The sequence below is a fragment of the Euphorbia lathyris genome, chromosome 5 (assembly GCF_963576675.1).
Source record: "Euphorbia lathyris chromosome 5, ddEupLath1.1, whole genome shotgun sequence".
Lineage (NCBI taxonomy): Eukaryota > Viridiplantae > Streptophyta > Magnoliopsida > Malpighiales > Euphorbiaceae > Euphorbia > Euphorbia lathyris.
Genome location: NC_088914.1, coordinates 32,543,433 through 32,615,521, shown reverse-complemented (window position 1 = coordinate 32,615,521; position 72,089 = coordinate 32,543,433). Strand labels below are relative to the sequence as shown.

At 38.5% G+C, this 72,089-nt stretch overlaps 1 protein-coding gene, 2 long non-coding RNA genes and 1 pseudogene across 4 annotated transcripts; all 4 read right to left on the bottom strand.

Annotated features, from left to right (window-relative positions):
* Positions 1–39,205: 39,205 nt before the first annotated feature.
* On the bottom strand, positions 39,206–40,943 carry LOC136229371 (uncharacterized). The gene is made up of 3 exons (XR_010689087.1): positions 40,809–40,943; positions 40,520–40,567; positions 39,206–39,295 (listed from the first exon to the last, which is right to left on the bottom strand). It is a non-coding gene; the product is annotated as an uncharacterized lncRNA (long non-coding RNA).
* Positions 40,944–41,153: 210 nt separating this feature from the next.
* On the bottom strand, positions 41,154–42,225 carry LOC136229468 (uncharacterized). The gene is made up of 3 exons (XR_010689118.1): positions 42,206–42,225; positions 42,016–42,098; positions 41,154–41,276 (listed from the first exon to the last, which is right to left on the bottom strand). It is a non-coding gene; the product is annotated as an uncharacterized lncRNA (long non-coding RNA).
* A 232-nt stretch (positions 42,226–42,457) lies between these two features.
* Positions 42,458–43,710, bottom strand: LOC136229748 (septin and tuftelin-interacting protein 1 homolog 2-like; annotated as a pseudogene).
* Positions 43,711–47,026: 3,316 nt separating this feature from the next.
* Positions 47,027–61,269, bottom strand: LOC136228713 (uncharacterized). 2 transcript variants are annotated; one of them, XM_066017169.1, is made up of 15 exons: positions 61,226–61,269; positions 51,259–52,458; positions 50,854–51,159; positions 50,170–50,712; positions 49,752–50,018; positions 49,490–49,669; positions 49,299–49,409; positions 49,139–49,196; positions 48,935–49,033; positions 48,709–48,848; positions 48,357–48,542; positions 48,086–48,263; positions 47,650–47,793; positions 47,311–47,511; positions 47,027–47,228 (listed from the first exon to the last, which is right to left on the bottom strand). In XM_066017169.1, exons 4-15 carry the CDS (start codon positions 50,466–50,468, stop codon positions 47,112–47,114), a joined length of 1,980 nt encoding a protein of 659 aa, XP_065873241.1. In that variant the 5' UTR covers positions 50,469–50,712; positions 50,854–51,159; positions 51,259–52,458; positions 61,226–61,269; the 3' UTR covers positions 47,027–47,111. The 2 variants fall into 2 exon arrangements, with proteins under 2 accessions (XP_065873241.1, XP_065873242.1); XM_066017170.1 differs by having other exon boundaries at positions 61,219–61,253.
* Between the last annotated feature and the right edge of the window lie 10,820 nt (positions 61,270–72,089).

The following is a 72,089-nucleotide window of genomic DNA, read 5'->3' as shown; positions in this document are numbered from 1 at the left end:
TTAAGTATAACGAGTCGTTACCAAGGTAATCCGGGAGACGAGCACTGGAATGCCGTCAAGAACATTCTTAAGTACTTGAGAAGGACTAAAGACATGTTCCTAGTGTACGGAGAAGGGGATCTGAAAATAGAAGGATTTTCAGATGCCAGTCATCTCACAGATGAGAACGATTTTAAATCCCAATCAAGATACCTGTTTATCTTAAATGGGGGCGTGGTCAGCTGGAAGAGTTCCAAGTAAGGAAGCGTAGCTTTCTCTACGACCGAGTTAGAGTATATCGCTGATGCGGAAGCAGCAAAGGAAGCGGTTTGGATTAGGAAGTTCATTACTGAACTTGGTGTGGTGCTTGACATTGTAAATCCCATTACACTGTACTGTGATAACAATGGAGCCATTACGCAAGCAAAGGAACCACGGTCTCATAATGCATCCAAGCATTACCTGAAGCGATACCACATTGTAAGAGAAATTGTGGCAAGAGGAGATGTGAGAATAGAAAGAGTACCTACTGAGGACAACGTTGCAGATCCGTTGACAAAGCCCTTAACCCAGAAAGTACATGATCGTCATCTAACTTCTACTGGGATAAGTTGTAGAAACAATTGGCTTTAGTCCAAGTGGGAGTATGTTAGGGTTTAGTGTCCTATAGACAATTGTTCTAGGATACAAACTTAATATAAATGAAGTGTTCTTTATATCATTTGTTTTAATGAGATATATGTTTTCATAACTATATAAAGGCGATCCCTTTTAAGAACTAAATAAAGTCTAATAAAAGGAAATCCATAAGTTTGTTTAAAGTGATTATAAAGTGTTCATACAAGCATGAAGTGAGACGAAACTTTATAATAAACTAATAAACTTAAAACCACCCAAAGTCAAGTAATATGTTTAGGATTGACATATCACTGCTGAGACTTGCATGTAACAATGTCTTCTGTCGAGACAGAAAGCTGATCTCACAAGTTTCATATATACAGATATCTGGACAGTTACATGGATCCAATGAAAAGAAGTTCATTAGGATTGGGGACCCGACTTGAGATAACAGGATGGGTAGATTCATCCTTATCACATGTTCATCTCGTTGGTATTAATAGGTATAAGTAATCATGAGACTCAAAGGAATGTTAATTAGTAATTCTGGATTACGGAATGTGACGCTTTGATCCTGTTGTAACACGATCCATAACAGAGATGACTCTGGGGTGTGAATGGTAGACGTTGGGTATCAGAGGAAGTAATTGCAGGATAGTTATACATTGGATTGAGCATTTATCACTCCCGATAAATGGGAGGTACATCCGTGGATCGCTTGTGGAAGACTTGACTCTAAATCCTTGCAAGGTGATAGCTTAAGACTTGAAATACAGATTTCACTTAACCTATCTAATTGGAGTTGACTCTGCCTGTACAAGTAAAACAAACGTCTCACTATATGTGACTTGACATTATCCATAGTCATAAGATTCAGTTCAAGGATGTAGTTGATAAAGGATCGAATTATACTGTAACTAATACGAAAAGGTCAACGACAGAATCAACCTGTCTTCTTATAGCTCTGGGGGAATGTTTCGGATTTGCCAATCACATTTTGCGTACTCATTCCGTTATGCAAAGATTAAATATAATTCTGTGAAAATTAATTTAATAGTTGCATACGGCTAGAAGCAATAAGAACCTAATGGGTCACACATAAGACTTGGAACCCAAAAGAGAAACAGATGTTAATTAATTGATGGAAGCCCAACTGAGTCCACTAAGGCCCAGTATATAGGATGGGGCGATTTTATGTATATAAAATACATAAACATTTAATTTGATTCTAAACAATTCTAATTAGATTATAATTGTGAATTAAATTAATTAAAGCATAAATAAGTTAGGAGTTTTAATTAGATTAAATTGCTCCTATTATTATCCTATAAGGTTACTATTATTATCTTTATATTTAAGATATAATTATAGATAATAAATAAGAATTATATTCCGAATTAAATTCTTATTCAGTAACCTAATTCTATCTAACTAGGGTTTAGATACAAGAGAATATAAATACCCCCTATATGTGAATTTTCGAAATACACATACTAACCTGGGAGAGAGAAATTTCGACCCACACCATAAGGACGAGATTATCCACCGTTTCCTTCCGTTCAATTATTACACCTCTTTTCTCTTTATCCTTGATCTTATGTTGATTAATTAGAGACAATCTATTTTGGTTGTTACATACGGTTGATTCTAACTTGATCTTCAATTGTTTTGTTTTGTGCTTGGGAACTCGAAGTAAGAGTTGTGGGCACTTCGTTTGCAACGGTAGATAGAACTCCTAAAAGGTATTTCTTTCTATCCCTCTTTATATGAAATAACGATTAACGGATCTTGGGTTAATGGAAATAGGTTAAAATTTTTATATTTCCGCTGCTATACGTTAGCCTATTTTCCTTCAGCTCTTTCTAGAGACCCTAGTCTAAATCGACCGCAGGTAAATGGCTCTTTCTAGCGACCCTAGTCTTCACATCGACCACAGGTATGTAGCTCTTTCTAGCGACCCTAGTCTCTACATCGACTGCATGTAAATGGCTATTTCTAGCGACCCTAACTATTTCACCAGCTAAAAAGTGCTTATAGCAAGTGGTTTGTAAGAAGCCCTTCCACAGAGTAATCTCCTGTTTTAGGCATTCCTACTCTTATCTCCTATCCCATGAGTGCTCGGAGTTTCCTATCACAGTGTGCTAGTTTAGCGTCTAAATCGACCGCAAGTATATACCTCTTTCTAGCGACCCTAGTCTAAAAATCGACCGCAGGTATGTAGCTCTTTCTAGCGACCCTAGTCTAAATCGACCGCAGATAAATGGCTCTTTCTAACGACCCTAGTCTTCACATCGACTGCAGGTATGTAGCTCTTTCTAGCGACCCTAGTCTTTACGTCGACCGCATGTATATAGCTCTTTCTAGCGACCCTAGTCTTTACGTCGACCGCATGTATATAGCTCTTTCTAGCGACCCTAGTCTTTACGTCGATCGTAGGTATGTAGCTCTTTCTAGCGAACCTAGTCTTTACATCGACCGCAGGTATGTAGCTCTTTCTAGCGACCCTAGTCTTTATCTCGACCGCAGGTATATAGCTCTTTCTAGCGACCCTAGTCTTTACGTCAACCGCATGTATGTAGCTCTTTCTAGCGAACCTAGTCTTTATCTCTACCGCAGGTATTCCTTCGTTTTGCATATCTCGAAATCAATCATTCAACCCAAATCTCCACATCGATCGCAGGCGTCCTTTCGTTTGCATATCTCCAAATCCATCATTCGACCCTAATCTCTAGATCGATCGCAGGCGTTTTCTTGTATTGCAGATCTCCAAATCGAACATCCGACCCTAATCTATACATCGATCGCAGGTGTCCTTTCGTTTTGGCATATCTCCAAATCAACCGTTCGACCCTAATCTCTACATCGATCGCAGGCGTTCCTTGTTGATGATAGCTGGGCTTTATCACTCGTCCGAGAGTTGGAATTGAGACCTCGTCCAAGAGGTTTTGACCGAAGTCGCTTTGATATTTGGGCTTTATCACTCGTCCGAGAGTTTTTGACCGCAGTCGCTTTGATATTTGGGCTTTATCACTCGCCCGAGAGTTTTTTACCGTAGTCGCTTCGATATTTGGGCTTTATCACTCGTCCAAGGGTTTTTGACCGCAGTCGCTTGATGCCGTAGACCAGAGTCTGTAGCGGGGCATGTGCCCATTGATAATATCGTAGACCGCAGTCCGTAGCGGGGCCTGTGCCCATTGATAATGCCGTAGACCGCAGTCCGTAGTGGGGCCTATGCCCATTGATAATGTCGTAGACCGTAGTCCGTAGCGGGGCCTGCGCCCATAGATAATGCCGTAGACCGCAGTCCGTAGCGGGGCCTGTGCCCATTGATAATGCCGTAGACCGCAGTCCGTAGCGGGGCCTGCGCCCATAGATAATACCGTAGACCGAAGTCTGTAGCGGGGCTAGTGCCAATTGATAATGTCGTAAACCGCAGTCCGTAGTGGGGCCTGTTGTAGGTGCCGCGGACTCGTCCGGGCGGACCGGGGGTGGACACCGTTGATGACAGATGCTGTGATTGGCGCCGAAAGCAACCAATCACGGAATCAAGCTGCTCGGCAGGACCGGAGCTCGGAGTATGGAAGAGTCGCCACCCACGAATGGGAAATGAACATCGATCCCTTGCGAGAGACCGGTGAGGGTTCGGGAAACTTAGGTACGAGCCAAGAAGGCTAGCTCCTTTCCGGAGAAAGGTTATTAGGCACCCCGACATCGTCCGGTTATGAACCACCGGCCTCCTACTTAGCGTGTTAGGCGATAACGGACTAATCGCATATTTCTTTAAGTTTAAAATTCATTTGAAACCTTTTCTTTCTCGCATTGAAAACCGTTTTGAGCATATTATTGAAAGCCATTTTAGTAAAGAATCACCCATTTTGCATGAATTTAAAGTATATAGGAGAGAGAGGGAGATAGAGGAAAGAATTGATTTATTCACAGTGTGATTTATGCTTCAATTTATATATTAACTATAAGCTAATCTCACTCTCCAAAAACGAGTTTATTTACGCGGTTCGTACCTTAATCGCCGTTGGAATGATTTAGGTACGTTTCAAAACCCCGTTAATTTACATGATATCCACTCGAATCGCTGTTGGAACGACTCGAGCGTTTGAAAACGTTTGAACAAGAAATTTTAACCAAAAAATGTGATTAAGCATACAAGTCCATTTATTTTTGTACAAAACCGTTTAGTTGGGAAAACGATTCAAAACTCTATTATTTACAGTTAAAAGAAACGATTTTAATTCCAAGGTTCGCTTAATCCGTCGTTGGAACGAATTAAGGTTTTAAAACGTGATGTTTAGGAAACGGTTTAAAATGATAAAAAGCCTTTTATTTACTCATTAGGAATATCTAGAAAAACTTTAATCTAAGTAAATAACTTGAACTCTCTTTTTGTGTTTTATTTTCCCTTTTTTCACTCAATTAACCTTCATTTGAACATAATAACAACAACTAAAAAATTAAACTCAAATTCACCCAACCCAAATACTTTTAAGACATATACATATAGGAAATTCAAAAGGAGAATAAATATACATATTTATATAAATATACATTATGGTAAAAACAATAATAATATTTATAGATTAAAGAAAATAGGATAAGAAAAATAATAATAAGGTATATACAAGTGAAAACAAAAAGAAATACTAAGTATAATACATTTTCATTCTAATTAAAAATAATGGACAAAATTCGTAAATAGGAAAATAACATTTATCCCAAAATAGTTTCACCTAATAATCATATAGAAAATAGCCCCCACCCTAAATAATAGCTAATATAACTTAAATGAACCAAAAACCATATATATATACAAATATGCTATTTTACAAAACTAAATCAAAATGAATTAAGTTTCAAATATGAGATAAATAGGTACATAATATATAACTAATAATTATACGACCCAAAAATAACTTTCATAAATATATTACATGATTATATACTTATATATACAAGGATCAAATGTCAAAAAGTTAAGAAAATGGGTTTAAAAGAGCAATTTTCGGATTCCAGCAGATTACCGACGGAAAATCCGTCGCTAAACAGCTATTAGTGACATAAAACGGTAAATTACAGGATCAGTCCAACAGTTTCCAGATTTATTAAAATACTTCAAATCTAATCTATTGTATCATTTTGGGTCTCCGAACTACCCAAATTGGATCATAACTATAACGGAGACTCCTAAAACGATGTTTTATTTCAAAACGTTATTCGGAAATATTTTTAAAACCTATATTTACAACGTTTTAATCCCGAACTACCCTTAAATCAGGTCACGGTTCGTGTTGGGATTTTAAAACGAGGTTTTTTTTATTTCAAAACCAAAAACCGAACGTTTATTTAATACGAGACGGAAATTAAGTAAATACGAAAAAATAAATAAATGTGCTAAATAAATAAATAAATAAAAACTACGACATAAACAAACAAACAAATAAATAAATAAATAAAACGAGTCAAGTTCCTCGGATAATACCTCAAGATCGGTATCTGCGGCCAATGTCGGTTGATTCCACGAGTTATGATTTTTTTTTGGTGTTTTTATGATTTTGGTAAAATATTTAACTTTTAAGAATTTTTGATTTTTTTTAGGAAAAAAAAATATTTTTCCCAAAAAACTTTCTCTCTCTAAAAAATGTTTTAGAGTGAGAAGCTCTCCAAAAAATCCTGTCCCCCAAATGCATGGGGATCTGTGCCTTTTATAGGCACGGATCCCGAAGGTTGGGCGTCGCCCGACGGGAGTTGGACGACGGCCAACTCAGGTTGGACGGACGCCCAACATCAGTTGGGCAAACGCCCAACTTAGGTTGGGCGAACGCCCAACTTCTGTTCGGCGCGCGCCCAACAGCCGTTGGACGTTCGCCCAACACCGTTCCGCGTCCGCCTAATGAACGTTGGGCGTTCGCCCGACGTCGTTGAGCGTCTGTCCGACGTTGTTGGGCATCCGCCCGACGAACGTTGGCCGCTCGCCCGACGTCGTTGGGCGACGTCCATCGTGCGTCGGGCCACGCCCAACGCTCGACGGGCGACGCCCACCGTCCGACGGGCAACGTCCAACGCTTGGCTCGTCGGGCGGGCGCTCGACGCGTCGCGCACCGTTATTTATGGAGTGACGATCGTTGCCGAGAGCGACGTTGGTCATTCATCGGCCGACGCTCGACCTCCGGGACCCTCTCATTTATCGATATGAGGATAAACGTGCCCGACCTTACTCAGGAGATGCTGAATTTGTTAGCGGGGCTATCACATGTCGGCTCTCCGAGTTTCCCTTTGATTTTTAAATTTCCTAACGAATGGAATCAACCGCTTTAGCCGCTTGTTGTGGGTTTTTGTCACAGGTCCTCCGACTCGGTGTCTACAATTACCCCTACTTTTCTATTTTGACAGTGATATGTGTGTTTTGAAAACGTTTTTTGTGAACGCAACACATGCAATGGAAATATATGAAAGTAAAAGACACATATAGAGTAGGAGGAGGAATACCTGATCTCCGCGCAGGTAAAATGGCTCTTTCTAGCAACCCTGGTCTCTAAATCGACCGTAGGTAAAATGGCTCTTTCTAGCAACCCTGGTCTCTAAATCGACCGTAGGTAAAATGGCTCTCTCTAGCAACCCTAGTCTCTAAATCGATCGCATGTAATATGGCTCTCTCTAGCAACCCTGGTCATCGACCGCAGGTAAAATGGCTCTCTCTAGCAACCCTGGTCTCTAAATCGACCGCAGGTAAAATGGCTCTCTCTAGTAACCCTGGTCATCGACCGCATGTAAAATGGCTCTCTCTAGCAACCCTGGTCATCGACCGCAGGTAAAATGGCTCTCTCTAGCAACCCTGGTCTCTAAATCGACCGTAGGTAAAATGGCTCTTTCTAGCAACCCTGGTCTCTAAATCGACCGCAGGTAAAATGTCTCTCTTTAGCAACCCTGGTCACCGACCGCAGATAAAATGGCTCTCTCTAGCAACCCTGGTCATCGACCGCAGGTAAAATGGCTCTTTCTAGCAACCCTGGTCTCTAAATCGACCGCAGGTAAAATGGGTCTTTCTAGCGACCCTGGTCTCTAAATCGACCGCAGGTAAAATGGCTCTCTTTAGCAACCCTGGTCATCGACCGCAGGTAAAATGGCTCTCTCTAGCAACCCTGGTCATCGACCGCATGTAAAATGGCTCTCTCTAGCAACCATGATCTCTAAATCGACCGCAGGTAAAATGGCTCTTTCTAGCAACCCTGGTCTCTAAATTGACCGCAGGTAAAATGGCTCTCTCTAGCAACCGTGGTCATCGACCGCAGGTAAAATGGCTCTCTCTAGCAACCCTGGTCATCGACCGCAGGTAAAATGACTCTTTCTAGCAACCCTGGTCTCTAAATCGACCGTAGGTAAAATGGCTCTCCCTAACAACCCTAGTCTCTAAATCGACCGCAGGTAAAATGGCTCTCTCTAGCAACCCTGGTCTCTAAATCGACCACAGGTAAAATGGCTCTCTCTAGCAACCCTGGTCTCTAAATCGACTGCAGGTAAAATGGCTCTCTCTAGCAACCCTGGTCTCTAAATCGACCGCAGGTAAAGTGGCTCTTTCTAGCAACCCTGGTCTCTAAATCGACCGCAGGTAAAATGGCTCTCTCTAGCAACCCTGGTCTCTAAATCGACCGAAGGTAAAATGGCTCTCTTTAGCAACCCTGGTCTCTAAATCGACCGCATGTATGTAGGCATGTAGATGGGTGGATGTAGCCTAATCTATGGATGCGTGTAACCACCTATGTGTGTGTATGCAGGTGACTGTGCGTGTGTTTGAATGTATGTAAGCGTGGCCTATGCATTTTGCTTTATGCGGATGTATGGACATGTGTATATGCAAACTGTGTATGTGCGGATGAGCTGGTCGGATGGATTCCCTTTTCATAGGCTTGAGGGTTTTGGTAGTTTCAGATCAAGAAACGATGTTTCAGGCCATCCCCAAGGTGTGCAAGGATGAGGACTTGCATAAGTTTGATACCAAGGGTTGTAAGAACGGGGATTTGGTCTTGATGAGCTTGTGTCAAGGGGCTATCGCCTTTAACTAGAGATTGATGTATTCATTTTTTCCCTAATTTTTGCTTGAGCCGCCCTTTTCGGGTTTTCAACTCAACGGGATCTCTCTGATATTCTCTATCTCTCCTTTTGCATGAACCGCCCCTAGGGGTTTTCAATTCATCTTTTCTATATCTCACAGATTTTCTCTATCTCTCCTTTTGCTTGGATTGCCTCTTTTGAGGTTTTCAATCCAACTCTTTTTTGTTCAGTTTTTTTCTTCTTTTTTTTTATTGTAAATGATACCGGATAGCACAGGGGGTTCATATCCACAGGCCACTTCTATGCTGAGCATTTGACGATGAGTTCATGCCTGATGCCTTCGTTAATGGAGAAGCTTCCGGAGCGAGATGGATGGTGATCCGATTGCATGGCCATGCCCCCGATTGACGTTACCGTCTTGGTGTGGACGAGAAGTTGATGCGAGCGCATGCCCCAGCAAACTCGAGGTGAGATTTCATGTGCATTCAAGCTAGGAATACTGCCGTTGGGAGTAGTCGCTTTGGTCGAAGTTTGACTTTTGAGAGGACAACAGAGAAGCAGGGGAACCAAACTTCATGGAGCATGAGAGAGAAGAATAGTCTCTTTTTGTTTAGTTTCTTTTTTTTTTAGATTTTGGATTGGTTTATGGGTGTTGAGGTGATTTCAGTTGAGATGGGGTGTCTATTGATGCGGGTGCTTTCATTGCAAATGCAACCGTCTAGCTTAAGTAAAACACTTGGCAAGCATACATTGAATTGTTTACTGCTCAGTTTATTAACCACTGTCACCAAAGTATGCCCTTTCGGGTTTTCACATTTCAGTTATTTTAACTCTCTCCTTTTACCCCCAGAATTTTCAAATAAGCGCCCCATGGGGTTTTCACTTATTGGGGTGTCCCTTATTGTTGCATAGGCCGTCCTTTCCGGACCTATCGGGATTTTTTTTTTTTTTAGTTTTCATGAGAAAGATTCCTTGGTTCCTTTGAGATTGATCGTAGTTCTAAACTTCATCGCCGCCTTTGTCTTCATTCGACTACGCATTTGATCTTTCTTTGCTAAAGTGAGCTTTTCTCGTACATTTGATCGCCCATTTGCTGGGAATGTCAACCGCTCTTGTCACCTTGACGCTCCTTGGCTAGTCACGTCTGCTTTTTATTTGAATAATTTTCTTTTACTTTTGATTGGCTTGACTTTTCCCCTAAGCCTTTTCAGCATTACCTTTTTTTCTCTCCTTTTTTTTTTTACTTTGAGTCATCATAGATCTGAACCTTTTCGTTGATCCTGGAACAGGATCCTTTATCGTCGACAGGTTAGTTGCCCCCGTCTTGTTCTGAATGGTGCACTCATGTACTGGTGTCCCCTTTGGGGGGAGAAAGCTTTATCGGTGCCTTAGTGATAGCATGGTTTTGAGGGCTTGTTGCTTGCTCCTTCTTTTCTTTTCTTTTTCTCTCTTTTTGGACTTTGTTGATTGTCGCTCATTGTTCTTTTTGGCACAAGGCTGGTGAGAACCTTTCGTTTGATGGGTCTACGCCCGACTTATCATCGTAGAGCCAGGGAATCACTTCTCATGATTTATTTTTTTTATATTTTTTTTTACTCTCTTAATTTTCTCTCTTCAGTGGTTAAGTACTGAGCAATAAGTATATTCTAGAGCTTAAGTCTGTGTCATGATAAAATCAGGAATATCTCAATTAAGTGGATATCAAATTGTAAGTACGTATGTTTGGGATAAAATTTGCGGAAATGAAATTTCATTGAATTCAAAAGGAGGTTAATTAATGACATCTTCTGGAATAAAAGACAAGGATAACGACTACAAGTGCAATCATCTCTCTCATGCTACTTCAGAAAGCTTCAGGTTCTTCCACTTCATAAGTGTCCTTAATCTCGAGAACTTCTTCTTTAGCTCATCCTGATCCGTTGTAGACTTCACCGTTCAAGGAAGAAGTCGAAGGCTTCGTCTGATGAGAAGGATCTGGGTCACTTATCTTTCCAGCTTCGATGAGATCTTGAATTTCATGCTTCAACCTCATACAAGTACTTGTTTCGTGACCATATTTCTGGTGGAAGTGGCAGTAGCCCCTGCGTTTGATTAACTCAGTGGTTTGACCTCCTGTGGCTGGCAGAGGATGAAGTATGTCATACATTCGTAGACCCTACAATACTTCAAATAAGGGTTGAGTGAAAGTGGAGAACTCCCTCCCCTCCCCTCTATACTGAGCGGGTGATGGAGGGCGAACAACCCTGGCAATATCATGTCCCCGATGGTGTGGAGCTTGTTGTGAAACATGGTGTGAGGCTACCCTTAGTGGAGTGAATGTTTGTGGGGTATATTGTGATGCGAACTGGAACATAGGTTTCTCTAGAGCAGCTTTCGGGATTTCCGCAACCAGTGACTCACTCAGGATCTCTCGGACCAACCTTTTCAGCTCTATCTTGAATTCATCTGAAGCAAGGACATCGGGAAGAACTCGCTCGATTTCTGCTCTAAGATTGAAATCTCCTATCATCCCCTGGGAACTTTCAACCCCATCATTCTTAGCAACCTCCGGATCATTAAGAGCATGCTTGAACTCATCAGAAAAGATGTATTTGGCTAAAGCCCCTTGCACACGGCTCTCAAGATTGTGGTTTGAATTGCTGGACTGGGCCATGAGTTGGGTTTCTAATAAGGAAAGAGAAAGGATGGGTGAGTGGAGCTTTTTAGGCATTATGAATTTTTGATGATGCGATGCACGTGTGATGCGAATGCCAGAGCTATCTACTTGTGCCTCCTATCGATGGATGTATGATTTATGCATGATTCGTGGTGTGCGCTTTATTTCTTACAACATGATTTTGAATAGAGCTAAACCCCATTTTTTACCAGAGCTATCGGCAGCGCTTCGGTCGTCTATGCTAACTTACCTGTTTGGAAGTGCGGATGCCCAAAACCATTTCAACCGTTATGCACACATTAGTATGAACTGCACGCGTTTACCTTGCAATGCTTTACAAGATGTACAATGTTGAATGATGCTCGACACGACTGACACTTGTGAGATTGAGACGACCCTCATGATAAGTAAAATTCCCTAGGACACTAGGTAGATGAGAGTGTACCCCGATGACATCCGTGACATGTAGATACATTCGAGGGGTAGCGACATGAGTGGGGGTAATGACATATTTGGTACATCGACATGACTCACGATCTAAAAAAAACAACATAAGCGACTATGCATGAGGTGTATGTGAGGGATTGTCATCACCGGTTGTAATGACATACTTCGAAGATACGGGGCGTTACACAGGCTGATGTGATGCTCATGGTACGTCCGAGACTTAAACAGACCATAATGGAGACGTGCGGGGCATGTATCCATAGTTTACTTGGTATCGATACTGATAGCAGAGAATCGCCTCTTAGGGAAACACAAGCTTCCTGAAACAGGCCGACATAGAGGGTGTGTCCTAAACAAGAAGCAAGCGGGATGTGACCACCACACATGGGGCGTGGGTCAACGGTTAGTAGACGTGCCAACCAAACCTTGGTGTGCTATGCAGAAGGTGGTAACGCACGGGATATGCCCTAAACAGGTTAAGGCATAAGGGAGACGCGAGTGACATACGTGAGGTGCGCCACTAATTGGCAACTTCTCTTGGAAAGCAACTATTACAATGAGGGGTATTATTTGACGGGACAATGAACGCGGTATACCCGATACTCGAGGTCCGAATAGGATCAACACACGAGGTATGTGCCAGTTATTAACTCCTACTTGGCTTCCTAATATCACGGCAGAGTGATTTGAAACCCGATGCCTTTAGGAAATATGGTGACGTACATAGTGTGCTTCAGAGGTAGCCAAAAGGCATGATGGGAGTCACACTCGATGTGCCCCCATGGTTGACTTATACACAACTTACGAACAATGTGATGGCCTGATTTTGGGATTTTGACCGTCGCGGGGGAAATCCGACATGCTGGGTACGAGACACGAATAGGGTACACATACGACACTTGTGTTATCTGACCAACTTTGGGCATAGATGAAGCACAGAGATGACTCAAGAGGTACCTCCTAACAACATTGGAGGTGTCAGCTAGACACGATACCGACATGCAGGGTGCAGTCTAAGGATTAACTCAAGCTAGAGACACAAATACCTCGATGAATTTGCGGACATCGGTGCATCTGGTAGAATGAGAGGTGTCCTAATCCGATCGAGGTACCAACGAGATGGAAACGACGACTTACCTGGTATGTGTCAAAGGTCAATTTGTTTCATAGCGCAAACCCGACGATGATATGTTTTATGAGAACCCCTAAAGATCTTACATGGATACTATGACGTATTTGGTCCATCACCGATATTTGAGATACCAGCAATGACACACAGGGTAGATGTCGATAGTTCGACTGGAACCTATCACTATGAACAATTCGAGGAGCAACGAAGGTGCAAACCAAGACCTTCGAGGTAAGTGCCAAATGTTGGACTTAGACGCGGTACGAACAACTCGATACTACTGATATGAGCGAGACCCAAATAGCGACACATAGGGCATATGTCTCAGACTCGTAAACAAGGAAATTCGGAGTTTGAGACGCATGGACGAAGGTAGCAATGATGTCGGGGGAGCGTGTCGAGGATTTGATAATATAAACAAACCGCTGTTTGAGGCGTACTCAAGACATGAGTGACGACTTATGGGGCGTACGTCAAAAGTTTGACAGGAGCCTCATGACATGAATGACTCAGTATGTCAAGGTGTGAGCGGGATGCCCGAGAGGCCCATAGGGTACGTGCCTAATGGTATGACTTGGACTTGACGACATGAATCACTCTATATAACAGGTACGTGACAAAAGTTCGACTCGAACTTGACGATACAAATGACTCGACATTGGAGATGTAAGCGAGATGCACGTGATGACATATATGATACTTGCCCCAGATTCGACTTGAACTCGATGACATGAATGACTCGACATTTGACATGCGGATGGGATGTACCAAACCGCGTATGGGGGTATGTGCCCCAAGCTTAACCCTGACTGGATGGCATAAACGACTCAGCCTTTGATATGTGAGTAAGGTGCGAGGGATGACATACAGAACGCGCGTCAAAGGTCGGTATAGAATTGGATAACCTAATGACATATTCGCGGACTACAAATATTGCCGATGACAAGGCGACATGTGGGGCAAGTCTTGACAAGTCCCAATGTGTGACTAAAGCGCAAGCGGTGACCTACGGGATATGCACCGAAAACCGATACGTGCTCGAAGCACCAGTGTCACGTGTTTGGAATACTGATGTGTTACGATATATGATGACACACCTGGTGTGTCTCATATCGATTTGCCCATTTTGAAGATACGATGGGGTGTCTCGAGAAGGCCAAGGATGCACGGGTTACCATAGTACAATGACGTGTCGATATACAAGGTACGACCGAGAGTACCAATGGGGCATGAGGATGACCTACTAGCTAAGAGGTTAGTACCCTGACGCATGGATTTATTAGATGTGATGAGGTGACATATAAGGCGCCGGTTAAAGTGTGGATGTGATACGATGGCTTCGTATAACGTGCGTTAGAGGGTCAATGTGAACCTGGGGTCCGGATAGGGGGACGATGTAAATACGAGGGGGCACCATGACGACTCACGTGGCACACCTAAAGATGCAAATGGGAGGTGTGGAAAACACACGAGTTAAGGGTTCGTTTCGGAGCTGAGGGTATTGCCCACAACTCTGAAATACGAAGGTGCAATGTATGGTCCACATCCCCAGATGCGAATGACGACAGGTAAACGAGATTCGTGTGAAACAGTTCACTCGACCCTAAGGTTCCGATCTTACAACCACGTAACTTTGGAGTATAGGTGCATGGCACGCCGACACACGTGGCATGTCTTAGCGTACGAAGGTCATGATGGCAACCTATGAGGTGAGGGGCACGGATAATACAACATCCGTGGGTATGTCTTGAGATATGAAAGGGAGGTGACGATGACCCGTGAGATTATGGTTCTATTTGAGTTCAAGGTACCGATCACAATCTTGAGGTATGTTGGTTAAGGTGTAGTGACATACGTGGTATGTCTTGAGGCGTAAGTAAGACATGGTGACCACCTATAAGACATGTAATGAATGGTTAATTCGAGTCTCGAGGGAACCAATGCTATGACCATGCCTTTTTGAACCACTGATATGTTGTCAGTGATGTGGCGACACATTTAGTATGTCTTGAGTTGACCGTGCGGAAAGTATACGGGACCTGCCCCCACGACACGAATGTGAGGATAAACGAGGTATGACCACCAAGCATTTTGGACCCGGCAAGGATGCATATCTAACGAACAATACACCTAACCATGATAGAGGGATGCGAAGTATGTCGCGACACATGGGATATGTCTCCAGATGACTTAAACATGATGGCGAAGATGCATGTGACACGTCACAATGCATGTGGTACACCCTCTAATGGTATGAACAGGACGATAAAGATATGTGCGACATATCCCGCACAAAGTATAACATGGTAAAGACGTAGGGAACACCTCAGGGTCTAAAGGTAGGCCACTTGACTGGTATGCAAGACATGGTAAAGACGTGCGATCTGCATTGTGATATATGGGGTATGTCTTCTGTTAGGCACCTAGCAAGGCGAGAACTCAAGTTATGACATACGGGGTATGGCTCTAGACTAGTGTACCTGATATGGAAGGCGCATATACGACCTATCACGATGTACGACCTCGATAATTCTCGGATGTACACAATGCGTGGCGGTGCATCGGGTACACGTCTTGACTAATATACAGCTGACGTGATAGAGACGCATGGGACACTTCACGATATGGAAGGCGGGACGACGCAAGGACGTATGGGATACGTCACGACCCAAATGGTATGCCTCTCGTCAAACGTATATAACATGGTGAAAAAACACATGATATGCCATGACATACGGGGCATGAAGCTCATGCCCCTCGTTTGGCGTAAGGGATGAGGCGAAGATGTACAAGATGCGTTACGACACATATAGTATCTGACCGATGTGTAATGACATGGTAGAGACGCAAGGAATGGGTCACAATATATACGAGGCATGATGAGGAAAAGACACATGGGATACGTCACGACATAAGAGGTATGCCTCCTGATCGGTGTCTAAGTAAATAATGGAAGACGCGTCCGGTGCGTTACATCCTACGGGGTACGACAAAATAAAGATGCAAGGAATATATCACAGCATGACAGGTGACATGTGATGACATGACAAGGAAAGGACATCGAGGATACATCATGGGAGAACAATACACCTCTTGACAGGGTAAAGACATATTGGATATGCCGCGACCTACGGGGTATGACAAAGAAAAGGCGTAGGGGATACACCATGATATAAGGGTTGTACCTTCTGACTAGTGCCTAGGATATTAGAGAAATGTACGAGGTACGCTACCATACGCAAAGCATGCTAAGGCGAGGACGCATAGGATGCGTCACGACATTATGGACATGCCTCCTAGCTAGCATACAAACGACACGGTAAAGACGCACGAGACGTGCCAAGGATGCATAGGATGCGTCCCAACACATAGGTATGACAAGGCAAAGACGTATGGGATACGTCACAACATAACTGGTATGTCTCTTGATAGACACGCGACGCTGGGGTCGACTCTTTCTCACATTCCTAATAAACACGTCCTAAGTCTACGAAACCTAGAATGGTTGCACGCAATTTGGTTAGCATGCAATGCTCTATATGGTATGACTGCAATGATTCGTTAAGCATAGAATGCATTATAACTTAAATCTGACTCGACTGATGTACAACAAGAAATAAATCCATACGAACAAACTAGTTAGCGAAAATCGTACATAACGCGTAATTAGATCGCAATAAGAGAAACAAAACGTTAGATAACAATCACAATTCTCACATCATCTCTCTTCCATCCTTATTCCTCCACACACTCGTTGGTCCAAGTCTCTTTCCTAGGATTTTGGTATGGGCTCACCTTGCGGTCCAGAGGACGTGTGATGCCGTCAATTATTGCGGAAAAAATAAATCATTCACCAAACAATACAATTCGTTCTGACGTATCAGCGTTCAGTGACTAAGATGTCGACCAAATTAGATTGTCCTTTTGAATAACTCGTCTTTTGTTATTTCGCGAGATGCATTAGTTCGGGTTTTGACACCCTTTGAGTGTGTCTCGAATTTAGACGTGGTACGAGATATTCTTTTGGTCCAATCATTCGTTATTGACAATGATTCGTCCCCTTTTATTCGTGTGGGTTCGTGTCTCGATTTTTGGATTACGACGGGATCTTTTTGAATCTATCGAGAGACGCAACCACGTGTTCGTTTAGTGATGATATCACTTTTGGATTTTTATTTTAGGGAACGGACTCATCGCGTAACGTGTTTGTTTTTAGCGTCAAGAATACGTTTGCTCGTTTTGGCTACGTGAAAAGACGGCGAGTCTTATTCGAGCGTACGATTGTCTTTTGGCTAGCAACAACTTTTTATTTCTTCCAATTTACGGGATATATCATCCTAGCGTGGTTATAGAAAATCAACGTTTCGTTTAATCGCACGCTTATTCGAAGCAGGGATATTACCATTCCTTTCATTTAGGCACGAATTAAGCAAACATGCAGATCGGGCCATATTTCTTGTAGTTTTGGTAACGGTCGAAATGATCGAGCCATTAGTCAAACCCACAGTCTCGTCCATATGGCGCAATTATGCGGTTTAGCTTAATTTGGCTTCGTGATTTTAAATGGCGTATATACCCGTTCGAGGCACGTATTCAACGGCATTGGTTCATTTTCTTTAACTACTCTCGGGATTGACATATATCGTAGATACGGAATGATTTTGGTCGTTTTTATTTTTACTTTTATTATTTTTTTTATTTTAGTCACTTTTACTGATACGTCCATTTCTCCTTAGAACAACGCAAGGTATAACGTAAGAGCTTGTCTTTTATTTGGAAGGGACAGACCACGTTTGAAAAACTCTTTACGTTACAACGGGGTCGTTCAAAACAGAAATGTTCTTCGTTTTCGTTTTGTCATAATCTCGTTTTATCCCAATGTATTTAAAGAATGTGAATAACGTCTATCATTAATATAGTCTTTTGAATCGAGATATAACTATCCTTAATACCAAACCGATTCGTACTAATACGTGCTTACGTCACGACGTATTTCCTGAACATATGCCTTCTTCGGGACACGGTTACATATTTTAGGATTAGACACGTATCATGGCAATTTGAAAACACGAATTGATTCATTTATCACATAAAAAATAGTAACGGGTAATCCTATGGCAACTTCTAAGGCTACTATATGCTGACACGGCTGATCGCGGGACCTCACATGAACGCACAAATTCGTCCCTAACGAATGGATGGGGACCCTTTGGCGCCTTACTATAAGGGGGAACTTACACTAGCCTCTTTCGAGCGACGAATGGACTCTCGCTAGAGGTTTCGCGGAAATTACCCAAAAGGTTTGCAATAATGCGCATGAATGCATACGAAAAGAAATAATACGATCCGTCCCCATTAATGGCTTAATACACGCCTTCCGGAATCAAATTTCTCGCTTCCCTAATAGAGTCGCCACTTGTAGGTGCCGCGGCCTCGCCCGGGCGGACCGGGGGGTGGACACCGTTGACGACAGATGCTATGATTGGCGCTGAAAGCAACCAATCGCGGAATCAAGCTGCTCGGCAGGACCGGAGCTCGGAGTATGGAAGAGTCGCCACCCACGAATGGGAAATGAACACCGATCCCTTGCGGGAGACCGGTGAGGGTTCGGGAAACTTAGGTACGAGCCGAGAAGGCTAGCTCCTTTCCGGAGAAAGGCTATAGGCACCCCTGACATCGCCCGGTTGTGAACCACCGGCCTCCTACTTAGCGTGTTAGGCGATAACGGACTAATCGCATATTTCTTTAAGTTTAAAATTCATTTGAAACCTTTTCTTTCTCGCTTTTGAAAACCGTTTTGAGCATGTCATTGAAAGCCATTTTAGTAAAGAATCACCCATTTTGCATAAATTTAAAATATATAGGAGAGAGAGAGGGAGATAGAGGTAAGAATTGATTTATTTACAGTGTGGTTTTATGCTTCAATTTATATGTTAATTCTAAGCTAACCTCATTCCCAAAAACAAGTTTTTATTTATTTATGGCTCGTACCTTAATCGCCGTTGGAACGATTTAGGTACGTTTCGAAACCCCGTTGACATGATTTCTACTCGGATCGCCGTTGGAACGGTTCGAGCGTTTGAAAACGTGAGATAAGAAGCTTTAACAAAAAAACATGATTAAGCATACAAGTCCGTTTGTTTTTGTACAAAACCCTTTGGATAGGAAAACAATTCAAAACTTCATTATTTACAAGTAAAAAAATGATTTTAATTACAAGGTTTGCTTAATCCGTCGTTGGAACGGAATAAGGCTTCAACACTTGATATTTTGGAAATCGTTTGAAAATGGTAAAAAAACCCAAAGAAACCTTTTATTTACATTTGGAATCTGTAAAAAATCTTTAGTTTAAATAATCAAGTTGAAATCTCTTTTTTATGGTTTGTTTCCCCTTTTTCACTCAATTGATCTTTACTTGAACATATTCACAAGAATGAACCATTTAAATCCCAAAATTCATCAAATAAAACCAATTTGAAATATGTATATGTAAATGCCAAAAAGGAAGGGTGAATATGCATATATATATATATACATTTTTATCTAAAAATAAGGATATATTTATAGATTAAAAAGGTAAAAGATATTATATTATATAACTAAGTATATGTATAATAATGACAATGAAAAAGAAATACTAAGTATAATACATTTTCATTCTAATTAAAAATATGTAAAAATAAATAAATAAAAACTATAACATAAATAAATAAATAACTGAAATAAATAAAACGAGTCTAGTTCATCGGATAATACCTCAAGATCGGTATCTGCGGCCAATGTCGGTTGATTCCACGAGTTATGATTTTTTTTGGTGTTTTTATGATTTTGGTAAAATATTTAACTTTTAGGAATTTTTGATTTTTCTTAGAAAAAAAAATATTTTTCCCAAAAAATTCACTTTCTCTCTCTAAAAAATGTTTTAGAGTGAGAAGCTCTCCAAAAAATCCTGTCCCCCAAATGCATGGGGATCCGTGCCTTTTATAGGCACGGATCCCGAAGGTTGGACGTTGCCCGACGGGAGTTGGGCGACGCCCAACATTAGTTGGACGAACGCCCAACTTTGGTTGGGCGAACGCCCAACTTCTGTTGGGTGCGCGCGCCCAACAGCCTTTGGGCATTCGCCCAACACCGTTGGGCGTTCGCCCGACATCATTGGGCGTCCGCCCGACGTCGTTGGGCGTCCGCCCAACGAACGTTGGGCGTCTACCCAACGCTCGACGGGCGATGCCCACCGTCCGACGGGCAACGCCCAACGCTCGGCTCGTCGGGCGGGTGCTCGACGCGTCGCACGCCGTTATTTACGGAGCGACGATCATTGCCAGGAGCGACATTGGTCATTCATCGGCCGACGCTCGACCTCCGGGGCCCTCTCATTTATCGATATGACGATGAACGTGCCCGACCTTACTCAAGAGATGCTGAATTTGTTAGCGGGGCTATCACATGCCGGCTCTCCGAGTTTCCCTTTGATTTTTAAATTTCCTAACTAATGGAATCAACCGCTTTAGCCGTTTGTCGTGGGTTTTCGTCACAGGTCCTCCGACTCGGTGTTTACACCTGTGCCAATTGATAATGACGTAGACCGCAGTCCGTAGCGGGGCCTGTGCCCATAGATCGAATTTTAATTTGCCTATCGAAGCCAGCCTAGACTTGCACGAATGTCATGGAGCTATCCGAGAATTTCTGCGTGCGGCTTGACTCGAGTCACGCCCGTCACCTGTTGAGTATTTTTATTGTATAACCTAGTGTAGTGATATGTATGCACATGATTATGAATGAATGTATATATATTTTTCTCTCTTTTTTTTACATTGCTTCCCTATTATTTTTTTTACAGGGAGACCTCTATTCTATTGATCGGAGAGTACAAGAGAACGTGGCGATTGGGCGAGAGGATTCACTGCGGGATGATGATGCTCAAATCGGACGTCGTTATCGGGATATGGAGGATGAGCGCTCTAGCTGGGAGGAGTGAGGTCGAGCAGCCGAGGAGAGGAGCCGTGTGGATATAGAGGCCCGGTGAGTTGCTGAGGAGAGTTTGCGGATTGCGGTGGAGAGCCGGCGAGTTTCGGATGAGGGTTGGCGGGCGACTATGGATGCCCGTCGAGTTGCCTATGAGGCCTTAGCTGAGGAGCGGGCTACTTACTTCAGAGATTTTGATCCACTAGGGCACTTTTGGGATCTCGGATTTCCTCCGCATTGATATGATTGTCATTGTTTTGCCTTGTATCATCCCGATGTATAACTTGTATATATGGAAAAGAGTGGATATCAGTGTAGGCTTATTATCTCGTAGTTAGAGAAAGGGAATGTATAACTCATGATTTATAATACAATGCATTCAGTCGATTAAAACTATTCCAATCATTCTCTTCAAATATATTCATGCCTTTATTTATTTACAAACAACAGAAATACTTAGCCAATTATACATTATTTTTGTAATTGCTCAAGGCATAACTACTGTTACCAGGACCCACCTTTTTTCAGTTTTCAGATCCCAGCGATTTGTCAACTCTCCTTTTATTATCCCGGAATTTTCAAATAAGCGCCCTCTTGGGTTTTCACTCATTGGATGTCCCTTATTGTTGCATAGATCGCCCTTTGCGGGTTTTCAATCTATCGAGAATTTTTATTTCTCTTTTTTTTTACGAAAAGTATTTCCTAAGTCTATCCAGATTGGTAGGTTCGGAGAACTCAATGCCATCCATCGTGGTTAGTTTTACCGCCCCTTTTCTTAGCATCTTCTTCACGAGAAACAGTCTTTCCCAGTTTGGCCTAAACTTGCCTCTAGGGTTAGTGTGCGTCATTCGGATCTGCTCCAGCACCATGTCCCCCTCCTTAATAGGACTGACCTTAACCTTTTTGTTGAAGGCTTGGGCCATCCTCCTTTGATATAGCTGCACGTGGTAAAGGGCCTCCATCCTTTTCTCGTCGACCAATGCCAACTGTTCATACCGTTTCTTCACCCATTCTGCCTTAGGAACCTCTGCTTCTATCGCGATTCTCAACGATCGCTTCTCAATCTCCATCGGCAAAACTGCTTCTGCCCCATATACTAAGGAGAATGGCATTGCCCCCCGTAGATGTTCTAATAGTCGTGCGATAGGCCCACAAAGTAAGCGGAAGCTGCTCGTGCCAATTCCGATGTGACTATACAGTCTTTACGAGTATCCTCTTAAGGTTTTTATTTGCCGCCTCCACTGCCCCATTAGCTTGCAGACGGTATGGAGAAGATCTGTGGTGCTCAATACCATACTATTGGAATAGATTTTTCACTTCTCCCTGCAACTGGACCCCGTTATCTGTGATCATGTGATGAGGCACCCCAAACCTGGTGATTAGATGCTTTTCGATAAACTACCTCATCTGCTTAGATCGCAACTTACTAAACGATTCGGCCTCTACCCACTTGGTGAAGTAATCATTGGCCACTGCAATGAACTTGTGTCCGTTTGACGCATTAGGCCTCAGCTCGCCGATGATATCAATGCCCCAAGCTGCAAACGGCCAAACGGGTGCCAACACGTGCAGTTCCATAGCGGGCAGGTGATTGTAATCTCCATGGATTTGACAATCATGGCATTTCTTCGCATATTCGTTGCAATCTCTTTCCACGGTGAGCCAATAGAAGCCTTGCCTTACGATTTTCTTTGCTAACACTGCTCCTCCCATATGGGCTCCACAAATTCCCGAGTGCACTGACTCCATCGCTTCACAGGCTTCTCTTTTGTCTAAACATCTCAATTATAATCCGTCGGCGTGCATTTTGTAGAGCAACTCATTATGGATGACGAACTGTTGGGCTAACCTTCTGATCACGGCCTGATCCCTAAGTTCTGATTCTGCTGGATAAGTTCCACTTTTCATGAAGTTCACGATGTCAAAATACGAAGGCTTTTCATCCACTTCTAACAACATTACATCTTCATATCATGGTTTGTGAGACCTCCTCAGCACCAGCGGCTTTGAGGCAAGGTTCTGTGGATTATCCCATACTGACACCAAGGTGGCCAAAGCATCCACTGCTTGGTTCTGCGCTCGAGGAATATGATGAAAGCGGCACTCGCTGAACCCCTGTGCCAACCCCCCTAGCTGATCTAGGTACGGGCACAACCTTTCTTCCATTACTTCCCAATTTCCCTGGGCTTCTTCCGCACTTAAGGGCTGATTGGCCAGAAATTCTGCCACGGCTCTCCCCTTGATAACCTTTTTCGTTACATATTCGATGTCGAATTCTGTCAAACGCAACCACCATCGGGCCAACTTCCCCGTTAAGGGTGGAGTTTGGTACAGATACTTCACGGGATCCATCCGGGAAATAATGATCACTTTGTAAGACTGAAAATAGTGCTAAAGCTTCTTCGTTAGCCATACTACTGTCACACATGTCTTTTCGATCATATTATACTTAAGCTCGTATTCCAAGAACTTTTTACTCAGATAATACACCTCATGCTCCACACCGATGTCCCCTTCCTAGGCCAACATTGCTCCAATGGATCGCTCCTCGATCGCTACATATAGGAGGAGTGGTTTTCCGAGTTTTGGCGGTCTCAAAATCGGTGGATTAGTCAAATAGGTCCGGACGCACTCCAACGCTTACTGTCATTTGTCGTTCCAAACCGTCGGTTGATTTTTTCGCAGCAGCTTAAAGATTGGTTCGCAGATTGTGGTGAGTCGTGCTATGAACTGACTGATATACTGAACCTGCCCCAGGAATCCTCTCACTTCTTTCTCATTCTTCGGTGCCGGCATTTCCTGTATGGCCTTCACTTTATCGGGATCCACCTCAATCCCCTTATTACTGATTACATAGCCTAGGATTTTCCCCGATGAAACGCCAAAGAAGCACTTCTTCGGGTTCAACCTTAGCTTGAGTTCCTCAATTCGGGCCAAAAATTTCTCACGTGCCACGAAATGCCCTTCTCTTGTATCTGACTTGACCATCATATCATCCACATAGACCTCCACCTCTTTGTGTATCATATCATGGAACAGTGCCGTAGCCATTCGCTGATAAGTTGCCCCGACATTTTTCAAACCAAACGACATAACTCTATAGCAGCACGTCCCCCACTCAGTAGTGAACGAGGTCTTTGCTTTGTGCTTCTCGGCCATCTAAACCTGCATGTATCCCATGACACCATCGACGTTCGTGTGCAAGACGCTGGGCGCCACACTGTCAATCAACACATCGATGTGAGGCAACGTAAATTCATCTTTGGGACAAGCCTTGTTGAGATTTCACTTTAGCGTCTTTCTTTGCGATTGGCACTACATTTGCCACCCACGGAGGATAGTCGATGACTTTGATAAAAACTGCCTCTAACTGTTTCTTCACCTCCTCTCTGATCTTATCTGCCCATTCTGGCCTCATGCGTTAGAGCTTTTGCTTTACAGGCTGAGCATCGGGGTATGTTGGAATACGATGAGCTACGATGGATTTATCAATTCCTGGCATGTCTTCGTATGTCCAAGCAAACACTATTTCGTATTTTTTAATTATTCTCTCAAATTCTTTCCTCTCTTCAGTAGTTAATTCTTGAGCAATTTGCATAAGTTTAGGATTTTCATCCGTGCTAAGATTGAAAGTTGACATTTCTATTGCATTGATTTCAAATGTAGGCATGTTATATGAATGAGAATGCATGGAATGATCGGAATCAACATCAAGCAAGTAAGCAAAATCAGAATTCATTTCATTGATAGTTTTGGCGAGTACATCATCAGATTCAAACAAAGCGGTAATATAGTTGTCATCATCGGGGCTCTCGGGTTTCTCATGGGCCTTGGAGGTGCTTGGTTAATCCACCGCTCCCACGGTTGCCTCTGCAGTGATAACTTGCTCCTCAGCATTCAGGTCAAGCATCATGATCTCCTCTATGAAGCAGCTTGCCTTTCCTTTGCCCCAATCGGTAACATCATTGAAGATCTCAAATCCTAACAGGACCTTTCCTTCGGCCACTCGGTCCGACCTCGTCATAACAGCAATTTCCGACTCTTCATCAGACTCGTCCCAGATATTGACTGGAGCTCTCTGATTGATACCTTCCTCGTCCGAGGAACTTCCCCAAATATCTACGACCATCAGATCCATCACGTGAGGGACGTTCGGATTTGCATAAGAAGGGTCCGACGATCCATACCAAGCCCAACCTATCAGTTCGTTATAATCCTTCAAGAACACCCTGCTCAACCTCTTTGCCACAAGTGGAATAGCATCCTTTCGGATGCACGTGAGTTGCTCCTTATCACTCAAGGTGACCTGACACGAGGCATACTCAAACCTCCATCTTCTTGCATAATCTACGAATGCTTCCTCGGGAAACTGCTTGATCCTTTCTAAATCCTCCAACAACCCTGTCCACGGAATGTATGTCTCATATCTCCGTACAAAGGCCTCCATAAGGGATCCCCAATCCCATTTTTTCTTCCCCGAGAGCATTCGGTGCCACATCAAAGCTTCCCTTGTGAGTGTCTTTGGGAAATGCTGAATCAACTCGCTTCGATAGAGTCCCACGTCATACATGTAGGCACGAAAACGGTTTATGTGATCGATGGGGTTCTCATCTCCCTTGTACTTAGCCATGGTCAATACCGCCTCAGGTGTCTCCTCATCAGATGACTCAGGCATTTCCTCTGGATGTCCCCATGCGGTGTATTTCTTGATGAATCTCTTAGTCATTTCAGCTCAATTCACCTTAACGTTCATCGGAAGAGACATATACCACACCAGTGATTCTCCTGCCAACGAGTTGCAAAACAAACTCGTAATTTCCTCCTCTTTGAAGCCCAGGGGACCCATAGCGGATAGATAAAAATGCAGGTGCTCCATGGGGTCCTTGCCTTCATTATACTTGCTGACAGTTGGCAACGGGCGTTTGATAGGCCCAATTTGCATCGCGCTATGTTTGACCACTTGTGCTTTGGCTTTTCTATACTTCATCAAAAACAAGCTTGACATCAGTGACCAATCATGCTTAGTCGATTCAGGTAGCAACTGAAACCACCTCAAAGGTTCACCCACTAGCGATAGATAGAACCACGGAGCAACATCTTCCACCTCATATGGCTCTCTAAACATAGCGCACACATACCCGAACAAATGGGCTTCGGGATCTTCTGCCCCACTGAATAAACTTAACACAGGCCTGACCCTCTGAGATGACACTTCTTTGGATTTTCCTTTGTCATTTATCACTTCCTCTGTTAGTCCTTCTCCTAAGACGGATACATGCAATCCACTTCCCACATTTATCTTTTCATCGGAGTCTAACAGCTCCTCTTCATCCTCCCCGAAGGGTCCTACTATCAAGTTTCCTTCTAGCCCAGGTCCAATCATGCTTACCCTATAGTTAGGCAAGGGATTAAGCCTAGTGGAAGGGTTCACTGACGATGGATCAATTATCTTCTTCTCCTCAATCAAATCCTGAATCTCATGCTTTAGCCTCTCACAATTTTCAATGGTGTGCCCGTAGTTACTATGGAACTTGCAATACCCATTGGTTATCATCTGTGGTGTGGGTCCTGTCTTGTTCTTGGGAGTAAGAGCTTTCAGTAACTCCTTTTTCTGCAATCGTTCAAAAACTTTGGCATAAGTCTGATCGAACTGGGTGAACTGCCTTTTCTTGATAGCATTGAGTTCAAGCACCTTTACTGCGGTAGGTTCTATATTAGTACTTGGCCCTCCGGCACTATACCCCGACTTCATCCATTTAGTATAAGCTCTTTTCGGCTCTCCATCCCCCTCAACTGTCAAAGCGTAGCTATACATTTGATTAAAATCGGTGAAAGGCATACACCGCAGCTCATTCCTAACATATGGCATAGTATTGCCAATTACCAGCCGGATCTGATCCTGCTCCGACGGCTTCTGTTTCATAACTGCCTCCTTAGCTCTCCACCTACTCACAAAGTCGGACAATGACTCCCCAACCTGCTTATTTTGAATTTCCGTGGCTAAATACTATAGCCACGGAAATATTATACTTGTGCCACGACTCTAACTGTGGCGCAAGTGATGATTTGTTGTAGTGTTGATATTTTTGGTGCTTTGACATTAATTTCAGTTGGTACACTAGTTCCAATCAACATTTCAATGTCTTGATTTTTTGTAAGAGTTCTGTTTTTCTCAGTGTCTTTTTGAGTGATGTTAGCTTCTAAATCCATTCTGATTCCTTGAAACTTCTTCACAAGATCCTTTATATTTTCATCATTACCTTGAGCTAAATAGACACAAACATTAATCTCTGACCATAGTTGATTCATCAATGTTTTCTTATCAATTGTAGCAGCACATTCTTCCATAAGATTTCTGTGCAGATTAATGTTTTTTTGACTTGTTGCTAATGTAGTCCATCTGTTAAGAACATACCTGTTAGGAATTGATTCAAGCATTTTTGCCTTCCAAACCCACACCATGTGTCTACATGGTAAGCCTTGTCTTTCAAACTTCTTGCACGAATATTTTGTTTCGTCTTCAATGTTGCTGTACATAACCTGAAAGTTTTTTGATGTCCTTTGCTCTTTGATAGTGTAAATTTCGAAAGGAGGTTGTTTATAGAATCCGTCTATTCCACAAAAGAAAGAACCATTATAAACCTCTTCCTGAAACTCATAAAAGACAGTAGTTGTATAAACATCAGCTCCATGTCTTTCAATACCCATTGGTGTTTTGCATACAGGTCTTTTATGTTTAACATCATTGTCATTGTGAGCTTGGTTATGCCTTTGTGCATCCATTGCACTATCAAATCTCAAATAAAATTCTACAAGACTTAAATGAGAATTTGTAAAAGCAGTGAAAAAGTTGTTCTCGCTCTCTGACCATGATGTAGTTCTCATAATTCCTCCTAGGAATAAGTCCCTGAAGTACGCTGGAATCCACATTTTTCTGATTTCAAATATTTGACCTAGCCATTCATGTTTTTCCAAATTAAACTCTGAAATGACTGCTTTCCATTTTTCATCAAATTCTTCAGGTTCAATCTCAACACTCCAGACAATTGGTTGAATCCTTTTTAAGAAATTGGTTTCTTGCATAATTGCACGACCTATTAAAAAAACCAGTAAGTATCTTCATTATATACAAAAAAATTTAACATGCCAATAATATATTGGAACATACAATTTAATACGTGATCAAAACATATAGTAGAACAATCAAGTAGTAAAATTTTTAATTGTAAACAATGCTTTGGAAGGCTTACCTATTTTATCATTCATCTTTTTCATAATGTGCCACATGCAGAATCTATGTTCTGTTTTTTGGAAAACATTTTTTATTGCAATCTGCATTGCTGGATCTTGATCTGTTATTAAGCATATAGGTTCATTGCTTCCCATTGCGTTAAGAAACGTTTTGAAAACCCACTCAAATGATGCAATATCTTCTTTAGCAATGAAACAAGCAGCGAACGTAACACATTTTTTGTGGTGGTCTACTCCAGTAAAGGGGCCAAAGATCATGTTATATCTGTGGAAATAATATACAAATATTTGTAAATAAGAAAACTTTTTAAGAATATAAGAATAAGATTTTAGAACATGCCAATAAGATTTTAGAACATGCCAATTAATATTTAGAACATTGCAATAAGAAATTGGTACATGTAATATTATACCTGTTTGTTTGGTATGTTGTGTCAAAAGATACCATATCACCAAATAGAGCATAATTTTTTCTACAAATGGGGTCTGCCCATAAAGCTCTGCAGAGATGATCGTCTTCATCCATATCAAAGTCGAAAAAAAAAGCAGACCATAGAAGTTTTTTCTTGCTGAAAATGTCAATAAACATTTGGGCATCTGACTCATAAATGTAAGCCTTTAAATCTCTGTGGAAGTTTTTGAAATCTTGCTTAGATGCTCCTACATTGTTGTATCCTCCTACATTTTCTTTTATTTGCCTGTATGTTCTTACGGGTCCGACATTCATCTACACAAAACACATGAACAGATTTTATAAAGAAAGTAAATACAATTTGAAAACATTGTAGATGTTGTTAGGAAAGTAAATTTAGAATATGACTCACCTTAGAATTATCAACAATCAACTTCTTGTGTAGTATTGTCAGTTTTCTTCCCTGTTTTTGAAATTTCATACAACGTGGACTGTAAAGTGGGTGTGTATGTTCCTCTTTTAAACGATAGACAATATATTTTCCATCATTGCAGTACTTTAAAACAATTTGTGCTTGGCATCTAACACGTGTGATTAATCTTCTTCTCGGTTTATGTCCTTCAGTATCTTCAACATTTTTTTTCTGCTTATGGCCTGCTTTATTGCACAAACAGTATTGAAAAATCACAACATTTGTGTTCTTTCTTTTTTTCACTGTAGATTTTCTAATATTAAATCCTGCTTCAGTGGCATATGCTTTGTAAAATTCAATACCCTCATCAATAGTATTAAATTTTGTTCCTACAATAGGTATTTTTTCCGGAGAGCAACATGGCTTCCATTCTTTTGTTCCTCCAGGAGTCAGGACAATTTCTACTTGTGGAGTGTAGGATATAATTGCAGTGGAAGAATCATTTGGCTGCTCTTCATTTGACACTGCATTTAAATGCAATTTTGGAACATATGTGATAATATATAGCACATATGAACAATTGTTTAGAACATGAGGTACAGTTTGAAGAACGTAGTGAACTCTATATTTCAATACACTCAATTTTATTTTTTCAACAATTTTTACAACTAATTATAAATAAAAAACGAATAATATGTACTAATATCTATAGAACACATGAACAATTATTTAGAACAAGATTTTTTAGATTATGAAGAACAGAGAAATTATGAAGAACACATGTACCTCTTTCAATAGTTGAAGACAGAGAAATTTCATGGTTATCATCATTCTCTTGTAGATCATTGTCTATTATATCATGCAATTCCATTGTTTCAGAATAGAATCTGAATGATTTCCAATCTGTTTCAGATTTAAGCAATTTCTGAATAATTATAAACATAAAAAAACAGAACACAATTTAATATTCATTTATAATTGTTGGAGATAAAATTACCTGATTGATGCTATTTCTTTGACTGTAGATCCTTTTTTCTTAATCTGATTTGCGATTTCAGATTATTTTTTGAGTGTTTAATGACGGAACAATGAGGAAGGAGGTCGATCTAATTGAGGATGATGAAGATCGATGATGGAGAACTATGATGGAGAAGATGATGGAGAACGATGATGGAGATCGCTGATGAAGAACGATGATGAAGAACGATGATGGAGAGGATGTGAGGGATTTGAGCGATTTTTGTTCCTGATTTTGCTGTGAGTGAATCACGCGATTTTTTCATTAGAGTAGCAGTTGGTTTTGGAATGAGTAAAACGGTGTAGTTTTAGGTGGTTCTCACCTATCAAAGTGTCCTCATCTAAGGGAGGGTTCTCACTTGATCCCTCCCCTATATATATATATAGCTAGATTTTGAAGATTATTTCTCGGGGAAGGCTATTACCATATGCTAAAAACCATAGGACTTTGTCTTTCTGAAGAACAAACAATCAGTCGGGTAAGAAATACTTCTTTCAACACCATTATTGGGCATTTTTAATTGGAATGGATTCTGGTGCACTTAGGTGTTTATTGGTGGGAAAATTGTATCATAACAACTTTGAATGATCAGATATTAAGACGGTCAAGGTTTGGGATAGGAAGCCGAGCCTCAGGACTGGTCACAGAGCCTTACGAATTGACATGCGGTTGTGAAGTGACAGCAATCCTCATATTGTTTGGCCTCCCAAGGTATATCTTATGTTTATATATTTTTGCTATTCAACTTCTACCGAAGGTATAGTAAACAATATAAATTTATTGTTCTATGAAATATGAGTTGCAAGTAAATAAAAGCATTGGTTATAACAAGAACTATGACAAGAAACGAGCATGTGGAGTAGCAATGAAACAAGAATATATTGTCTTGGTAAAAAAAAAGGAAAGAAGTCCATCTGATAAACCCATGTAAAAAGTGGGGTATATATTGGACATGTGCAGATTTTAATATTACTCCTATCTTGCACGAGCCCTATTAATTTTGGATATGTAACTATTAGTTGGGTGTTTCTTGATATCTCTTCTCATGCAGGTTGCTTACTGGATCAATTCTGGCCAATGAGATGATGCATGCATGGATATGACTTAGAGGTACCTATATTTATATCTATTTTAATTCATGTTCTTTTTAGCATTCACATAAATTGTGGTAATATATGATAGCAATTTCTTTTGACAAAAGGATACCCCAATTGTTGACTGTATTTTGGTGATCCTAGCTTCATTTTGTTTTTTTTTTTTGAATTGTTTAAGGTTTCCAACATCTGAGTCAAGATGATGAAGAGGGTATCTGTCAGGTGCTTGCAAGCATGTGTTTAGAGACTCAGCTCAATCCCAATCTTGCATCTTCCTCTGTTTTCAGATCTTCAAAATGGGCACAAGATCTCCATTTGAGAGAAAGGTTGGAGAATTTTTCAAGCATCAAACTGAATCTGACACTTCTCTAGTATATGGAGATGGATTCAGAATGGGCCAGCGAGCCATGCAAAAGTATGGCCTTGAAAAGACACTTGAACATATTAGATTGGCAAGGATGTTTCCACATTTTGAAGGCTAGGATCTAAAAACATTTTATTAGATTATTAGAATATTATATATGCAACTAATTAGCCTAGTTTTGTAATTATGATCTTATATTTTTTATTTATATTAATATATTTTAGTTTATACTATATTCATATTTAATATATATATATATATATATATATATATATATATATATATTCATTTAAATGCATTATTTAATATTAAGAAAACATTATATTGAACGGAATTTCGTCAGTAAATTGAATTTGTGACGATATTCATACTTGGTGGAATTTGATATTTGTGACGGAAAATGTCGTAATGGGATGATAATTTGTGACAGAATAAAGATTGAGACGTTTTGTTTCGTCTTTGTAATCCGTCATAAAGGCGTGATGTAAAGACGTCTGTAAAAGCGTTAAGATGTCTTAACGTTTATTTCCGTCCCGAATTTCATCTCCCCTTGTGACGGAATTCCGTCACCTTTCCGTCTCAAAATTCCATCACAACAAACGTAAGCAGAATTTGCGACGATCGATTTAACCACGGTTTCGATCCGTCATAAATTCCGTCACAAATGTCATTTTGGGACGGAAATGAAGGATTTGTGACGGAAATTTTCGTCATTGTTCGGCTGTTTTCTCGAGAAGATAGAAGAAATTCAAGACTTGGGGAGTAATGGCCAAGTTAGTAAAATTGCAGGTCTTGAAGTTCTGGAATTGTTAACCCAAGGTGAGGGAGGAGCTAATCTAAGTGTGTTTGAGTTCACTATGAAGTGGGTTGACAAATGTCGTCGGGATATTCTGTTTGATGTGGACCATGGGGAAGGAGAGATTGAGCATTGTAGCCGGGTTAGTGGAATGAGTGATAGCAAAGTCCGGGTTTATTCAATTCAAAGTCATGTTTGGGTTATGAAGAGTACTCAGGGGATCGCTCCAATTTGGGGTGATATATGACACCAGGACATGTCATTTGAGGTTGGCTATGAGCGAGTGGAGGTTGAGCCTAGCATCTGGGTTGATAGCGTGAGGTATATTGAGGTCCGGACATATTTGACTCAAGGTCATGTTGGGGTTTTAAAGAGTATTTGTGGGATTGATTCTAATTGGGTGGATACGTGTCGTCGGGACAATGGTGTTGATTCCTCAAGTTCGTGATGGGGAGATCAATAGGGTCCAATGGTGGTCCGTTCAACGAAGTGAGGGGCGTTGGAAGACCATCCAAGCATTTATTCAAGACATACCATTCGATGTTGGTAGAGCATTCGATATTGGTGGAGATTGGGAGATGAGTACCACGAAAGATGAAGTCCGGGGTGAGGCACTTGTGGAGATATGGGGAAAAACCCGTGAGGAGAAGGTGAGTCCAGCAATATGTGGAGTGGACTTATTGAATTCATCTCGAACAACACCTTGGTTCGATTTGAAGGCTTGGGCCCGTTCACAACGAACACGTCTCATCAATACATAGCAAGCAACTTAGGGTCAAGTTCTTTTTAAGAGAGAGTGTATGATGCGGGCATCTTTCCACTAACAACGACCCCGAAGCCAAGGGACGAGGAGCTTAGTGTCAAAGCTAGCTAGGGCTATGGAGAGCCATCCAGGGAGGAAGGAAGCAGAAGGCATTCATCAAAACACGCGGAGCGTGTCTGTCGTTACGCGGAGCGTGAAGAGCCCCAATCCGGGAAGAGAGTCCAGAAGGTCATCCACGCGGGGCGCACCATCAGCCACACAGAGCTTGGATCGAGCCTTCGGACTAATGAGTTTCAGAAGCTCGACTACGCAGAGCATGCCCTCATGGAAGCGGGGCGTATATGGCCAAATGCGGAGCTTGGATCGAACCTTCTGAGCGAATGAGTTGCAGGAGGTCGATTACACGAAGCATGCCCTCATGGACGCGGGGCATACCTGGCTGAAGATTACTTCCTTTCCAAGTTCTGACTGTTGGGAACAAGTTCTGCCACCCTCTAATTATTGTTTTGCCACCTCTTAATTACACCTTTGCCACTCCTTAATTACAATCCTGCCACTCCCTATTTACAATACTGCCACTCCCTATTTACAATCATACCACTCCTTAGTTAGATTTTGAGATGATATAAATTCATCTCTTTCCTTTGTAAACCCTAAGTTTTTATCAATCAAATATTAATCTTCTTCAAGAAGCTTTGTTAAGGTTTTTCATCTTCAACAATGAGGATTTCTTATTCCGATGGATTTAGTCCATAAAACCAGGGATTCACTCTTTCTAGCTAAACTAGAGAAGAAATATCTTTTTTAGTTTATGATTAAAACTTTCAGACGAAACCGATCTGTATCAGTACTCTCTTCCCGGATTGGAGCTCTTCACACTCCGCGTAACGACAGACACGCTCCGCGTGTTTTGATGACTGTCGTTGCTTCCTTCCTCCCTGGATGGCTCTCCATAGCCCTAGCTAGCTTTGACACTAAATTCCTCATCCCTTGGCTTCGGGGTCGTTGTTAGTGGGAAGATGCCCGCATCAAATTCTTACGTATTATGTATATGCATTTATAAATTATGTATATCGAACATCTGCCTTGGTCATTTAGTAACAACATATATATACTCAACCCCAATTTAAGTCACTAAAAAACCTTTAGACTAAATTTCAACTGCTGGCAGAGAATGGTTCCAAACTATTCCTACTTCTATCAGCTCTTTCGTTTCTTAATATATTATCCTTTTACATAATTAAAAAAAAAAAACAACTCTAAAAAAAACAACAAAAAAAAAAATTATAAGTAAAATATAGTTTAGTTAAGATTCAATTAGTGTTTGTTTGTTAGAATGGAAAGGGAAAGGAAAGAACGGAAAATATCCATTAAAAGTTGGTCAATTTTGAAGTCAATATTTGTTATGTAGTTGAGAAACAGTTAAGGAATGGTTCATCCAAATAGCTAAACAAAACACTTTTAGTCAATGCTATTGATGATGGAGTGGTCGAGTCAAATTAAAGTGTAATTCTTCGTGATAGTAGAAACTCTGCTATCTCTTTCAGGAAGACCTTTCTCACTCCTCTCTCTTTTCCCTAGTCTTTTTCTTCACCGCCTCCCAACCTCTTCATCTCCTCACCTCAAGCTTCTTCTTCCCTTTTTATCAACTTTTTCCGTTATTACCACCGCCTCCTTGCAGGTCTACTGTCTTCCTTCTTCCTCCTTCCATTTATATTTTAGTTTTCGTTTTCGTTTTTAGTGTTAGATTTACAGTTGAACTTCTTTTTTCGTCAGATCTACGCTTGTAAACTATTTTTTTTCTTTTTTTCTTTTTTCGGTCTTTGTATTCTTTTATTGCTCATTGTAGTCTATATATTGCTCTATGTAATCTATTTCTTCCCTTTGTGGGTTTTTACCTATATGGGATGGAGGTTTTATTCCTCTTTGTTTCGTTCGTGCTATATTTGTATTATTAAGTTAATGAAATGATATGTGACATTTTATCAAAAAAAAAAAAAAATCTTCGTGATATTATTGACTCTTGGCTCCTATTCTTTTTTCTTTTTAACTGAATTGATGATAAATTTTATTTATTTTATTTATTACTTGATCTCAAAGTTGTTTGTTTCAATGGTAGGTTCCACTATACTTGAATTCATGTCCATACGGTTTGGAATGAGTAGACCCATAATGGAACGTTCCTCTTGCGCTATGTTTGCTCTTTGATTAGCCAAGTTCCCATAGAAAGTACGCTCAATTTCAGGATCAGACAATAATAAATGCCAATTTATACTTTTTGTGTTCATAAAAGAAAAAAAATTAAACGTCTAAATTAATAGAAGTTCGACTAGATTAATATTATAATTCTACTATCCCCGGCAATGGTGCCAAAAACTTGATGCACGTTTTACGTATACGTGCATGTGAAGGCAAGTGTACCTTACTCGTGTATCAAGTAATAAAGTGAAAGTAGAGTATTGTTCCCACAAGGATGGTGATTATACGTACTAATCTTTTTGCTTACTATCTATTATTTAAACAATCAAAAGGCAGAGTTTGTTGGACAATCAAGCCAAGGCTTAAGCAAAAAATGAAATGAAAATTATACAAATTTAGTGAGAGATTACTTATATTGAAAAAAACTAAGGCTTCTAGCTTCACTAAACCTCTTTGCTTGGTAATAACACTTAACCCCTTTTAAGTTGTTTTATCCGTTTTAAGATAACGATTTTTCTTATTAACTAATATATTCTCGAGATTGGCTCTAAACTCTCGATTAATTACTTTCCCTTGGAGCTCAAGTAATTAATATAGAGAAACATTAAATTTTATTAATCTAAACCTTTTTAACCTACTTTACCTTAGTCCGGCTAAAGTGATTAAGATTCAAGAAAAACCGCTCGAGTAAATTTTCTATTAATTACTTTCCCTTGGTCCGGCTCAAGTAATTAATCCAAAGAAGCATTAAGTTTTCTTAGTTCCAAACCTTCGATTTATTACTTTCCCTTAGTCTGGCTCAAGTAATAAATCTAAGATTTGTAATAAGATTCATGAAAAACCTTGAAAAACCAATAAACCACTCTAAATGATCATTAGGTCCAACTTATGAATTTCGATTAATCAATTTAATCACAGTCAATATAAATGATTAATTATATTCAAGTAGGAATTGGGCCCATCACCTACAAGAATTAAGAATCATAAGTTAGTTCTCAAAAAGGATAAACATAGCTTAAATAGGTTAAATATAATTACCACATAATTAAGGTTAAGATTCGCTTTTAGCCTTAGTTAAGGGGGTTTTAGCCCATAATTAGATTAAAACACACCTTAGAAAGATAGATAATGGAGTTCATAGTAATAAAAGAGATTGAAGTTTAGAAGAAATCGTAATGACGTTTGCCAAACAAACTTCTTCGGTAATGTAAAACTTACTTTTATTGGATGAACTTTGCACAAACAACACTTTAAGAAAAATAACAACAACTACAATAAAAAAAACAACTAATTCTTAAAGAGAAGAATCAACAAAATAATATTATAGAGGGAATAATTAAGCCTAAACTTGGTGTGTCTTCAAATGGCTCCCAAGGTCTCCTTTTATAGTAAAATGACACACATAATTCCAAAGACCAAGTCTCTTTATGGTCACCCACTCTTAATCTTCTGAATTCAGCCTTTAAGAGAGGGTGGTGGAAGACTTTGACAATTTAGAATTTGAAATGTGTAAAAGTGGGAAAGGAATCATAGACTTCAACATGTTCATCAACTTGGGATAGTTTTCTCGGCCTGTTACACTTCAAATTTGGAGATTATTATTATTAGTCATTTGTACAAATGTGTCAAATCTGTCATAGTGTGAACAATTGGACTTTTATCTTAAAGCACCCATCCGCGGCGAAGTGCATTCTGGATGTCACTAAAACTCCTTTTTTCTAGTCCCTTTTACTCTCGAGTTGTCGCCTTAATCCCCGACTTGGTTATTTGTGCCGAAAACCTTACAAAAGTGCCTAAAAACACACAAAGTGGCTTAGATACATAAAATGAAGAAAGTATACAAAAACCATTATTAAAATGGTACAAAATAACTAGTAATTAAATACTAAAAAGGCTATAAATTACGATGATAACACCAAGCTTCCAAGAAAAGCTCAAGCCATAAAAGAGACACTAAAGTTCAGCTAACACATCAGTGCACACCCCCAAATTACAAGCGAAATCGCCTAAAGATTGGCCCTTCCAATCACGGATTAGGCCCCCACAAGATGAAAAGCTCGAGTTCCCTATGCTTGCCCCATTGTAATTAATTTCTACCCAATTATCACCTTGCACCTACCAAGCGGCATACTAACGCCATGCACACTAGCCCGATTAAACTCAGAAGCTTGTTGTAAGAGGAAATCAATTTTATAGTGTTTATCATTATCCTCATTCTTGAAAACTAGACTATTCCTCCAGCGCCAGACCAACCAGCAAATAACAACGAAAACTATCAGCCATCGGATAGCATGAACTCGATCATTTACTTCAAGATTGTCCCGAATCCAAGCACGAAAATCACTATCAAAGAAACCAAGTCTTCTTGCCACCGGGATCAGATCATTCCATATAATCATAACTTTTGGGAAATCATGAAGAACATGAGGAGTCGACTCCGACGAACCACGCGCTTCACACCTGTCCAAAATAGAAAGATGACGTTTAGCCCAATTAACATTTGTAGACACCGAGTCGGAGGACCTGTGATGAAAACCCATAACAGACGGTTAAAGCGGTTGATTCAAATAAGTTAAAAAATAAAAACCACGAAAGGGCCCTGAAGGATTGCGTGAAAAGCATGTAAATTAACGGGGTTTTGAAACGTATCTAAATCGTTCCAACGGCGATTAAGGTACGAACCATGTAAATAAACCTTCTTTTCAGGGAGTGAGATTAGTTTAGATTGAATGTATGGCTTAAGACACAATTCACATTGCAAATAAATCAGTTCTTCCTCCTATCTCCCTCTTTCTTCTACATATCTTAATTCATGTAAAATGGGTGATTCTTTAGTAATATGGCTTTCAATAATATGCTCAAAACGGCTTTTAAAACGAGAAAGAAAAGGTTTCAAATGAATTTTAAACTTAAAGAAATATGCGATTAGTCTGTTAGCGCCTAACATGCTAAGTAGGAGGCCGGTGGTTCAGAACCGGGCGATGTCGCGGTGCCTAGTAGCCTTTCTTCGGAAAGGAGCTAGCCTTCTCGGCTCGTACCCAAATTTCCCGAACCCTCACCGGTCTCCCGCAAGGGATCGGTGTTCATTTCCCATTCGTGGGTGGCGACTATTCCATACTCCGAGCTCCGGCCCTGCCGAGTAGCTTGATTCCGCAATTGGTTGCTTTCGACGCCAATCACAGCATCTATCGTCAACGGTGTCCACCCCCCGGTTCTTCCGGGTGAGGCCGCGACACCTACAAGTGGCGACTCTGCTGGGGAAGCGAGAAATTTGATTCCGAAAGGCGTGTATTAAACCTATAACGGGGACGGATCGTATTGTTTCTTTTCGTATGCATTCATAAGCATTATTGCAAATCTTTTGGGTAATTTCTACGAAACCTCTATTGAGAGTCCATTCGTCGCTCGAAAGAGGCTAGTGTAACTTCCCCCTTGCAGTAAGGCGCCAAATGGTCCCCATCCATTCGTTAGGGGCGAATTTGTGCGGTCCTGTGAGGTCCCGCGATCAGCCGTGTCACCGTGACAAAAATAGAACACTTGTAGCTAAAGACTTTGTTTAGCTACAAATATAATCGTCACAAACTTGATCAAATTTTAGCAATTTATTTTGAATTAATTTTTAATTATTGCTATTGTCATAAGAACTTTTGGATTGAACAAAGTTACATTAATTTCAATAAGAACAAAAGCATAAAAAATAAACAAAATCTAAAATTTTAATCACAAAAAACAAAAAATTAATAAGTAAACATCAATCATTCTACCATTCAACAGAAAAATTCAACAAACAGACTCCCATAAAAAAAACAAAATCTCTCAATTCTATTCCATTTTAGTAACATAAGAACCTACAAATTCATCAATCATGTAAGCGAATACAAAGAGTCTGGTATATCTTCGCTTAAAAAATTGTTGTTCAGAGACCTGCATCCATAAAATACAAATATAAGCATGATATGAATAAAACTGATGCAAGCCATAAAAAGAATAACAAATAATAATATCAAATTTACTTACATAGATATTATATCTGAAGCCTGACTCGCAACACCTTGCCACCTTTCGACACATGTGTCTCCCGCAAAAGCAACCCACCCAGGCAGTACAGGAACTCCCGATGAAGAGTATAAGCTATTAATAGGAGCAATTAATTCAATCAAAATAATGCAGGTGATGAGATTCAAAGCTTCATATAACGATATAACAATGATAAATGTCAAAATTTTGATTAGTACAAAAAAAAGTCAGTTTATTGAAGTTCATGGATGTAAATACCAATTAAAAAAAGCAATTCAATCAAAGACTCAGATTATAGTCTATAGTCAAATCCACAAAGAAAATTATAAACTAAAATTTGACACATGTATCTCACAATGTTGCAAAATTCCTAACACAAAACATTTGAACTCTTCTTGGAAATTGGATAAGAATTAAACATGGAGATTAAGTAACAATTAAACATGGAGATTGGAAGCATTAACCAAAAACAAAATAGGATGACTTCTTCCATAGCACTAAACTCAACTATGTCCGTATAATATAAGTAGTTGGAGTTGGTTCTTGGTCAATGCATCTTTTCAAGCCTAAAGTACTACCTATTCCCTAAAAAACAATTTAGATGATTTTTTGAGCAAATTAGGAGTTAGTATTAGCACATACGAAGGGACATTTCCTTATGGTAGGAAATATAAAATAAATGGAGGTACTAAAATAGGCCTAAGGTTTTTGGGGAAGTACCAATTTAGGCTCAACGTTCAAAATAGCACCAATATAGGCTTAACGTTTACAACATAACATCAATTTATTTTTAACGTTTACAACATAGCATCAATTTAGGAATTACTAACAGAACGTGACACGTCATCCGTTAAGTCTGCTAACTCAGCGCCACGTCACATAAGGTACCAAAATAGGCCTAAGGTTTGTAGAAAGTATCAATTTAGGCCTCACGTACAAAATAGTACCAATATAGGCTTAACGTTTACAAAATAATATGAATTTAAGTTTAACGTTTATAAAATATATCCAATTTAAGCTAAACGTTAATAAAATTGCATATATTACATGAGCCATGGAATTTAGGAACGTTTAGCTTAAATTGAATATATTTTATAAACGTTAAGCTTAAATTCGTATTATTTTGTAAACGTTAAGTCTATATTGGTGCTATTTTGTACGTGAAGCCTAAATTGATACTTTCTATAAACCTTAGGCCTATTTTGTAAACGTTAAGCCTACATTGGTGCTATTGTGAACGTTGAGCCTACATTGGTACTTCTCCAAAAACCTTAAGCCTATTTCACTTATCCCTAAAATAAAATCTGCACATAATTGATAATTCAAGCTTGATCATACCTCCTTATTGACAAGGCTAAAAAACGCTTCACGTCCTCTGCTGACCGACTGCAATATTCGATAAAAAAAGAATCAACTAACAGAGAACATCAAAACATTGTTTTTAGAATTGCATAATCAACAAAGCTTCTTTATTTCTTTTTCGTTGGTTCTACAAAACAACCTCTAACTAGAAAATCGTATTGGCTTTCATTTGTAATTTTTTTATGCAGAACTATATTCATGGACATCCAAATGGATATCAGAAATAAATTAGAATGTTTAGTAAACTGAACAGGTTAATACTTACTTGTATATCGACTAGAGAAACAAGTCCTAAAAGCAAATCTATGAATTTTTTAGAAAGCTCCGACTCTGCCTGCCAAATTTTCCATATATCAACCTCGTGAGAGCAAACATCAGTGCAGAGTATCTTAGCTTTTTCACTAAGATTATGGATACAATAAAACGTGGCTGGACACCCAGTAGGAAGATTCTGAACCAAGGATAAAACTCTAGAAGCCATACCATCAAAAGAGTAAAACCATGATACCCTGCAATCATACAGAAGAACAAATTAGCACACAAACTAAAATGATTAATATGGTATTCAAATATTTAGGTACCTCTAGTGATCTCTGCAAGTAAGTAATAGAAAGCAAGTTGCTCCTTCATTAGAGTTCTTTCTTTATAATCAGAATCCTTCCCTGAAGATATGAAAGCCACAAACATGGAAGGCGAAGCTCTACCAAATTTTCCATTTGCATATCCCATATATCTAATTTCAATTGGATTAAGGAATCAAAAATAAAAAACCATTAGAAAACAGGAATCCCAATTATTTTAATGAAGGATATAAAAACATTGTTGAAACTACCACTCTGCTAAATAAATGTTGAAAATAAAAAACCAGTCAGGCGTTCAATACATGTTGGGATAACCCACAAATAGAACAAAATACGAACAGTTTGCACTTCATCATTGAACCATCTATATTCCATTTTCTGCAGGAAATCTGTAGGGCAAGACTTAACAAACAAGTAATCATTTACATTAGACATAAAAGGGAAAAAAGAAAAAACAACAACTTAAATTATGCAGCCTAACGAAATACTTTTATGAAATGATAAAACAAACGACGAATATCTTGGGATTATTTAAGTTGGCATAAGAGGGCATAGATTCTATGAATGAGATACATGCAGCCTCACTCTCATGCGCACTCACAACCACACGTCAGATAGTATCTGTGTATTCTGGCAAACACATCCACCTAAAGAACTCAACACAAGAAAAATAACAACTTTATCAAGTACTAACCAGTATTAATGCATGTGGAAACCTTACAAACAACTTTTGCAACAGGAGGTACACCTTTATCAGTAAAATATTGTAAAAACGTTGGATCACCTACACAAACCTACTTTCAAGACCTTAATCACTACATTTTAATTTAGTAAATTGCACGAGGTTTAAAATTCCTAATCATATGAAGGGAAACAAAGAAAAGATCTTACCAATGCATTGTCAACTCCATAGCAATCCACATACTTAACCCCTATTGATGCTATATCTTCCAACAATCTTGAATATTTCAATGCTACAAACAATTAAAAACCAAACTATAGAAATAAGAATCCAAGAAAAGAAAGTATGCAATTGAGTAAGCAGTAATCAGCATGTTGAACTAGATATTCAAAAGGCTACCCGTGTATACTCCACCATTGCCATCTGGAGACTTAGCAACCTAAACAGAAAAATCAACATCATGACCATGAGTTCAAAGATGGGCATGTACATTCACAAAGAAAAAAGAGAAATAGGGTGGCTAGATTGAAGAACAATTAAAATAACACCATAAAGAAATTAAGGTGTTATGTGAAAAGAACCACCCAGTAACAAAATACTAACAAAATTTCCAATGTATGATTCCAGCAACTGAGTTAAACTTTGTCCTATTCAGCTGTTGGCTGGCATTTTACATAAATACAAACTGATTATAGATAGAAATTGATTCTTAGACGAACAAGACTTTAATAGCAAGCTATGATGCTGAGCATGGGCCTCTACCACTTCTTTCAAAGTCATCTCCAGACCAGTAGACATACCATCTGTATGAGTAGTGCTTCATGTGGTTGCTTGCTGCTGAGAATGAGTTGTAGCTCTCTACTGAGCCTCAAACTGCTTTTGCTTCCTGTCCCATAAGATAACTAAGGTTCTCCCTCAAGCCAGGTTGAAACACTTCCATGCCTTCAAGTGCCTTGTCGTGTAAATTGATACCTAATATTTTTATGTGACTGTAGCTCTGGTGGAAGGACTCCCTTTTATCCTATATACCATTGATGAACTTCATGTAAGTTTTGATTTGAACACAACCAATGATACAAAACCTGCAACCACTTGACAAAGAAAAACCTTTCCATTAGATTGGCCATTAGACGAATTGGAATGGCACAAGTCCATGCTATAACCCAGTCAAAATGATCAAGATTCTGACGAAGGCTTTATCTGGAACTCTTGTAATGCAACCTCCAACTTAGGAATTATAATTCTGCGCATAAGACTTCCCAACTGCCTGCATCAAACATTGTTCTCCATGGTGACAAGATAGAAAAAGCAGATGAATCAGTTGCATGACAATCACCAAGGACCATGCTTAGCTTCATACGGTCTTCTCATACAAATATTCCAATTTCTATCCCAACTGAGACAGACATGGATGCACCCAAACATGAATTGGCATAGTTTCCCTATGAGGACCCCGTCTCCACAGCTCAAGACAATTTTGGCAGGACTACAATATCCAATATATTCTGGATAGCTACTAGGGGTATTAATACTAGATATTCTTATGGCAGGAACAACTACAATATCCAATATATTTTGGCAAGACTCCCAAGTGTTAATACTAGATATTCTTACTGCTGAAACAACTACTTTCACTAACAGTGGATAAGGCATAGCCACACTCCATATATCATTTAATGTCCTCGCCCTACAATACATTCTTCCATAATTCTATCACTTCAAATCTATGGAATGGTTTTGGGAGAGGATCCCACTCCTAGGAATGATTTCCTCTATGTTATCTAGTTGTTTCTTCTGGCATGCTGCCTGTATATACAATTATCCTTCTCTTTTTGCAAGCTAATAGCTATTTCCGTCTCATTTCTCAAATCTCTATCAATTTTCTGAATATCCAGTTGTACCATGTCTTTCAAATTCAAGCACATACTCTTCCTATATTTTAATGAAACAAGAAATTAAACAAATTGATGACCAAAATTAATTTGATGATAACTTAAACCCCTAAATTCATCATGCAAACCAAGAGCAAGGAAAACCCTAGAGGGATCAAAGTGAGAGAAAGTAAAGGAGATACTCTTTCTAATTTCTAAGATAAACAACAATTTTGGATGTTCAGAGAGCTCGCGTAGGTGAAATTATTTGAAGAAGTACCTGCTTCTTAAGCGATGGCCATTTGATATGGTATGGAGGTTTGCCTTGAGTGGTAGTGGATGTTCTGACGAGCTTGTGTAGGTGAATTAGAGATTTGGAGCAGCTCGCACAGGTGAATAATTCAGTAGAGGTTGAGAAATTTAGAGCAAACGATTTCAATTAGGGTTTTAAGGAGGGAAACCAGTTTTGGAGCATTTAGGGGAAACCCGATTTGAGGAGCCATAAGATTTCTATTTGGGTTTTGGTCTGAACTTTTGGAGCAAGAAACGAATTTCAGGAGGGAAGCATTTAGGGAAAACCAAATTTGAGCAGGGAAAATATTTCTATTGCAGTTTTGGTCTGAAATTTTCAAGGAGGAAATGAAATTTGAGGAGGGAAAGGGAGTAAGTGTTTGGCGGTAAATTGAAATCTTTTAATAAGTGAGATGTTTATTGCTATTTTAAATACGAGCCCACTAACAGGCGTCCCGGGCGCCCGTTAGCTTTTGCCTTATTTACTAATATAGTGATAGAATTTATTTTTATTATATGTATAAAGAATATATTTTTAAGGGTTAATACACATATTTGCTCTCGTGTTTTCTCGGAAAAACACATATGCCCCTGTATCAAATAAACTCACTAAAATCTCCTTGTACTTGTCACAACCCTACAGATATACCCCACACTAACGGAATGATGATTTGGCACAAACGCCGTTCCACGTGGAACGCCACGTCATGCCACGTCAACTGCCAACAAATTAAAATGAATCCTACGTGGCAAAGTAAAAAGGGTTAATACACATATTTGCCCTCGTGTTTTCTCGGAAAAACACATATGCCCCTGTATCAAATAAATCCACTAAAATCTCCTTGTACTTGTTAATAAGTTATCAACATTTGAAATGTAGATGTCGCTTTGGAAATGGTAAAAAAGCTGAAAATTGGTGGTGCTGCTGCTGAAGAATTGGAAGAGGAAGCAGTGCAAAAATTTGCCCTAAAGCCTCTAAATCGTCTTGGATTTATAAGCATAATATTTCATCTATGTCAGTTCTCAATTCTCTATTTGCTTATAACAGCTTTTTCAAATGTAGCAACTATTGTAATATTTTCATAAATCCAAGGAGAAGAAGATAGGGTTTCGCACTCGTTTTTCATAAATCCACTGTTCACTCCACTGCAGAGTAACTATTCACTCTCCATTGCGTCGAATAAACCAGAAGAAGATAGGGTTTCACACTCGTTTTTTTGTCAATCTATGAGAAGAAGAAGCGCTACGATAGAGAGAGAGGAGTCGAAGGGTTCTTTTAGTTCTCCTAGGAAGTCGAAAGAACGAGAGAGAGTTGAAAGAAAGAGAGAGAGAGAGAGTCATTCTAATTTCTGCTACTTATATGAACTGCCATGTAGACATATTTTTATTTATTTAAATTTTTAAAAAAGGGACGTGGCATGATAACTTATTAACAAGTACAAGGAGATTTTAGTGGGTTTATTTGATATAGGGGCATATGTGTTTTTCCGAGAAAACATGAGGGCAAATATGTGTATTAACCCTTTTTACTTTGCCACGCAGGATTCATTTTAATTTGTTGGCAGTTGACGTGGCATGACGTGGCGTTCCACGTGGAACGACGTTTGTGCCAAATCATCATTCCGTTAGTGTGGGGTATATCTGTAGGGTTGTGACAAGTACAAGGAGATTTTAGTGGGTTTATTTGACACAGGGGCATATGTGTTTTTCCGAGAAAACACGAGGGCAAATATGTATATTAACCCTATTTTTAATAAGTGTATTTTACACTCTTATTAAAGTTTGCATATTAATATTTATTTTTCTTGTAGCGAAAATATATATATGGAAGGATTAAAGAGTTGATTAAAATAAAATATAAGTACTTTAAAATATACATGTGGTCTAACTAGTATAATAGGTTAAAACACATAACTTATATATTTTTCTTATTTTATGAATAATACATTATTTATTCTAAAACTAATTAATTTTCTTGCAATGAAATAAATTAGTCGTGGTATAAGTAATTTTATGCCACGAGTAAATTTTTTCCGTGGCAAAAATAGATTTAGCCACGAAAAAAAATTATTGTGGCAAAATTCGTGACATAAGTATATTTTTGCCACAAAAAACAAATACCCGTGGCATAAATTTATCAAGTAATCTAAAGTTTTTATTGGAATCTCTTTTTCCCGTGGCTAAATGAAAATATGCCACGAATCTTGAATTCTCGTGGCATGATTCGTGGCGCAAGTGATGATTTGTTGTAGTGCAAAGAACAAAGGTACATGTGTACATATTCCAAAAGGAAACGGTGATAAAAGATTGAAGAGTGAAAGAGAGAAAGCTGTTGAGGAAAACCAGAAAAAAAGAGGTTATGCAGAGTCTGTAAACAGCTTGCTAACCATGATAGCAGAAACTGTCCAGAAAAATAGAACAACTAATCTCTTATATTGTTTAGAACATATGATATATTTTTTAGAACATATGATACATGTTTTAGAACAACGATTTAATATTTCCAATATACAATTTATTGTCACAGAATTATTTTTTTTCTATGTAAGAAGCTGAAAATTTCTTATTTTTATTTCTCTAAAATTTGTTATTTTTATTTCTCTATCTTTTTACCCGTATTTCATTCAATGACATAATTAACATATTTCAAAGTATTATAAGTATAATAATTATTTCATGTTCCTCTATCTTTTTATCTATATTTCATCCAATTTATGACGTGTGCCATAATTATCATATTTTAAGTATTACAAATATGATCATTATGACATGTATCAAAATGAATCTAACATGTTTATAGTGGATATAAACATGTATAACAGTAAAATTTAACTTCAAGCTTCTCATTCTATTCTAATGAATTTTCATATGATTACAATTTTGTTAAACAAGCCTCTAAGCTGCACACCTTTCCACCCTAAACAAATATATCCAATCTACACTTCATTCCTGTTATCAAAATCGTGTATGTTCCAAAAAATATGTTTTACGTTCCAACAAATATGTCTTATGTTCTAACATATATGACATGTTAAAAAATAAAACACAAACTTTGCCAACAGAAACTTCTACAATATATTTTACAAAAATTACAATAATTATCCCATATATATTACAAATTATAACTAACTAAACTAATAATACTAGTGTTCATTCTTCCATTTTAATGCCTTCCCATTAACAGCAACAACTTCTTTGTTTCCAGGATCTGGCAAAATCCTCCAACAGTACTCAACTCTAAAATTCTTCAACGGATCAATCTGCAATATTACAAAATCAATATTACTAATATTCTCAAAATAATAACATCAACCTATCATAAAAAAGATTAAAAAAACTCACATTGTTATCTCCAAATCCAATATCCCATTTATCAACATCTTGTCCAAAATATAATTCTATATGCTTCATAAGGAAAACACCACAATCATCATTGTTGGTTGTGTCTTTCCACTTCAACTTCAAATGTCTTGCACTATAAGCACTGATATCATTCAAACATTCAGGGCTTTCTCTTTTAATATAAAGTGAATATGCTTTCACCTAGAAAACATAAAACAACATCTTATGAATATTAAAACATATCATAAACTATTCAGAACATACAGTTAGTTTTTCAGAACATGATAATAAATATATAGAACACAATAACAAAACTAAAAAACAGTTGAGTAATATTACCAAAGCCTTTGCAAAACCCTTATATTTACTAGAAGGTTGAACACCTTTCTCAAGAGCCTTGTTATCAATAACGTCTATTTTTCCAGTAAAATGGTTGATAACAAAAAGATAGAAATGTGCAGCATGAACAACCGGAAAGAACACCTAAAAAGATAAACCATTAGCAATCATAATAATTTCAAACAAAAATTACAGTAAAACACAATTTACTTTTAATATAATTACCAACTGATAATTTTGTAAACTATCTACTTTAGCCTCACGAAGTTCATAACTAATCCTCTCAAAAAAAGCATCGTGTCTATCGCTGTACTTAGTAGATCCAGGAACTCCCTTATCTATACATAGTAACAACTATACAAAAATACAACATTCATATTAATATAATCTAATTTCTTTTTAACAAAAAAAAAAATCAAAAAGTAAAAACACATACAAATGGTACAGTAGAGAAGAATAATCTGTTCGCAGCAATTTGACCTCTGCTCTTCCTTTCACCATTCAATATTCGAGACCACGCATCAACAACATTACAAACCAAATGATTCTTTCCTGACAAGGTCATAATCTCCTCTCTATTGATTGTGGACAAAGAATCACTATACAACAACTCACTTCAAAAAAAGCAAACAGAATAAAATAAAAACAATAAGTATATCTTAAAGAAAATTCAAATTAACACAAACAACATTCAATTAAGATCTTACTGTGGGTCTCCATTACAGAAAGCATATTCCACCAACATTCTCCTCGAACCAAGCATATTATTTAGTAAATGCTCAGACTCAACCAAAAATGGAGACTGTAGATACACATGCAACTTTGAAATCCTTTTTGCATGATTTCCAACACCACCTTCTTGCGCTTTCTCAACTACATCTTTCTCTACTCTCCTATTAACAACATAAAAAAATAACAAAAAGGAAAAAAAAATAACCATGTTCCAAAACAGAAAACACATACTCTTAAATTCTATTCTCATGTTCTAAAATATAAACCATATGTTCAAAAAACACATACAGATATTCTAAATTACAAAAATTCTTAAATATCACTTACATTGCATTACTATTAGAAACATCATCAGTAAAACAGTCATCAAGTCCAGTAACTCCTACTCTTACCACTTCTTCCACAAACTCTTTCCGAACTTCATCCAAATCAATTTGACTATATTTCATACCACACCTACTTTTCCACTACAAAATATAAAAAAATTAATACCATAAAACAAACTATAATTTCAAAATAATGCAACAAAACATTTATTATAAGTGGACTATACATTTTCAGCAAACTTCAAATCATTGTCCATCACAATATCTCTCATGTACCGCATTACAAAAAAACCACATGTTTTATGATCTTTCTGCTCTGGCACACCCTACAACACAACAAGCACAACATTAAAATCATGTACATCAATCTAACCTTTACGTTCTAAACAATTTCACACATGTACAAAACCAATATACAAATTAAGAGTTACCAAAAGTGCAGTCCATTTGACTTTAATTTGATCATTCCCAGAGTATAATAGAATAGCGCTGTTAAAATGAAATTCATTAAAATCAGGTACATAATCTTAATCTTAAAACATAATTATATATCAAATAAACTATAAAACAAAATATAAACAAAAAACATACTCATTCACAACATCCATCCATATATCTGCCTTTGGCAAACGCCTTCTCAACGGATCCAACCAATAAGCTCTAAAATTCGTCAAATCGATAACTGACAACGTCCAGTGTCCACTGAAAATAATACTATTATTATTTCAAAATAAAGAAAATTACTTACAAAAATATTAAATAAAATAACTAAAATTTCATACCCTGTATTATATGGACACAAAAAGATAGACTTATCCATCGTGGACATCTTCAATCGATTCATCAACTCATATGAGCGCTGGCTTACTGTTTTAGTACTTCCAATTGAATAAGTGTAATGAGGATCGACAAAATAAAACAATTTGTCCATTCCTCTTTTCTTCAACAAATTAAACAAGTAGCTACATAAAAACACAAAAGTACATAGTAAGAATCAACTACAACTAATATAAATAAAACTATAATATTTCAAAAACAAAATACCTCATATAGAAAATTATAACGTTGCAAGTTATCTCTTCCATATGAACCAACGAATATATATCATGCCTCAACAATAATGCTTTAGCAGCATGTCCAAACAATTCTTCACCAATAACATAGCTAACAAAATTGCCTTTCACCAACTCGGAATTAGCCCATTTGCACAGACTCTGTAACTTATCTGGAATATTTCTAGGCAAAGCTTGTAAATCTACATCCACAACATCTTCTATCATCACGTTATCAACTTCATCATCAACAACAAACCTGTTGACAAAACAAACCACCTTAAAACATAAAAAAGCAATAAGATAATCAGAAACATAAAACCTATGTCCTAAACAATAAGGCATATGTTCTAAAATATAACAAACATTAAAAAAAATAAACAAAATATAAAATAATTCTTATCACATACATTACTTCAGGATCAGAATTATTCTTCACATCTGCAACATCCACTTTCTCAACAAAATTTTTTATTTGTGTAGATCCACCTTCAGCTCCAACAAAATCATGCAACTCTTGACTCAACAAATTAAAATTTGGACAAGAATATTTTTCTTCAGATTTCTTCATTGGAGTTTCACTTTCTCTCTGATCTTTCTTCTCTCTTTTTATTCTTTCAACTAAAGCATCTATCTCATCAAAAAATTCAGAATTAAGATAAGGATGACTATCTTGACTAGACAAATCACATTCAAAATCTCCAGTCATTCATGTATCTTTTTTACTTTCAGCTTTGTTCTCATTAACAACTTCTTCTTTCCCTCCTTCACTTTGACTAACTGGATCTTCATTGCCTCGAGTATATTTACTCCATAAACTCTATCACATTACCCATCTCAACGCTTGTACCATCTTCACCAAAAACAACATTAGCTTCTTTCAACATAACATACATTTCATTAACTTTAGAACCCAGTTCTTTAGCTAATGATTGGAACTTAGAAAGAAATTCCTGCATATACAAAACCATAATTAAAAAACAGGGCAAGTTATAAATAATAGTAAGCATGTTCTAAAATTTAATAAACATGTTCTAAAATTTAATAAGAATGTTCTAAAATTTAAAAACAAAGGGAAAGCTATAATAACGTACAAAAATTTCTGCTGGTCCACTAGAAGAAGCTTCTCCACATTCCTTCTTATTGCCAACTTCAGCATCTTGTTTATCTTCATTCCTATTCACTGCTTCTCTTTCCAAATTTCCTTCATCCCCATACATACCTTCTCTTACCAAGTTTTCTCCTACCAATATTCTATTTAACACAATCCCACTTCCAAATCCCCTCAATTTCTCCAAAGCCATCCTCTTTTGAATTCGTTCTTTATTCCAAACAGATATCAATGGATAATCTCTTGGATTAACAACATTAGCTCGTTGAAGCCTATCAAAATAACTTATCTAGAAAAAAATAACAAAAATGAACAAGTTAAACACAAATTAAAAAATAAGCAACCAACAAATATTGTCAAACACATAATAAAAAAAAAATATACTTACCAACAAGAAAGGAAGGGGACCTGTGAAAAAAGTAGGACTCCTCTTCCAATCACTGACAGAATCCAACAAATGCTTATATGCAAAAGAACATCAGTCCAAATTTACAATCTCATTAACATTCCTACAACTATAAAGAAATTTATAGTTCATAGCCTGGTTCTTGGTTGAACGAATACAACAATTTACCGCACAGAATACGAAATGCAACAAAAACTCATCACACAATGGTTTCGTCTTCAGATCATTCAGCTTAGCAATCACAGTACTATTAATTGGACTTCCACTCACAAGCCCAAAATAAGACCTCCATTCAGCAAAAAAATCTGAACAATCATCTTCCCCAACATCTTGGGGCTCCTCAATCTCTACACCTCCACAAGGCAAGCCATAAACAGCTTGAAAATCTTCCTTAACAAACTTCAACTCTTCACTATTACCCAACATAAGGCTACACCTATCTACATTAAAACTATTGACAAGTCTTTCACAAAAAGAAGCATTATGAACATCTAAACTTAAATCCAAAAAACCACCAAATCCAATCCGTCTAATTGAATTCTTATGAGTCTCTGGAATATCATTAAGAATACCAATAAACTGTTTAGGAGGTATTCTTTGACCAAGAGCAGTCTTATTCCTTTTAGAAATATTTTCATCATCACCTGCACTAACAACCTTCTTCCGCTTCTTTAAAAACCTAGAAGCAACATTTATGTTTCTTGCAAACTTAACTTTCTTTAGCTTCCTAGCATCAACGTCTTCCTTTAAACCATCAACAGAAGGTTCAGAAACTTGAGAAGAATCAAAACCTTTGCTACATAGACTCCTTGTTTGTCGTCTAAACATACCTTTACTAGATTGACTACTTGTTTCCTGCTTCAACGCACCTTTGATAGATTGACTCCTTATTTGCCGCCTCAACAAATTATTAGACGGAACAACATAACTAGAGAGCAAATCATTGTCAGCAGGAATGGCTGACATTGAAGGTCTTTTAGAAATGGAAGGTCTTTTAGAAGTCCTCTTAAATCTTCTAGATGTCTGTCTTTTTCCACTTATAGCTTCAACAGGAACAACACTCTTACCTTTCTTCTTATTTTTCATATCTTCATAAGAACAATATTCTTCAATAATTTCATCCAGCAAATTCTTATCAATCACATTACTTAGGAAACTCTCTTCTCCATTTCCGCCCATTTTCTACAAAAAAAAAACAGAACATATAATCAATATTTTAGAACAAACAAATGCAAATATAGAACAAAACATAAAACAAATGCAATAACTCATCAACAAAACATAAACTAATTTAACAAAGCAATAACTCATCAACAGAACATATGTTCAATATTTTAGAACAAAAACCATACAAAATAATACCACAACAAACTTTGAAAGTTCAAACAAGCAAAACCCCCAAACAAAACCAATATCTCATTAACAGAACAATTGTTCAAAATTTTAGAACAAACACATGCAAATATAGAACAAACTTTGAAAAAAAATAAAATCATTTTGAAACTCACTAAATTTCAAAATCAAACCACAACAAACTTACAGATTTCAAACAAATGAAAAACCTACAAATCAAAAAGCAACAAAAAAAAGGTATCAAAACTAAAAAATAGAGAACAAACATAAAACAAAACAATATACCATTAACAGAACATACGTTCATAATTTTAGAACAACAAACACAAAATATAAAACAATAATAAAACAACATAAAAACATTCTCAAACTAAATACATTTGAATACAAAAAACATAGAAAACACATACAGAAACTTCTTCATAAAGTTCAAACAAACGAAACCCTGGAAAATCAAAAAACTACATAAAATCGCTATCAAAATCAACAAAGAACATAAAACAACAAAACAAATGAAGAACATAAAGCAACAAACCTCGTTCAGACGAACAAATTCATGGAAAAAAAACGAAAAAGCGAAAAAATGCAAACAAAAACAATGAACAGAAAAAACGAAGACGATAAACAACTAACCAAAGTTCAGAGGAACAAATACACGGTATAATTGATGAAATGCAGAAAGCAAATCTTCTATCAAAACCAAAGTTGATCGACTGTAGAAATGAGAGAAGATGGAAACAACGAAGGAGTCGAGGAAGAAGTCGAAGAACGAAGAGACGGATCTTTTCAACTTCAAAAACGCGCGACTTCTCACATGAAACTCACCGTTTTTGTCAAAAAAATACCCCAAAACTACGTAGTTTTAATTGGTTCTCACCTAAGAAGTGTCCTCACCTAAGAAAAGGTTCTCACAAGAGCCCTTCTCTCTATATATATATATATATAGGGGAAAAAAGGACTTGATGTTATAAAGAATTCTACTTAAATAAGTAACATAAAGTTTGTAGCTTTGATATAAGCATATTTTCTCTCTCATAATTTTCTAAAACAAATGTCTCAATGTCATACTTCTGCCAGTACCTCCTCGTGCGACATATATTGTAATATTTCTCCTTGTCCTCATAAAGCGCCTTATTTAGAACAAGAAGATCGTTGTCTGGCAAACAAACAAGAGAGAGAAAAGGGATCAATTGTAAAGAAGCTATGCCTTATTTAAAAAACCGATTAAATATTTAACTGACTCAATTAACCTTAATGGACTGGTTAATCCACATAATGCACCCCTAATCAAAACCTATCTCATTTTGGCACATCAACTTATGAAATCTCCAATTATTAATATTGCTTTTCTTACTCATTATATATAATATAATAAATATTAATGTTTTTTATAGATAATGTTTTTTAAAGAATTTTTACAAATAATGTTATTGTTAAAAATTAAATTTCTTACATTTATTTTATAAAACCCTACATATATATGTTTGGTTTTAATTTTTTTTTTTTTAAATCAGTTTTATTTAATATTTAAGATAAAGTAAAATTGTAAAACTATTTTTCTATTGTGACGGAATGGATAAAAACGTCTCTAAAAACGTCACGATGTTGTGACGGAATAATTTTCGTCTCACGTTGTGTCACGCATGACCGCGGGAATTCTCCCGCCAATTCGTTGTGACGGAAAATTTCATTCCGTCTCAAATTTTCGTCTCAAGACTTTGACGGAACAGTTAGTGACGGAATTCCGTCACAACATTCTGTCACAGTTCTGCAAGTTTCTAGTAGTCAACATCTCTCGAGCAGCGATCCTCATTCATCAAAGATTTCATAAACCCCACTCTCTTCACCACAAGATCGCTTCTCATTGACTCTTCATAGGGTTGATGCTTCCTCAACAAGCACAACATATACCCCCACACATACATGTCAATAAAGCACAACATAGTGAGTTCCGAATTTACCAAGTCTTGACTTCCTTCCATCCTTTCTATGTTCCCCGGGAAGACACTCCCTTTAAATAAATAATCAACGGAGCCCACATCCCTCACTATAAGATCACCCCTCATGGCCTCATCATAGAAAGGAGTCCCTCTCAACATAAAGCTCACATTCCTCATAACAAGATCACCTCTCATGGGCTCATCATAGGGAAGGTTCTCCCTCAACATACACAACCAAGATTCCAACACATATATTTCAATAAAACACAAAAGAATAAGTTCAGATTTTACCAAGTAAGGGACTTGATTCTTTTGCATGTGGTATGTGCTAGGTGTCTCGGTGTTATCAATAGGCTTCATAGAGTAACCTTCATCCTCCTCTCTAAAGCTCAACTCACCATATATAGAGCTAGGTGCACTATCTCCCGAATCCCATACCATGTCTCGTGGTAGCTTTCTCAAAGGTGGAAGCCCTTTAAGAAGCCCTTTAGGCGGCTCGTTGGAAGACACGTACTTATCACCCTCGGACATCGGCTCAACTCTCTCACTTCCAACTTCGCTACCCCCATTCTCAACCTCATTCTTCTCTTTGGATTTAACTTCACTAGGAGGGTGGCTAGCTAACTCATCCATGGAACCCAAGTTAAGGTGACTCAATGTCTCACCCATTCCACCAATGCACCCATTCACACTCAACTCCCGAGTTGGACAATCTTCCAAAGTGGTCTTCGTTTTCTTACTAGGAGAACTCTTCAAAGGTGTAAGGACATATCGGATTCTGCCTTTGCGTATGGCGTAGGTGTTGCTTTTTTCCGCATGTGAGGCATCACAATCAAATTTCCATGGCCTACCAAACAGCACATCACAAGCACCCATCTCCACAACATCACACACAACTTCATCCCTATAAGCTCCAATAGAGAAAGGAACTTTACACAAATTAGTAACTTGAAGCTTTTCCACCTCGTTGACCTAACCAAGGCGGTAAGGTCTAGGATGTGGCTCGGGAACCAACCCAAACTTGCTCGTAGCGGACCGACTAATGATATTCATTTGGCTTCCTCCATCGATCACCATCTCACACTTCTTCCCAAGAACTAAGCATCGAGTTCTAAATAATCGATGACGTTGGCTATGCTCCTCGTCATTAGGCATTGGCACCCTCGTCACCAAATACACATTATGCTCATTGCCATCATCATCAACTTCATAGGTGTCTTCATCTTGGCTCCACTCAACACTTCCCGACTCATCTTCCTCTTGGAACCGATTTTCTTCATCATCATAAGCATCTTCATTTCGATTTCACCCAATATTTCCCGACTCATAGTCATCTCGGAACCGACCTTCATCATACTCATAAGTGTCTTCGTTTCGATTCCACCCAACATTTCTCGACTCGTATTCATCTCGGAACCGATCTTCTTCATCATCATAAGCTTCTTCGTTCCGGCCCCACTCTACATTTTCGAACTCATCTTCATGACGGAACCGTCCTCCATCATACTCATAGATATATTCATTGTAGTTTTGTTCAACATCCTCCAATTCATCATCATAATAGAATCTACCTTCATTATCTTCATAAGGAGCCCTGTGTCGATCCCACTCAACACACTGACATTCACTCTCATCATAGTAGACCCTATCTTCGTCTTCCTCATAAGCGGCCCCATATTGGTTCCACTCAATGCTTCGAAGTTCATCCTCCCCATGGTAAACTCTACCATCTTCATCATAATCAAACTCATATGCACTATGACAAAGTTCACCATCCTCACATATTTCATCTTCGGAAGCGTGCTCTCTCTCTTCAACCTCATCCTCGAATTTGCCTTCATAATAATCACATTCCTCATTTCTTTCTAGCTCATTCTCGGATCGGTTCTCCTCTTCATCAATCTCCTCTTCTAACTCCTCTTCTTCATGTTCGTACTCAAACTCATTTCCTTCTTCATCCACGATCCATCTTTTCCCACGACCTCTCGTTTCCTTCCACTTCTCCCTATAGTTTAAGCCGGCTAACCCATTTGAATAGCTACTGGCCCAAACGACATGTTACACCCAACTATAGTTGAACCACCAACATCTCTCCCATCTCCATAGCCATCAATCTCCACACATAAACGAATTTCATCATGCTCCTCAAAGAGATTTATAAGCCCAAAGTCACTCTCCCCTTCCTCAAGAATAATGCCTCAAACTTACAAATAGGATTATGCTTAAGAGGCATTTTATCAAACACTTGGGGAGCATCACTTGCTACATGGGCTTTCCCAACATCCTCACCTACCAACACTCCTTCCTCCTCATCCATACATGAACTCACATTCTCATTCATAACATCATTATCAACAAATCCACAATGAGGATCTAAATCCACTTCAACATCATACACAACATCACAAACATCCAATCTCTTCCTAGCAATAGGACTATCCACAACTTCAATGTGAGAAATTGGAAGTTTAGGATTTACCTCTTCAATGTGTAAAGGAGAAAAGATTGGTGATGGATCTTTAGGAGGAACTTCTATGGTGGATTGGGAACTATTTCGGATTCCTTGCTTGAGGCTCTCCACACATGTCGTAAGCTTGCTCGTTAGCTCGTTTATCACCCGAAAATCCTCCCTATAACTCGCTTGATACCTTCTCACAAGGGCTTTGAGATTTTCCAATCCCTTGTCGGTGGTTACTTCGGATGGTAGAGATGAACTTGGTTGATCCATAGTCGAAAGAAGTCTCTGTTAAGGAAAACGATCGGCTCTGATACCAACTATTACAGATTGGTTTCGTCTGAAAGTTTTAATCATAAACTAACAAAGATATTTCTTCTCTAGCTAAACTAGGAGTGAATCTCGGGTTTTATGGACTAAATCCATCGGAATAAGAAATCCCCATTGTTGAAGGTGAAAAACCTTAACAAAACTTCTTGAAGAAGATTAATATTTGATTGATAAAAAGTTAGGGTTTACAAAGGAAGAGATTAATTTATATCATCTCAAAATCTAACTAACAAATTACAATAAAGGACAAATCACTTAACTAATTAAATGGATAAAGATAAGGGTAATTTAGGGTAAAGGTAGAGGAGTGGTATGGTTGTAAATAGGGAGTGTCATAGATTGGAAATAGGGAGTGACAGTATTGTAAATAAGGAGTGGCATGATTGTAATTAAGGAGTGGCAAAGGTGTAGTTAAGGGGTGGCAAAACAGTAATTAGAGGGTGGCAGAACTTGTTCCCAACAGCCAGAACTTGGAAAGGAAGTAATCTTCAGCCAGGTACGCCCCGCGTTCATGAGGGCACGCTTCGCGTCCGTAAGGGCACGCTCCGCGTAATCGACCTCTTGGAACTCATTCGTCAGAAGGTTCGATCCAAGCTCCACGTTCATAAGGGCACGCTCCGCGTAGTCGACCTCCTGAAACTCATTAGTCTAAAGGCTCGATCCAAGCTCTGTGTGGCTGATGGTGCGCCCCGCGTGGATGACCTTCTGGACTCTCTTCCCGGATTGGGGCTCTTCACGCTCCGCGTGTTTTGATGACTGCCGCTGCTTCCTTCTTCCCTGGATGGCTCTCCATAGCCCTAGTTAGCTTTGACACTAAGCTCCTCGTCCCTTGGTTTCAAGGTCGTTGTTAGTGGGAAGATTTCCGCATCATATTTTTTTTTTTTTTTTTTTTCTCTTGAGGTAATGAAAACCAGGAATTTAGAATTGAATTATTCCAAGTGGCTGCAAATTTATTACGTAATGGAAATAAAAGTAGGAATGTTAATGTTAATGGTGGGAAACATGTGGGGGAGAAGGGAATCATTTGGTTTAGAAGCAAACCCTAACCATTTAAAACTGGACAACAATGGAAGGAACCATAATTATTACTTCCTTTGACCCTGTTTCCTCTATTTCTCTGATTATCAGCAATTATTAACGAATATGCTATATTTTTGTGTATATATTTGATATTCCGACTATTACATGTAATTGGCAATCCCTACATTTTTGTTTACTACTGCTATGTCATCCTATTTCAATATTAGATTATTTAATTTTTATTTTATTTAACAGTTTAATTATTTAATTATTTGTTTTGTTTTATTCAACAGTTTAGTTTTAAATATTGGTAACCTATTGAATAAAACAAAAGTTAAGTTTTAAACAATAGACTAATTTATTTATCCATATAATATTATAAGATATTTTAGGTCATCTTTTAAGAGGCCGTTTGGTTTAAAGTTTGAAATCGGAATCAAAACAAAATAATAATAAATCAGAATCGGAAATGCTTTAATATTATTTATATATTGACTTTTTAACTATTAATATATATATATATATATATATATATATATATATATATATATATATATATATATATATGGGTGGTCTTTCGGGGACAGGACGAGGATCCCTATGGTTCAGGTATAATAACACCCGCCTCTGTCTAAATTTAATCTTCGGGGCTAAAATTACCTCCGTCCTAGCCCCTCACCCAAAAATTCCAGTTTCTCTCCGATCCCGTCGGTTCGGATCTCTACGGTTTTCAGTTTTTTCCCGTCCCATTACCATCCCTAATTATATATTTGATATTAAATTGTATATTATGTTATTTAGAAAACTTTACTAGTATATGATTGTTTTTTTTTGAATTAGTGAATGATGTTGTTAAATTTGGGGAATATTAAGTCTATGTTTTCTTTTATTAAATTTATGACTTATTTGTTTATTATATCATTTATATATTTAAAATGGTAATGGTATATGTGGGTATACATGTGGGGCAGAATATAGAATTAGGATTTTTTACCTCTTAAAGTAATGAAGAATTATGGTTAGTTTAAATTAAAAAAAAGAAGTATGAGTATGATATTATATACGAATATTTTACTTTACATGTTGTCATCCTACCTAAAACCATTTAAATTAAAAGGTGTTTAGATAAAGAAATATACACTGTGGAATGGGATTGTAAATGGAAATGACTTATTCATGTTTGTCATCCTTACATGAAACCATTTAAATTAGGGAGTGTTTAGATAGAGAAACATATATTATGGAATGAGAATGAGAATAACTTGTTTTGTTTTGATGTTTGGTTAAGCAAATATGGTTTGGAAATAGAAATCTCACCCTTCCAACTATATGAATCCCTTTCCCCACACCAATCAACTTTAGGTAGAGGCTATAGGATAATATATATACTTTAATTAGAAATTATTTTTAATTAAAAATTTAATTTTAAATAAAAAAATAAAAACATAAAACTAAAACACAATAAATTACAAATCACTTTTTAAAATTTTAAATTTTATTTGGAGTTTGGGGATTCCCCGTCATCCATGAGCAACCATGCAGGCGGATATGGATGCTAAAAAATCTCTAAATACTCCCCAACCCGTCCCGTTTCCACCCCTATATACAATATTAAAATTCTCAAATATTTAATATTAAAATTTTTCATATCTTGTCTTCATTTTTTAGTATGCAAGCATCAACTTTCAAAAGAGTAAAAAAACAATAGCAAATAAATGATGGATAGTGGGTTCTGGTATTCTCATTCCTGTCTCAAACCCTTTTATATATGGTTTGAATAGTTCGATTAGGATCGAGTAGTCCCGTGTATCCATGAAACCCAGTTGATATCCCAAGTTTAATAACCTAGTTGCCAAGGAACTAGTTAACAAACTGCTAGTTAATGTCCATAATAGTTTTTGTTATTATCTCTAACATTCCCTACACGTAATGCCTCTTGGGCTTAACGCATGAATAATACAAGTCTATCTTGTTATGTGTTGAAAATTCATTAACAAATAGAGTTGTGATGATTTGAACTCTAAACCACTCAATAGGAGGATCTCATACCATGCCAAAGAATCATTTGACCCAAAAGCTTCAGATCATAGGTAAGCTGTAACAATAACTTTTATTACAATTACTTTAGATGTAATCTTACACGCGAATGACTATTGGATTTGAAGCATGTACATCATTCACATACCATGTAAATAAAAATATGACTCGCACCAAAAAGTACCTCAAAAGAGGATAATTTTTTTAGATATATAAAGTGTCATATGGCTCATTGATTAAGAAATGCAGGATGTACAATGCACCACTTTCATGTTCAAACCATTTAGATCATGAAGCAAATATATATGGATGACCCCATTGAATACGAGGCTTTAATATGTAAATGAATCATTTGAGCCAAAATCTTAACCTGATAAGTAAAACCCAAATATACCTTTTATTATTATTATCTCTCACATACTGTATGTGAATTCCTATCGATTTGAAGTGCGTACAATATATTTTCATCTTATTATGTGTTAAAATTCATCGATAAATGAAGTTATCAGGATTTCACTACTTAGTCAAAAAGGTTCTAATACTGTATAAAGAAACCAATTGACTTGAAAACTTAAACAGATAGATGATGTCTGAGAATAACTTTTATTATTATCTCTCATAGTAACATTAGTTTAGATTTTGGGCAACTCTATTTGTTAATAAAATTTTAACACATTAACAAAATGGGTCTATATTGTACGCACTTGAAGCCAGAAAAAAATCGCGTGCTAGAGAGTGTTAGAAATAATAATAAAAAAAAAAAGGTATTACTATGATCTTAAACTTGAGTGTTAAATTGAAACCTACATCTCACCTTCCATTAATTCTTGATTTCCATGCTGCAACAGTGCTTATATGCTAGAAATTACTAGACAACAAAGATTGGCTGAGAAAAAGTACGAAATTAAGATTAGCTGGATCATGAAAAAAAAGAACAGATATCACATCCAATAATTAATTCATACATATGCAAACTATAACTCATCAATTCATTCCTTTTTACAAATATCATCCTCAAGTACATTCAACTAACAATTATATATATATATATAATTCTCCAGAATAAAAAGCAGCTTTTAACATGTATATTTCAATATAATTAGTATGTGATAATAAAAACTCAAGTAGTAGAAGAGCAGAAATCAGCAATACATGTCATCACCTGTACTTGTGTATTAAGACACTTAACATAATGTGCAGCTTCATCCAATAAATTGCACAAATCCATGCCTTCTCCACCAGGCACTACCTTCCTTAGCTTCTTAGCTTCATCAAAACTAGCAGCTTTTTTCAAGCTGCACCTTCTTTTAACTAAACTTCGGCGGGGGCGGCGCCACCACTTGTGCCTCCGTGTATGGTGGTTTCGGATCCTGGAAAGAACTGCCCTACTCCAAGCTCTTCTTGAGCCAACAGCAGAAGCTAGGGATTTATCAGCAGCAGTTTTAACCCTATCACATCTCTGAAAGATGTCACCAGGATGATGATAAATTGGGGTTTCCCTGCTTATTTTAAGGAAAGATCGAAGGAAGGATTTAGTGAATTTGGACTTGATCAAATTAGGGTTGAGAGGTAAAGGCAATTTCATGGTGAAATTAGGGTTTTGAGGTAGGTGGAATTATAGAGAGAGAGAGAGATGTTTCTGACAGAATCAGAGAAATGAGGAAGACAAAAGGGAAATTTTGTTTGTGTACTATTATTTGTGACAGTAGTGGATATTGAGAGAGAAGTGAGAAACAAGAGATTGAAAATGGGAGGTGTAAAGAGGAAGGAGAAGTGGGTCATATTAATGCTAACAACCATATGATCGCACATGCTTCATTTCATTTGTGGGACCTTTCTCTTTTCTTTTCTAACTTTCATTTTCTTATCCTCTCTAATTCATCTTTCATTTCTAACGTTTTGTTCAAGGGAGAATGTCTACCCTTTTCCCCAGGCAATACATACCGAAGGAAGATGATTGATGTTAAAATATAGGGTAATTAATTTATTAGTCTCTATATTTTGACAAAACACACTGTTTAGTCCCTGTATTTTAAAAAACACATATCAAGGTCCCTAACCTTTTTTTCAATGAACTGTTTAGTCTTTCCGTCTGTTTGTTAGATTTTTTACCGTTTATAACTTCAGAAATGACTAAATTACCCTTTACTATTTACCTTCAAACTTTAGAAGAGGAAATCCAATTTAAAAGAAGAAGCTATTTGTATGGAGAACAAGAAAAAGAAAAGATCCAATGCTTACGAATTTGAACGATTAAGAAGAAAATCAAGAAGAAGAAGACTCAAAGTTGATTTCAGATGCATTAGAGTTTAAAGGAAAGGAAAAGAAGAACGCAAATCCAAATTGACTAACAAAATCTTCATGAGAGTCTAACGGCAGGGACTAAACAGTTCACCGAGAAAAACGTTAGGGACTAAACAGTTCATCGGGAAAAAAGTTAGGGACTTTATCATGTATTTTTAAAAATATAGGGACTAAACAGTATGTTTTGTCAAAATATAGGGACTAATAAATTAATTACCCTAAAATATAAGCTTACATTGATGATGAAGTGTATTGTTAGGAGAGGATTATAAAATTTCTTTTCTTAATGTGTGGGTAAATTTTATTAATGGTATACAACGTTGATCTCATTTCACACTTTCGACTGGTTAACGTCAGTCAACGCGCCACATCATTCTCTTTTCATCTCTCCCATTTAAAAACATGGGACCCCTAAAATTAAATTGTCTAAAATACCCTTATTGATTTATCCTATCCCTCCATCTCTTCATCTTCTTCCCATCATTTTTTTCTCTCTCTAACCTCTCTCTTCAAATGATTAAGATCTATATTTATCTTCTTCCTTATTTTCTATCGCTCTATTGTGTTTTTTTTCTTAATTAAAGATGAAAGACCAAAATCCAACTAAAATGGACCTATTTCAAGTGCAAACTCAAAGATCTAGGCCATTTTTGGCTTGGGAATTGGCACACGATAGAGACGGTTCTTTGCGGTGGAACTCTTCGGCCGTTACCGTCTGTTCTCCTCGGATCCTCTAAGATTCACGGTGTAAACCTTTTTGTTTCAACATAAAAAGCAAGGCCAAAATTTTAGCTTGACGAGTTTTTTTTTCTTTTTGTATTTGCTTTTAATGGGATGTCAAAGGAAGTAATGCGTGGGGTGGGATATGGAAGTGATCAGTCCCAATTTAAATGTATTAAAACACTCAGAAAAGGAATCGACCGATGAGTAATTTAGATATAATTAATGGTTGATGATAATGATGAAAATGGAGGTGAAAATCAAGTGAAAGTGGAAGAAGAAGTTAAGGAAGAGATTGTTGGTGAAAATCAAAATGAAAGTGGAAGAAGAAGAGGTTCACGAAGAGGCTGCAGGTGAAAATCAAAGGGAAAGTGGAAAATAAAGTCAAAGGGGAACACAAATTGTTTCTTCTGATTATCAGAATAATTAAAAGGTTGATGACAATGTTTTTTGTTTTTAATTCGTAAAATATTGTTTGGTTTTGTATTTGATGTTGGTTTTTCGTTGGTTGGATTTGGGTGGTAGGAAAATATAAATAATTTGGAGAGAGTGAAAGGTAGTTTTGGGAAGAAAACCAAATGAGGGTATTTTAGTATTTTATATGTGGTAGGTTAATTTTTTATTCTTTGACCGGTCAAACTGCTGACGTCGCGAGTTTACTTTGTGTTAATCGGTCTTTTTTACCTACTGTACACCATATTGGGAGGTTACCTATAAGTTCGTACATATTAGTGAGACAACTTAAAGGTTGTACACCAAAGTGTGAAATTGGGCAAATGTTGTACACCATTGATGAAATTTACCCCTTAATGTGTATAAGCATAACCGACTCCAGACGGCCACTTAGGCCCTCCAATTTAAGGGGTCTCCAATATATATTTCGATTAGGACAATCGACTTAAGGCGCTTTAATTCTAAATATATTTCAATTGCAATAATTATTTAGATATCAATGGTTAAAAGTTATGTATATAAATAATTATAATCCCCTATTTGAATTTATAATTCTAATTATATATAGAAATCAGAATGTAGTCAACAACGGTAGCATGCGCTGTCCTTTTTCATTGACACCCAACAAGAATAGCACAATATGAGCTCTCCAAATTTTATTTAACGACTTGTCTCTAACATCAAGGGTAAAGTGTATGAAAAAGTTCGTTTGCCCGATTTGCAATCATAGTCTTGTACATTAAAACCTTAATAAATGAATATTCGATAAATTAATAACCTCAATTAAATAATAATTTTCTCCGGTCCTGACTTGGCCAATAGGATAAAATAATAACCTCGTTAAATGCATAAGATAATAATTAAAAAAAAATTCTTTGATGCCCACTGAAAATATTAAGTAATAATGCATTAAATACGTATGAAAATTACATATATAATTCATAAAATAAATTCCTTCTTAAACAATTTTTATTTCAAATTTTATAATTTCCTAAAATATGTATATATAGTCAATTTTATGCTTATTTTTTTACTCATCATTTAGCTTAGACTTTTTTACACCTTTCAAATGAGTAGTCATGGAAGAGAATATATATAATATATGAATTTTTATATTTTGGTCCGTATATAAAGTTAAAGTACATGTGTCTATTTATACACTCTAAATTGTGTACTTTAAACAATTCATAACACTTTATATTCTAATGTAAATGTACATGCATTTTATTTTGAATTACGCCAACCCAAGATTAATAAACTTCTTTTTGATAAAATTAATAAACTTCGATACAATGTACTACCATTAATTAATTGTTTATTTAGTTTCTTTCTTAGTTATCGAAAAAAATTAATTACTTAATTTCAAAAATATAATGTAAAAAATAAAAAATTATTCTATAAATTAATAAATATTAATTTATCAATAAATTAATTAATATTGATTTATCAATAAATTAATAACCATGTATAAAATAATAAATTTTCAGGTACTAAGGATATTCATTTATAGAGGTTTTACTGTAGTTAAAAACTTGTGAACAAGGATTATAATTTGTGCAATTTTCAATTAAAGAATTTGTGAGTCAATTTTCTGGTCAAAAAATATTTGTGATTTATTGTAAAATCGAGTCTTATATATGTGGTAATTTGCAAAATAAGACTTTTTAATTTCTCCAAACCACTCATTTTTAGATAAATATCCACGATAACGAATTTTGGCGGAATAAGTGAGTTTGCAAACTACACAAATCATAGACCTTTGTTTACAAGTTTTTAAATGCGTTTGCAAAAAGTCAAGCAACATGTCTTTTTTCGTACTTTGTCTTAACAATGATACAACTGATAAGTGCTTCGTTCTCACAAGTTTGATCTTTATTTGATATTCTGGTTTGTTAAAAAACTTAATTTTAAATTTTCTTAAATGCTGGAACTGCCCCCTTGTATACAAGTACAATCCTATATATATAATGTAATTAATTTTAGAAGAATTTTTTCAGTCTAAACGTGATATCTCTTCTTATCTCTGCTTATGCATGTATTGAATGAGAATTAAACCTAAATCTCTTCTCACAAACTCAACTTGCATCAACAACTCAGTTACAAAACCATTGTTATTTAGGCCGTCTTTGTTTAATGGAAAATTTTACGTTTGAAAGTATTAGGTAAGAAAATATTTTAAAATACTTTTCGGTGTTTGTAATACAGATTGAAAACGATAAATTGAGGTTTTAATCGTAAACCAACAAAGATCTTCTTCTCTAGCTAGACTAGAAGGAGTGAATCCCGATAAACAAAGGTATAAACCTTAATCTCAAAGAGAAATGATAGTTGATTGATAAAAGTTGCCATATCCTTACAAAATGAGGGTTTAAATACAACCTCTAAAAGATAAGCAAAGGACAGGGACTACCCCTACTAGGGTTACAATACAGTTAATAATAAGAGGGTAAGATAGGTAATGCGCCCAGACGACAGGTACAGAGGTGCAGGTACGGAGCGTCAGAGGTTGTTGGTGAATTCCTTCGGCAGGAAGTAAACTTGAGATCCGCCCAGTGTAGTTGTTGGTACGCCTCATGGCCTACGCCTAGATCCGCCCCGCTCGCGTGTTAAGGGGATCCGCCCTCCTAGATACAACCTTGGTGGGAACGCTGAGAGGAGATCCGCCAAGGCCCGTGTGATTGTTGATCCCAGTTAGGATGTCTGCATCATTCTCTCCTTCTTTAAAAGAATTCGGTACTGGCTGGTCTGTGTTGTTCTCCAAAGGGCCATCTGACTTCCACGGGCTAAGGTCACGAACATTGAACGCCGGTGAGACTTTACCAAGCCAGTTTGGCAAAGCTATATGATAGGCATTGGCATTGACCTTCTTGGTGATCTTATATGGCCCGTACTTTCTCGGTCGAAGCTTGCTGCTTGTGGCGTTGGCGAGCCTCTCTTTTCCCAAGTGAACCATAACCTCTTCTCCCACTTCGAACTGTAGGTCCCTGCGGTGCTCATCGGCCTTAGCCTTTAGTTTCTGGTTTCTCTCCTCAAGAGTCTCCTTCACCTCTTGGTGCATCTGGACATAGTCTCTGGCTAGCTGGTTTGCAATCACGTTTCCTTTGTGAAGATGGGCTATATCAAGGACGTGGTTCGGGGTCTTAGTGTATACTACCTCAAAGGGTGACTTCCCAGTTCCCGAGTGTACAGATCCATTGTAGGCGAACTCAGCTTGTGCTAAAACCACGTCCCACATCCTGGGCTTATCCTTACATTTGCTGCGCAGTAAGTTTCCCAGAGTCCGATTGACCACTTCTGTCTGTCCGTCTGTCTGAGGGTGGGCGGTGGTACTAAACTTCAGAGAAGTATCAAAAAGAGCCCACAAGGTCCGCCAGAAGTGACTCAGGAACTTTGTGTCACGGTCTGAGACAATGCTCTTTAGTACACTATGTAATCTGACAACCTCTTTGAAGAATAGCTTGGCAGTCGCTGAGGCGTCGTTAGTCTTACGGCATGGTATGAAGTGTGCCATTTTCGAAAACCGGTCAACAACCACAAAGATGGAATCCATGCCTCTCTGAGTTCTGGGTAACCCTAGGACAAAATCCATGGACAGATCCTCCCATATGGTTTCTGGTACAGGCAAGGGTAGCTGTAAGCCAGTATTTATAGCGTGTCCCTTGGCGGTCTGGCAGATATAGCATCGTTCTACCAGGTACGCCACATCTCTTCTCATTTTGGGCCAGAAATAACGGGAACTCACTGCTGCATATGTCTTATCTCGCCCAAAATGCCCCCCCAGGGATCCGCCATGTAGATCTCGGACCACCTTCTCGCGGATAGAAGTGCAGGGTAAACAAAGTTGGTTGCCCCTCATTAGATACTCATCCATTAAGTGATACGCCCCATCTCCAGGTTGGCGCTGGCACTTCTCCCAGATACTTCCAAAGTCAGGATCCGCCAGGTACTCTCCTCTGATGTGTTCGAAACAATCGGTCTCCAGGTTGACTGTTTTTATTAGTGCAATCCTCCGACTCAAAGCGTCCGCCACTATGTTCTGTTTTCCCGCCTTATGGATAAGCTTATAGGGGAACTTATCTATGAAGCCAGACCACCGGGCGTGCATGGCACTTCGAAGTTGCTTCTGACTTCCCAGGTATTTGAGAGCTTGATGGTCAGTGTAGAGGATGAACTCTTTTCCCACCAAGTAATGTTCCCATACTTTCAATGCCCTCACTACAGCATAAAACTCTTGATCATACGTTGTCCACCTTTGCCGTGCCTCACAGAGCTTCTCACTGAAGTAGGCAATGGGCCTCTTTTCTTGCATCAAGACACCACCAATCCCAATTCCACTGGCATCACACTCAACTTCAAACAATTTGTCAAAATCGGGATACGCCAGCACTGGCGCTGTACTCAGCTTTTCCTTGATCAAGGCGAAGCTCTCTTCTTGGGCGTCCGCCCACTCGAACCCCTTTCCTTTCTTCAAGCATTCTGTTAACGGGGCCACTATGGAACTGAAGTTCTTAATGAATCGGCAATAGAACGTTGCTAGCCCATGAAAACTCCTGATATCCCCCACGTTTCTCGGGGTAGCCATTCTCGGATGGCTCTTACCTTCTCCCCATCAACTTGGATTCCATTCCCACTGACCACGAATCCAAGGAAAACTAAGCTCTCCATGACAAAGTCACACTTCTTGGTGTTGGCGTATAATTGGTGTTTCCTTAACAGGTCAAACACGGTCTGCAAGTGCTCTTCATGTTCCGCCAAGGTCTGGCTGTGGATCAAAATGTCGTCGAAATACACAACTACGAACTTCCCAATTACTGGGCGAAGCACCTGATTCATCAGTCTCATAAAAGTGCTAGGGGCGTTGGTCATCCCAAAGGGCATAACTAACCATTCATACAATCCATCTCTTGTCTTGAAGGCAGCCTTCCACTCATCCCCAGATCGGATTCGTATCTGATGATACCCACTCCTGAGATCAATCTTGGAGAAGACTCGAGATCCGCCAAGTTGGTCCAACATGTCATCCAACCTTGGGATCGGGAACTTATACTTGATGGTGATCTTGTTAATAGCCCTACTGTCAACACACATCCGCCAAGACCCATCCTTCTTTGGTGTAAGTAAAGCTGGAACAGCGCAAGGACTCATACTCTCCCTAACGTATCCCATCTCGATGAGTTCCTCCACTTTTTATCTCATGACATCATTCTCCTTTGGGCTCATTCGATAATGTGGGAGGCTTGGTAAACTAGCCCCGGGCACAAGATCGATATGATGTTGGATGTCCCTCAAAGGTGGTAACCCACTCGGCAGTTCATCGGGGAACAGATCTTGATACTCGCCAAGTAGGCGGGTCACTTCACTCGGCATTTCCCTTTCGTCCCTTTGGGCGGATTCGTGATTCGCCTTAACCATTACCACGTATACCATTTGGCTTTCTTCACATTCGCTGACAAACGATTTGTGTGTAGGACAGACTACCAAGGTAGACTTCTCATCGGTCTTTGGCTCTCTCACCATTGGTGTAAGGACAAACTTTACCCCATTCTTCACAAATCTGTAAGTGTTCTCTCTTCCGGCGTGGGTGGCGTTGTTATCAAACTGCCAGGGTCGGCCCAACAATAGGTGGCATGCGTCCATATCGACCACGTCACAACAGACTTCATCATGATAGTTACCAATCTTAATCGGTACCTTGCATCTCTGGGTCACCCTCAACTCGCCAACGTTCTTGATCCATCCCACCCTGTAGGGATCAGGGTGCGCCTCTACCAACAACCCGAACTTCTGAACGGCGCTGCTACTCACAATGTTCTCTTGGCTCCCACTATCTATTATCACATTACATCGCCCACCCTTCACAAGACAGCGGGTTCTGAATAGTCGGTGCCTTTGATCGCCCTCTATCCGGCTGGAGACTAACAAATGCCGTACCACATGGATGGCGTACCTCTCTTCACCCACCACCTCATCATCTTCCCCCAAGGGTTCACAAAATACTTCATCCTCTTCGTCATAGTCATCTTCGTACCTCTCCACCATGTGGGCGCTCTTCCTTCTAGGACACTCATTGGATCTATGTCCTGGCTCATTGCACCGAAAACATTTGAAAGGTGCTGGCCTTGCATACGGATTGTTGCTCTTGGGTGGTATAGGTGCTTCTTTGTATGGTGTAGTATCTCCAACGGATCCCCTTCCCACACTGTTAACCTTGGTCCCACTGGCACTCGCCATCTGCTTGCCTTTGTCGTAAGACTTCACGTTATCTCTTCCTCCAGGCGCACACTCAGTAGTGGCGGATCTCCTGGATCTCCCGGTCAGTTGGGACTCAGCCTTGAGGGCTAAATTCCTAGCATCTTGTACTCTAACCACCATCTGTGTGCCAATACGATCCTGGATGTTGTATCTCAACCCTTCTAGATACCTAGAGGTCTTTTGGCTTTCAGTTTCAGACAGGTTGGCTCTCGCCGAAAGCCTCAAGAACTCAGAAGTATACTCATGGACACTTCGGGTCCCTTGAGAGCATCCTCTGTAGGAGCTGTAGATATACTGTTCGTAGTCCGGCGGTAAGAACCGCTCCCTCAGCATCGCCTTCATCCGTAGCCAAGATCTAATCGGATCTCTGCCCCCTCTTCTTCTTTCTTCCCTCATCTGATCCCACCAAACTGATGCGCCACCCTTCAGGCGATACGCCACCAGCCTTAATTTCCTCTCATCAGGAATCCCAGCATACTCAAAGAAACGTTCAACTTCCGATAACCAATCTAAGAATCCCTCTATATCCAGCTCGCCACCAAAAGATGGTAAATCTATTTTTAGCTTAAAGGCGTCATCTCTATCAAAGTTTCCTAGGTCTGGTTCTGCCCTAGCCATACCCACACGCCTGTTATCAATCGGACCAACATCCCTCATATTTCTAAAGGCACCATTATTCCCAAGATCCTCAAAATCATCACTATCGCTATCAGCGTTATGCACAAGGACAAAGTTGGGTCTTCTTACCTCAGGATCCCTAGGACCCATTTGTGGAAGTTGGACATTTGTCAATGGCAGTCGAGGTGGCATGGGTTGCCTTTGGGGTCGTGGTTCAAGGACTCCTTCCCTTCTCTGGTCGGACTCCCCGGCGGCTGGTCTGACCACTGCACGGATCTCCATTCTGAGGTTTTCCAGGGAAGCGGTTAGCTCCTGGAATCGTTGGTCATTTTGTTTCTGCCGCTCAAGGCTGGCCTGGATTTGTTCCGCGAGGTGCTCTCTCAGCTCCTCATATCTCCGGTCACTGGTTTTCATGGAATCTTGCGGCTGTCGGGGTTGAACCATTGCCAAAAGAAGTTTCGGGTCAGGAAACGATTGGCTCTGATACCAACTGATACAGATTGAAAACGATAAATGGAGGTTTTAATCGTAAACCAACAAAGATCTTCTTCTCTAGCTAGACTAGAAGGAGTGAATCCCGATAAACAAAGGTACAAACCTTAATCTCAAAGAGAAATGATAGTTGATTGATAAAAGTTGCCATATCCTTACAAAATGAGGGTTTAAATACAACCTCTAAAAGATAAGCAAAGGACAGGGACTACCCCTACTAGGGTTACAATACAGTTAATAATAAGAGGGTAAGATAGGTAATGCGCCCAGACAACAGGTACAGAGGTGCAGGTACGGAGCGTCAGAGGTTGTTGGTGAATTCCTTCGGCAGGAAGTAAACTTGAGATCCGCCCAGTGTAGTTGTTGGTACGCCTCATGGCGTACGCCTAGATCCGCTCCGCTCGCGTGTTAAGGGGATCCGCCCTCCTAGATACAACCTCGGTGGGAACGCCGAGAGGAGATCCGCCAAGGCGCGTGTGATTGTTGATCCCAGTTAGGATGTCCGCATCAGTTTGGCTACAACACCGAAAAATGGAAAGAAATAGTGGGTGACTATTATTTTCAAAATGGTAAGAAGGAATGAAGTGTGGTTTCAAAAGTTTAGGAAAATATTTTACTATTTTCAAAAGAGCAAATTATTTTCATCACTTTCTTCGTACAATTTTCTCTTCCTAAAATTTTTCGTTAACTTATTTTTCTTAACAAACAAGTCCTCTTGTACAATATTTTTCAGCAAACAAATGGGACCTTAGGGAAATTCAACATTACTTCCAGAGCAAAACATTAAACCAATTAGTTAATGTCATTTATACACATTTGTTTTTTATACCAATTATCTC

What these genes read in the sequence shown, in the direction of transcription:
- LOC136228713 (XM_066017169.1), bottom strand. Translation starts at nt 50,468, where the DNA reads ATGACTGGAGATTTTGAATGTGATTTGTCTAGTCAAGATAGTCATCCT. An exon ending in TTGTGTCCATATAATACAGG is followed by an intron (nt 49,410 to 49,489) that starts GTATGAAATTTT and finishes TATTATTTTCAG; the next exon opens with TGGACACTGGACGTTGTCAG. An exon ending in TGGATGGATGTTGTGAATGA is followed by an intron (nt 49,197 to 49,298) that starts GTATGTTTTTTG and finishes TCATTTTAACAG; the next exon opens with CGCTATTCTATTATACTCTG.